We start from the raw sequence: 72,089 nt of genomic DNA, 5'->3' as shown, positions 1-72,089 counted from the left end.
TGTGTGGTATTATTTTATATGTTTTTAGGGACGGGAAAGTCAAAAATAACATCAAAAATTGTTTCTGATGACTATAGCATCAAATTGGGATTAATACAATAAACAACGATAATTATATGTTAAAATGCCAAACATAGTTTTGACATTTTTTATGTACATTTTTTTAGCATCATTTGAAAAGGATAAACAAATTTCAACTAGATAATATAGCACTTCTCAATATGACACTGACAAATGAAAATTGTTAAAGAGATAAATTCAAACAGCACTCTTCCATGTCCACTTCCATGGAACTGCAACAGCTTATTCCTCGACAATCCGTGCACGCATCTGTGCACACTATTCCCTGTCTTTTGCATATATATTGCAGAGTCGCACATTGACTCTTGCTACAGCCACATTTCACAAATTTTAATAAATGATCTGGTGCTGGTGCTTGATTCATTCTAATGGGAGCCAATCTTCCTTCTTTCACTTCAAATCCCCACTGTAATGGATCCATATGAAGACCCATCCACTGCTGCACCTGATGATATACTCTGAGTGAATGAAATTTGCAGGCATCCTCTGTAGGAGGCAAGACTTCCGGTTTCACATGTATTGTTGATTTTGTTGCCTTTGAAGTGAAAGTTCGAAGTCTCATATCATGTAGTGTGCTGTCTCCTGTTATTCCTCCATACAACTCTATAATATCATTAAGACCAGCATTTTCCATTTCTTCTGTTGATTTTTGTGAAGTTTGGAATACGGCAGCACTTTCTTTGAAGCTGCCTGATTTTCTAAGCAACTTTATGGAGTCACGTTTTCCTAATCCAAATGGTTTGGAGATGGTATCACATCCTAATACGGCGTGAGCAAACACGATGTGAGAGCAGACGTCATTACCTAAAGCTTTTGCTAATTTCCTAACATCATACACAGTTATGTTTTTGGAAGATTTCTTAGGTTCTGGGCATAGGAAAATATCAAATTGGTTTTCTTGAAAATGATGAATGAGTAGTATGAGAAGATCGATGTCCTTGCCAAAAATGGCTTTAGGATGAATTTTGGCCGACTCAATAGCCTCCAAAACGACCATGAAGTCTGCATCACTATGAGGTTGCTTTGTTTTACACCCAGCTTCTTGTAACTTTTGCGATAATTGATCAATGAAGGCTTGTTTATTTTCATTATTACTCAGAAATAATTGTTTCTGGATGGCGATGGGGGTAGAAGTTATGAAATTTACTTTAGGTCCTACAATACCTCTATTTCTTTTTAGATGGGCTTCTGATTTTGTCGAAAACGTATCTCCATATCCATCGAATACTATTATTGCCTGGCCATACTTTGTTAGCACATATCTCTCATAGGCACAAAGCAGCTCATGGAATGTCTGATTCGGACTCCAAGGAAGGCGATGTAGTAACCATCCACCATCAATGACAAACTGCATATTTTTGGGCATGTTAGCAACGGCTCGTACTTGCTCTTTAATATAATTGGCAAGCTGCGACTTCCCAGATTCCCTCATAAGTCCATGCTTATTGTATTAACTAGCTGGGTATGAGCAAAGCTCATAAAGAAACACCTCCTGCAAATCCACACCACTAGTCTGAGCACAAAGCAACAAGCGCTGAAACAATAGATGAACTCAAGAGCTCCAAGAAGAACTGCCGGGCCCTCGAGAAAGCCTGGCGCAGAGACCCAACTACAGACAACATGACCACCCTCAAGCTCGCCACTCGAAGACATCACCAGCTGATCCACGCCACCAAGAAATCCGCATTCAAGGAACGACTGGACAACAACGCCCGCAACAGCAAGGACCTCTTCAACATCGTCAAAGAGCTCTCGAACCCCAGCGCCGGTAACAACGACATCACGCCCCCGCAAGACCTCTGCAACTCGCTCGCCTCGTTCTTCCACAGCAAGATCGCAGACATACACAACAGTTTCAGCACACAGCCAACGCACCCTACGACCGGAACAACGCCCCCCACCACCACTCTCCGCGCCTGGACCCCAGGCAACACCGAAGACACCATCCGCACGATGAACTCCATCCACTCAGGATCTCCAACCGACCCCTGCCCTCACCACATCTTCAACAAGGCCGACTCCGTCATTGCACCCCACCTGCGGGACATCATCAACGCCTCCTTCGACACCGCCACCTTCCCAGAGAGCTGGAAGCACGCCGAACTCAGCGCCCTACTGAAGAAACCATCAGCGGACCCCATCTCGCTCCTTCCTTTTCCGGCCAAAGTCATCGAGAAAACCGTCAGACAACTGGCCGCCTTCCTCGAGACGAACTGATCCCTCGACCACTCACAGTCCCGCTTCCGGGCCAACCACAGCACCGAGACCGCCCTCATCGCAGCCACCGACGACATCCGAGCTTTGCTTGACAACGGGGAAACAACGGCCCTCATCCTCCTGGACCTCTCCGCGGCGTTCGACACAGTCTGCCACCGCACCCTAGTGCAGCGCTTCAACAACATCGGTATCCAGGAGAAGGCACTGGAATGGATCATCTCCTTCCTCGCCGGAAGAACACATAGAGTCCGCCCACCCCCGTTCAGATCCGAGGCCACCGAAGTCATCTGCGGCGTACCATAAGGATCATCACTCAGCCCCACCCTCTTCAAGTCTACATGAGCCCCCTCGCAGCCATCGCACGCCAACACAACCTCAACATCATCTCCTACGCCGACGACACCCAGCTGATCGTCTCCCTCACCAACGACCCCGCCACCGCCAGAACCAACCTACACGAAGGGATGAAAGACGTAGCCGAGTGGATGACGAACAGCCGCCTGAAACTGAACTCAGATAAGACGGAAGTCCTCATCCTGGGATCATCACCCTCCGCCTGGGACGACTCCTGGTGGCCCCCTGCCCTTGGCAGCGCACCCAAACCAACAGACCACGCACGCAACCTGGGCTTCGTCCTGGACTCCTCCCTCTCCATGACCAGACAAGTCAACGCCGTCTCCGCATCATGCTTCAACATCCTACGCATGCTACGTAAGATCATCCGGTGGATCCCCACCGAAACCAGGAAGACGGTCACCCAGGCCCTCGTCACCAGCTGACTGGACTACGGCAACTCCCTCTACGCCGGAACCACAGCCAAACTCCAGAAACGACTCCAGCGCATCCAGAACGCCTCAGCACGCCTCATCCTGGACATTCCCCGACTCAGCCACATCTCCGTACACCTGAGAAACCTGCACTGACTCCCCGTCAGCAAGAGAATCACGTTCCGACTCCTAACCCACGTACACAAAGCTCTCCACAACCAAGGCCCAAGATACCTCAACGACCGCGTGACCTTCTACACTCCCACCCGCCAGCTTCGATCAACCAGCCACGCCCTCGCCGCCGTCCCCCGCATCCGAAGAGCCACAACAGGAGGAAGATCCTTCTCTTACCTGGCTGCCAAGACGTGGAACTCCCTCCCCATCCACCTCCGCCTGACCCAAGAACACCTCTCCTTCAGGAAGCAACTCAAGACCTGGCTGTTCGAGCAGTAGCGGACCACCCTCCCCCAAGCGCCTTGAGACCCTCCGGGTGAGTAGCGCGCTATACAAATGCTTGATTGAATAGTTCAGGATCCATAACAAATGTTTCTTCTTTCAATTTAACAGATTGAACTGATTTCATTACCTTCAACTGGTTGTTTTTTCTGAAAGAGAACTCAGAGACTCTTTTGTCCGTCATCTCATTAAGAATTCTATTTCCAATTTCTTCTGCAAATTCAGGATTAACATCACTGCCATAAGTAACACCCGTGACAATGTTACGCAGGTTGCTGTCTCGCTCAAAAACATTGAGCTGGTCTACATATACCAGTACTTTCTGTGTATCTCCTTTATCGCGTTCAATTCTTGAACTGGTCATAGTAACATGTTGCTCACTTGCTGCATGCTTCACTGAAGCAAAGTCCTGCTTGCATTCATTCAAATGGGCGCAAATAGGGTGTGACACAACCCAGACAAGCTGCTGCTGTTCTGTTATACCTTTTCCATGGGTCATTCCGCCGAATCCTTTTATATTCTTCATTAGAACTTGTTCAATTACCAAATCAGTTGAAAGGCCACCCCAAAACCTATCACTTCTTTCGACAACATGCAGACCATTTGTAAATGCCGTGTATACATCAGGAGCTTCAAATTCAAGCTCAACCATGCTCTCATAATACAGTCGTGCAGAACTGGCATATAAATTATGGCCACATGCTGAAAAGAAAGGTAGCATCTCCTTTACCATTGCAAGATGTAGATGCCATGTCCTGTTCTTTCAGCTTTTAAGAATTGTTTCAGGATGTTGACCATTTGCAAATATTGCAACCAAAGTCGAGGAGTCCTGTAAAATTTAAGTTCATCTTTGGCCTTCAGCAGTTTGGTTGCAATTTCGACAACAGCATTATGTGTAACATCCTCAACAGAAAGCTCCCCATTAAGAAGATTATTAAACAATGATCTAGCTGCCTGTAAATCGTCGTTATCATCTAGGGCTTGCGTAGCTAAAATCGTGTTGAAAACTGTTGAAACAATAAGATGACCACAAATCGCTCTTGCAATAGCTTTACCAGAAAGCATGTGCTTTACAGCATTTCCTGCATATATGATCTCAAGTATATCAACCAAGCCTGCTCCACTCATCAAAAAACCGATGCATCCAAGAAAACTCATGATTGTGTGCAGGCCTTCTAGTCTCAGAATGACCTTCTTCAAAGGACTATCCTGTGATTCATTGGCTATGATGCTAAGTGCTTTGTGGAAAAGAGGCTGGTTGAATGTTATGTTAGGGGTCTGGCTGTATCTCTTGGCATGGTCAGAAACAAAAAACAGTGTTGAGAGAATACACGTCTCATTTGTTGGATCCATGTTAATCATTGGCAGAAAGATGACAGATGATACACCGGGATGATTACCTTTATGTAGTAGTTGGCATACTCCTTGCCATCCTGGAACACTGTTGCTGAGTAGATGTGAGATGTTCAATAAAATATCCAGGTTTGCAGATGGGTCACTGTACGCGGTTTCCTTAATGGTATTATACTTTAAGAAACGCATCCCACTGGCCTGTGAATGATATGTTTTTATTGGGATTTGCCAAAACCTCCTCAGTCCTTCAAATAAAACTTGACGTTTCTTAATGACCGTTGAAAATTTTCCAGTTGGAGTCACAGTGGCGATAATACCCATCCCATGAAAAGTACCATGGCCATCTATTGTAATAATATTGTGATCAATGTTATCAGCCGCATATTTCGGAGGACTTTCAGAAGGTTCCACAAGGACAGGTATAGTATTTCCTCTTTCTGCTGCAGCTGAACATTCAAAACGAAGAACTTCTGAATAGGAGCTGCAGAATCCCATATGATTTACTGCTTCAACTACAAATCTCGAGCTTGTGTTGTCATGTTATTGAACTGCCAGCCCTAACTGCAACGGTGCAACTAAGACTCGTGGGGGCACAGCTTGCATAATTGCCTGTCCTATAGAAGCTACTTTTCTCTCTCTGTTGGTTTTTATCAGTAACAAAAACTGATAATAAGAGCCTTAACGAATCAGGAATATAGCTCACATTATCGTCAACACTACTCATGTTTTCAATGGGTGGATATGTTTCTGGTTCTACAGAGATGTCTTTAATATAATTTCTTAATATTTCAGCAACTGCCATAAGGAGATTGTTTCGATCCTCTTCAAAGTCTTCATGGCTATGACTGTGGTACTCTTGCAATACATGAGCAACGGTACTTTTAAAAGTAACAACATCAGTAGTCCCTGCAACTGTTCCTATGAAGATTTCACCTTCAAAATACTCTTTGAGTTTTTGTTTCATATTCTTCGAACTGTATGGTTCGCTATCTTCTTGCAGTAATTCTCGCATTTTATTAACAAGTTCTTTAACAGTAGTTTGTTCTTCATCATTTGCCTCCATGTATTTAACTACTTGAAGGAAAGTTTCCTGGCGAACTGAGTCCTCTGGTCCTCCTGAAGATATTGGAGGGTTATGATCAAAAAATAAAAGGAGGGAGTGAAGAGGAAATAGGTAGAATCGTCCTCCTCTTGATACTGTTATCCAACACAGGGGTTCTACCATGTATTATGTGAATATATATGCACCCATGTGTGTGCTGCTATTTTTATTTTTATTTGAAATGTTTAGTCATACGTGAAAAATGGTGCAAAAGGATCAGAGCTCCTTCACTCAATTTGTGGGAAGGGCAATGTTTAAAAAAATTGTAAAATACCCCTCACACACTGAAACCTGATTCAGTGTCATGCTTCATCATTGTGGTCTTCCCGCCCCTCTACGGGACGGGGCGTGCTAGAACTTACGTAGACGCAGGAGCACTTTATTCAGTGATTGGTGAGTATGTGTAGTGCGTGGGATCGTGAAAAGAAAATATGAGATGGTTAAAAATTCTCTGGCTAGTGTAACGAAAATACTTTATTGTCTTCCCTGGCTGAGAATAGTAAAAGTGGGGAGGTGTAGATGGTGTACTATAATGAGACACCTCCTACAAGGTCGACATGTTTCAGAAGGCATCCCCTTGGCTTTCTTCCTCAAGACCAAAAAACCGATCCCTGTTACACCTCAATGGGTGATAGAATAAATGTACATATGCCTGATAGTCACAAACACTGTCCTGTGTTCCCTATTATGGGAGTAGAAAAATATACCACTTCTATATCTTAAGAACCTGAAAAAAAAATATTTTGGATAAATCATGGCTTTTATCATTTATCTTTATCTATCCACATCACCATCACGTGGTGATATATTTCTCTTGTGCAACTCTGTTGTAGGTAATGGTACCATTTGGTAAATATCCTCTACTCATAAATCATCTGAAAGAACACTCCTTGTGATTTCTAGTGCCCAGTATCACGTTTACTCAACATTCTATCATACATATGTATCTCCTTGCAAGATACATCTTATGTTACAATACATTCATACATAAGGAAGTATATGTACACTCTGATTGTGCCCCAAAAGGTTACAGATTAATGATCACAGCAAACGAGCACTCGCATTCGTACTCCCATGACAGTCCTTGGAAAAAATGGGAGATATTTGGCAAACGTCTGTGCACTCGTTCTTTTTAAACTGTGATCTCACGGTGTGTCTTTTTTAATTTTTTTTAAAATAATGGTAGTCATGCTCTCAAAAGACGTGCCATAATAATACATACTTTAGAATTTTATCGTTATCGCTCCATGAGCTCACACGAGCGGTGTAGGGCGCCTTCAAATAGACACTGTGGTTATTTTAAAAGAACAGAAGAAAAAACAAGGTTTTAACGCCAGGGTGGTTTTTAAACAAACAAGCGTGGGCTCTTTGGCTTTTTTAAAGACATGCCATTGTCCTACTTACATGCTGGAAAGAGCGCGATCACCAAAGAAAGTACCTTCTCGTGGCTCGTAGGAACCTAACTGAGGTTTGCCAGAGCCCGGTCTTTTAAAGTGCAAGGAGGCATGCTTGATAGGAAACAGGTGTGGCTGGAAACACTAGACCTTAACATTTTAAAGATTGCCGCTGGTAAATGGACCCAAAACAGGGTTCATTTTGATCCACTTCCTGTTGGAATGATTAACACTGAATAGGTTGAAAAAACACTAGACCATGGAATTTTTAAAGATGGCCGCCGGTAAATGGACCCAAAACAGGGTTCATTTTGATCCACTTCCTGTTGGAACGATTAACATTGAATCAGTTGAAAAAGCAAGCATATATTTGTTTGTTTTGAGGATTATTTTGGAGGAGTTTCAAAAGGCAGCCAAATGGAGGTTGAATTCAATGGAATTATTAAACAAAAAAGAAAAACAAATTGCTGTGCTAGAGACATCGCAGACATGCATTCATGTATGTGTTTTTTTTTTAAAAACACGGGGGGTCAAATTATGAAAAATGGAAAACCTAATGGAAAAAAAAGGTAAAGAATAAATCCCAGCAGTAGAACACTAGAGGCTGGAAAAATATTAACTGGAAACATTTTTTTCTGTCAGAGGATAAGGATTGAAAAGCAAAAAACATGTATATTTAAAAATAGAGTGTGTGTACACTCAGGTTTAAAAAATTATAGTGTCTCTAAAAAAGGAAGACAAAGGAAGAAACCCAGTTTACAAGGGCATAAACCTCCTCTTTGTTCAGTATTAGTTATGGGGGTGATTGTAGTACTGTAAAATCCTTATGAGTCTGCAACTTTTTGGTTGATCATTAGTTGCCAGGGGATTCCTGTGTTAGATTTTGTATACATCAGAGCTGGTTCCAAGGAATCTCATCGTTCAGGCCTTTCTCATGAGTCCTCAAACGGAACACCCACCGTTGTTCATTTTCGAACAAATACCTTTCATTTTGGATTTGTTCGATTACTGTCCACGAGAGATCTTCCCACTTATGGCCTTTTTCCAAAAAATGGGCTGCCATTTTGGTGGTACTCTTTTTGCATTTAATGTAAATTTTGTGTTCCCCTATCCTTACCTTGACTGGGCGTTTGGTCATTCCTACCTATTCCAAAAGACACGGACACGTGATCAGATAAACCACATTTTTTTAATTGCATGTTGTGAATCTTCTTTGGTCCCATTTGGCTCCATCATGGAACAAGATTTCTTTGCCTTTCTTAGTTAGTTTGCACACATTGCACATTCCACAGGGATGATGCCCAGAGATTGGGGGCATTAAAGTGGTTTGCATTGTCTGTTCTTCTCTTCTTTCTTTTGGTCTGGTGTGTACCAGCAAATCACGGATACTCTTACCTCTTATATGAGAGAAGATAGGTGTTGGTAGATTGATGCTTCCACTGTTGAGGATTCGCCAGTGTTTGTTTACTATTTTTGTGATACATTGGAGTTTGTGTTGAAAGTTGTTATACATACTGGGCGGTTCTCTTCCTTCTTATGGATTTTGGGTTCCAAAAGGCTGTCTCTGCAATTGTTGCGTGCCCTTTTGTATGCATTATCAATCACCTTTTTAGGGTATTGGCATTTTTCCAGTTTCTTTTTCAGATCGTATGATTGTTTTTTTAAATCTTCGATTTCCGTGCAGTTCCTTCGTAGGCGTAGGAATTGCCCAGAAGGGAGGTTATCGCGGAGATGTCGAGTGTGGAAGCTATTGTACAATAGTAGACAGTTTTTGGAGGTTTCATTGAAATGAGTAGTAGTTGTTAGTTTTCCCTCTTTTGCATATATGTTTAGATCAAGGAGGACAAGTTTTTCATTTGAGATGGTGCTTGTGAATCTCAAAAATTGGTCTTGGCAGTTCAACCATGTTAGAAAACGTCTGGCGGTGGTTTCATCTCCTTCCCAGATGATCAATATGTCATCTATATATCGTTTCCATATATGTATATGGTTACGAAATGGATTGTTGGGATTGAGGATCTTCTTTTTTTCAAGTTGATGTACATAGAGACCAGCTATGCTAGGAGCAAAGGTGCTCCCCATGCTGATCCTGTGTTTTTGCCAATTGGCAGCACTCCATAATCATGTTTCTTGGTGTCTGGTAGTCCCAATTGGTGTTGAACAGGACATCTTCTATGATGTTGAGGGTCTCGTTGTGGGGAAGGCTCGTATATAAGCTCTCCACATCACAACTTATCAATAATTCTCTTTCTGGGTCAAATGTTTGCCCTTCTAACAATTGCAGGACGTCTTTGGTGTCTTTCAGGTACGTGGAAGTTTGTTGTACAAGTGGTCTTAAGAAAGGGTCTGCAAATTTGGAGACTGGTTCCAAAATGGATCCAATTCCAGACACTATTGGACGTCCCGGTGGGGAGACCACATTTTTGTGGATTTTTGGTATAGTGTACAGGTAAGGTGTTCTTGGCGAAGTCGTGGTTAGAAAATCCCCTTCTTTTTTAGATATCCACCCATGTGATCGTGCCTCTTCCACCATACTTGCAATTTTCACTCGTATTTGCTCTGTGGGGTCCTGGTTGAGGACCTCGTAGTTCCTTTCATCGTGGAGGAGGCGTAGGCACTCTTGGTCATACTTCTCAGCTGATTGTATTACAATCGCCCCTCCTTTATCAGCTGTTTTTATTACCAATTCCTGGTTGTTTGCTAGTTCTCTGAGTGCCTCATTTTCCTCTCTGGTGATATTGTGAAAGACCTTGTTGGTTGCTGGATCTATTTCTCCCAGATCTTTCATGACAACTTTTTCAAAGGCGATCAGTTCTACTGGTAGATTGGCTTCGGGTGGAGTGAAACTAGATTTTGGTCTCAAACCAGTGTCTCCATCCTGCTGGTCATTTTGTTTGTGTTTGAAAAAGATTTGTAAATTAAGTCTCCTCATGAATTCTTTCATCTCTTTGCATAATTGAAATGTATCCAATTTTGCAGTTGGTACAAAGCCTAATCCTTTTTCTAGGACTCTGATCTGTGCTGGTGTTAGAATGTGGTTTGTAAGGTTGACTACCAGATTCATTTCTTGCTGGTTGAGGCCCCAGTCATGCTCCTTGTTGCCATCCAGATTGTTTCTTCGCTTTGTGGAGCCCAGTGAACATTGTTCCCTCTCCGGTTCCTCCCTCTGTTTCTCCCTTGGCGTAGCCCTAAAAAATGGGACTGTTCATAGAAGGGGTAATCCTGCAGAGGGTAGTTCCATAGAGGGTAGGCTCCTTGTTGATGTGGGTATATCGGAGGTCCTGAGGGGTGCATGGGGTATGGGGGTGTCTCCTGGTAATATCCCCATCCTCTTTGGCCCTGGAACCAAGGACGTCTGTTGTTGCTCCTCCCACCTCTGTATTGTTGGTATTTCCCTTAACTTGAGTCAGATCCACTGGATCCTGAATCAGATGAGTCATCGTCAGTTGTCATTTCGTGACGGTTCTCCTGAGGTTTGTAATCATCTCTTATGTATGGATAGATCCTCTCATGGCTGAAACGGGTAACATCTTTTTTTAGTTTCTGGTACTGCTCTGTTTCAACGTTACTTCAAAGTCATTGAGAGTTTTGTTTAACTCTTCTAGATGTTTTTTGAGGGCACTCAGTGTTTCATAGCTCTTTAAACGAACTTCTATTTCTTGAATTTCAATTTTCAGTTCTTGTGGTAATCTGCCACCTGTCTTAATTATTAGCACAAGCCAATCTCGTGTGCAATGCCAACTTATCAATGACCAATCTTTTTTAAAAATCTTGTCATGTTGAAAAATGTATGATTCATTTCTTACTATTAGCCCATTAGGTGCTGCTTTGCTTTTAAGATATTCAGTCATGAGGAGACCGTGGAGGGCTGTTTTTATCTGGGTGTGTCTTAGTTGTTCTATCTCGTCCCAGTCATTGTTTGTAGGTATTGGATCTGGTGTATTTAGCCCCTCGAAGTTGTTCAATGAGGCTATGATGCTGTCTATCTCTTCTTCCGAGAAGGTTAGGCCTCTGTTTTCTGACATTCTTGTGGTTGGTCTGTTATAACCTGGTGTGTATGTTCTGTTTTTGTGATCTGGGTTAAGGGTGTTCTATCAAAGATGAGAGGAGGATGTTTTATCTCTCTAGAATGATGAAGTTGAGATTCAGCGGTGAACCAAACTCCCACAGCTGTACGCTGTCAATAATGATCAAAAAATCAAAGGAGGGAGTGAAGAGGAAAAAGGTAGAATCGTCCTCCTCTTGATACTGCTATCCAACATAGGGATTCTACCATGTATTATGTGAATATATATGCACCCATGTGTGTGCTGCTATTTTTATTTGAAGTGTTTAGTCATACGTGAAAAATGGTACAAAAGGATCAGAGCTCCTTCTCTCAATTTGTGGAAATGGCAATGTTTCAAAAAATTATAAAATACCCCTCACACACTGAAACCTGATTCAGTGTCATGCTTCATCATTGGGGTCTTCCCGCCCCTCTACGGGATGGGGCGTGCTACGACTTACGTAGACACAGGAGCACTTAATTCAGTGATTGGTGAGTATGTGTAGTGCGTGGGATCGTGAAAAGAAAATGTGAGATGGTTAAAAATTCTCTAGCTAGTGGAACGAAAATACTTTATTGTCTTCCCTGGCTGAGAATAGTAAAAGTGGGGAGGTGTAGATGGTGTACTATAATGAGTCACCTCCTACAAGGTCGACATGTTTCAGAAGCCATCTCCTTGGCTTTCTTCCTCAGGACCAAAAAAGCGATCCCTGTTACACCTCAATGGGTGATAGAATAAATGTACATATGCCTGATAGTCACAAACACTGTCCTTTGTTCCCTGTTATGGGAGAAGAAAAATATACCACTTGAATATCTTAAGAACCTGAAAAGAAAAATATTTTGGATAAATCATGGCTTTCATCATTTATCTTTATCTATTCACATCACCATCACGTGGAAAGTTTTAAACTTTTTTGTGATGTATTTCTCTTGTGCAACTCTGTTGTAGGTAATGGTACCATTTGGTAAATATCCACTACTCATAAATCATCTGAAAGAACACTCCTTGTGATTTCTAGTGCCCAGTATCACGTTTACTCAACATTCTATCATACATATGTATCTCCTAGCAAGATACATCTTATGTTAAAATACATTCATACATAAAGGATGTATATGTACACTCTGATTGTGCCCCAAAAGGTTACAGATTAATGATCACAGCAAACGAGCACTCGCATTCGTACTCCTATGACAGGCATTGGAAAAAATGGGAGATGTTTGGCAAAAGTCCGTGCACTCGTGCTTTTTAAACTGTGATCTCACGGTGTGTCTTTTTTTATTTTAAAAAAAAAAATGGTATTCATGCTCTCAAATGCCATAATAATACATACTTTAGAATTTTATCGTTATCGCTCCATGAGCTCACACGAGTTTATTATAAAAGGGGGTTAGTAGAAGAGCGTATAGACTATTGCGTTCCAGAAGGGTGATCAGAATCTCCGTTGATCTATTGGCTTGCACATTTTTCTGGTCCTTTGGATACCTTTGGGACTGTGTCGTGCCGAGCGAAAGGAGCTTTTTTCCCGGACTAATTGGGGTCCTAGCCTGCATTTGATTGGATGATTACATCAGAAGGGATTTGATTTATGCAGGGCTGACGGGTTTTGGGGAAATGGTCACCAGTATCAGAAATTAGGTAAATATAAATGTCATGCTGATTTGTGCTAAATGTTTATTGAAAAAGCTGACTATGCCAATGAAGGTGAATGAATTAGATAAACTAAACATTTATTAACAGAGAATGAGTTGGTGATTCTTTAATAAAATATTGATTAAAAGCTTCTGAAACTTTAAATGTGTTTTAGCTGGTTCTAAATCACCATCAACCAGTCCAACTAATTGTTCCATCGACCAAGTGGTGGAGTGCCTTGATGTTAAAGTTAGGATTCTATAAGTGCAGATGTATAGTATGTAAATATTTCTTTCTATAGGTAATAAGGTAATAAGGTACCCGACATGTTCAGCGCTTCTCTTCCTCCTGTGTGCAGATTCGAGTGAAACGTATGAGTTTTGGTGTTATGGGCCCCACCAATGAGTGCGTGCGTGAATGAGTAAGTGTGATGACGGATCTGTGATGCAGGGAGAATATGTAAATTTGCCCTTTTCCGCTGGAGCAGACCAATACAAGTAGCTTGACCTCCAGGTTTCTGGATTTCAAACAGCAATACAAGTTGGAGTTGGCACTTGATAGTATCCAACCACTCTTGGCAAAGAAACTGTTCCTCCAATTTAGACACTGGGCGCTTCGGCTTCGAGATTTTACCAAAAAATGGCAGGGAGCACTCAAAATAGATTGCCCAGGGTGTGATACAGTTGAGGAAACAGAACTACATGTTCTTTTCTTTTGCCCCGCCTATAGTAAGCCAAGGGCTAAGTGGGTGTTCCAGCTCTGCAGAAATCTGGGGATTAGACACCATACTGAGGTCTTCAGGCTCCTCAAATATGAAACTGACTCACTATTTGTGTTTGCTATTTCCAGGTTTCTCTATGCGGTGAGGTGCATTCGCAGGGGCATTTTAAAGAAAAAGAATTTAGAAAATCCTTAGCTCCCATTGTCCATCAAATATGTAGCTATGTTATGCCTGTACGTTTTCACAGCTCGAATATAGTCCCGTAAATTCTTCTCTTTTGGGTTGCTTTCCTCTCTAAACATTTTATATTTTAATTGTTTTTAACCTGTTTTTTAATATATGCATTTGGGCTATCAGTTAACGCTAGAAACTCTATTATGTATCACTTGATTTGAGTTTTATATATATTAATGCAACGGTAATGACTAATAACATGGGATATTGCAACCGCTCTTGTTGAGATGTAGAATACACATCAACTGTCGAATATTGCCTGCACTATTTTAGTACTAGAACTGTCAAGAGGGAGCGCAGTCAATGTTGAGCCGGAAAACCTTGCACAATCTGGACTTGCACTCTTAGCTCTATGATGACATTTTATTCTAACATCTGTCCTTTTATTATTGTATTAAATGTATTTGTATTATTTTTTGTGCTTTTATAGCCATACGGCCAAAAGAAAGCTTTGTTTGACTGACTGGCTTACATATTAAATGTACCTTAGTGTTTGTTTTAAGAAAATGAAATAATTGAAGAAATAAAGTCTATTAATATAGTTATGTTTAGTTTAGTTTTAATTGAGTTAATTGAACAAGGATGTGTAAAAATGAAATAATATTTTTGTATTACAATAATGTTATTTCATTTTTCATTTCAAATAATCAACAGCATTCACAAATAGCATTAGGGAAATAACTTAATAAATGCATTTAATGTTGTCGGTTGATGAGAGGACCAAAGGTAAGACAAACTGAAGTTGGGAAAGCAAATGTGTTAGGAAATATACGTTTGGGTAAGAAAAATAGTTATACTAATGACACCCAGCAGTGTCCTAGTATGCAAAATGAAAATAATTTAGAAATCATTACTTCTGTTTGGGGAGGTTCTAGTTGCCGAGAGTGGTATTTTCAACCTGTAGAAACTTTACTTTGCGAAGTTCAACAAAGGAGAGAACTTTGGAAAGCAAATACGTGCCACTGAGACTGGACATTAATGTGTGTTCGGTGACTCTCTTGGCCTCATTGGTACTGGAGTAGAGATGCATGGTGATTGCAGGGACCCTATCGCCTCCATGGATGATAGGATTGCCAATACCTGCTGTAGACAGATTGATTGTGTGTATCGAAATTTAGAGGGCCATTATTCAACTTGTGATGATTCCATTCCAAGATGTCCGAACTGCTGATAAATCTGTACACTTTGTACAGATGAGACCTCTGTTGAACCTGGTGTTCCAAGGATGCTGTACAGTGTTCTTTGTCGTGAGATTCATCACGTTATGGGAGTGTTGAAGATACATTTACTCGCTAACATTGATTATCACCTTTGATTATTAGACCTCTTAATTACTTCCCCATATTGCTAGTTGTACTTAAGCACTCGTGTTGTGTGGTAGGAGAGGGAAAGAGTATGGTCTCTTAAGGAGCCCAACATTTACCTGTCTTACCCTTCTATGACTTCAGGGTCTTACTGTGGAGAGAATGGTCTCTCTGACAAAGAAAGCAGGTGATATCAGTATTGTAGCTATTATTAGACCAGCAGGTGTTGTAGCACCAAGGCGCAGGGGGATGAGCCGCAACTGTGCCCTAGTTATGCCAGTGGCGTAACAGGAATGATGCTTCCCCTGCAGAGTGTGGTGAGGGGCCCTGAGTTTCCTATATCTCACAGATATTCATTGGTCTTAAACTGAATGGACTGCTGAAGAGTTGAGGGCTCTTGAAAGGTTAGGGGCCTCACAGGGGACTGCATTACACCCCTGAATTATGCATATCTTTTACTACCCACTCAGAGGTCCAGAGTACCCATGCTTCTTGTTTCCCCCAGGACCCATGGCTCCCTTGCTTGCCTTGCATTGTATATTGGTCCTTTGCTGCAGGCAGGGTGTGGTAATAAGACATTATCACCTTCTGTTCTGGATGATGTGTGCAAGTTTGTCTTCAGCAAGGAGGCTGCTGTAGATTTTTTGCATGGGGTGGGGTCTTGCCTATCTTACACATACGCCGTACTCTAAAATCAGAACATCTGCTAGAGACTTCTAGCTGCAGATTCCTTACCTTTGAATTTCCCAGGCGTCAGGCTGGATCCGGAAATATTTGCTGAGAAATACCCATTGCCTGCTCCGTTGGGTTTCTCCATTCGGATCTGCATGATGTTGGAAGCGTTGGTTATGACATTTTGGTACCTATAAAGGCACCACCCAGGAGTGCGGACATCAGTTATTTTCTTTCCGCGCCAGTTAAGCGCCGATCCAGAAAGAGCTATCATTCTGTTGCTTTTTGGCATGCCTTTTCTCTACTTTTTCTCAAATTCAAGAATTTTTTCATCGTGTGCGAGAATGTCTTCGAGTAAGACAGGGTTCAAGCCTTTCGGGACAGGCCCCAGCACAAGGTCTGTTACCGATCCCCACCTCTTCTGCCTATACTGCCTTGAGCGTGATCATGCTCGGACTGTCGGGCCATGCCTCAGAAGATCTTGCGAGAGCGGGCTTTGAAGCTCCTTGCGGCCGGGCAGTCAACGCAATCCAGCGAGACTCATTTGTGATCCCGGTCCTGATCGAAGAAGAGGAGGCCGCAGGACCACTCCTGGAGCCTCAAGTCCTCTTAGTCCCAGTCGAGGTCCTCGGGACACTCGAGGAAGAGGCACAAGAAGAAGAAGAAGTCCAAGCGGACTTCGTCTTCACCTCGAATGTCGTCCGCCGATGAAGTAGGTAAGGAGCACCGATGCTCTAGGCACGGTTGAGCAGAGCCGGAGTCAGGGCCGACTTCGTGCCTCCCTGTCTTCCCGGGAGGCACAGTAACCCCTACTCCGATTAAAGAATTTTACGAGGCCACACACTGAGTATTTGAGCGGGCCAACCCCAATGGCAAACCCTCTGGCCCCATGGGGCCGGAAGGGGCCCCATCGGATTCAACGCCATCAACTACAGCCAGCGTGCCGGTGGGGCCTCAAAGATTCGTTCAAGGCTGTTGGTTGCCGCGGGTTGTGCCACCGCAACCCGCCCTGGCGTAGGACCCGAAATCGGTGCCACCAGTGACCGTCAGCAGCACCAGACCCATCCTTATCCCCAACGACACTGAGCCAGAACAGCGTCGCTCGATGCCGATTCCGAAGTTGATTGAAACCAGGGGTTCTATGTTTTTGCCTGAATACTTTGAAGATATGTTTGGCTCAGGAGAGGAATGGGAGGGGTCGATGGACCTTTTGGAACGCCAGGATGACCCTGCAGAGCATTTGGACTGGTATGGGGAGCTTAGGGAGGCCAGTGGACTGGATACTTCTCCAGATACTGGCATGCTCTCTCCGCCAACTGTGGCTAAGGAGGAGGGGGCATCTCATGCCATGGTGATCAAGATGGCAGCTGAAGTTCTTGGACTAGAGTTGCCCTCCATGGAGCTCTTGACTAATCTCCTGACTAATCTCCTGACCAAAGTGCTTCAGCCTCGGGCTTCCACCTCAGATCCTCTTTTGCCCTTTAATGAAGCAGTAACAGATGTCCTTCTAGGCACGTGGTCCAAGCCTAGTACAGGAGCTCCTGTGAATAGGACAATTGTGCGCTGCCATTGCCCTGCTCCGGGTTCCTCAGCCAACACCTCACTCCTGAAAGTTTGGTGGTGCAGGCATCTACATCACAGGGCGCGTTCCTTTCCGCCCTTCTAGGTAGGGTATCTAAGAGGCTGGATTCATTTGGTATGAAGTTGTTTTCTTCCTCCAGCCTGGCATTGCGGTTGGCGAATACCGTATGCTCATTGGGCCATTTCTCCCATTCCCTCTTGGAGACAGTTGCGCAAGTGCTGCAACAAGTCCTGGAGGAGGCCCGCGTTGTGCTCGCTCAGGAAGGCAGGGACAAGAGAGATGCAGCAAAATTCATCATAAGGTGTGGCATTGATATGACGGATTCACTGGGCAGATCAATTCCCATGACAGTGGCCTTGAGGCACCACACCTGGCTTAGAACAGCTTGCTTCTCTGGAGATGTCCAGGCTAATTTGATGGACATGCCCTTAGAGGGAACGCGTCTTTTGGGGGAAAAGACAGATTTGGCCCTAGGGAGGTTTAAGGACTCTCGAGCTAAGACCAGATTATTGGGCCTCTCTTCTACTCCTCGTTGTCAGTCTACCTTTCTCCCCTTTCGTGGCAATGGAAGGGGTTTCCAGCCGCATCATTCCTATCCCAACCACCTACCTGGGCGCAGGCTTCACAAGCTGTGCAGGGACGTGGATGTGGTTCATTCCAGCCTAGGAATGGAAGCCAGAGGTCATCTGCCACCTTGCAGTCGTAGCCTCCAATCACTCCTAGTCTGATTCTGCAAGACCACGCTACTCCAGTTGGCAGGAAAATACATCATCATCTCCCCCACTGAAGGTCCATAATATCTGACAAGTGGGTCGTTCAGAACATTCAGGAGAGCTATTCTCTTCCTTTCCTTTCTTCACCTCCTGCTATTCTGCCAAATCAGGACCTGCTGAGGAGGATCATTTAAAATTGCTCCAGGAGGAAGTTACAGCTCTTTTGGCCAAGGGTGCTATAGAAAGGGTACCAGTTTCAGAAGTTATCAGTTGCTGTTATTACCCCGCTACTTTCTGATTCCAAAGAAGAACTAAGGGTTGAGGCCCGTGTTTGATCTTCAGACCGTCTATCTCTTCCTCAAAAAGAAGAAATTCAAGATGCTCACTCTGGCTCAGATCTTGCCTGCCCTAGATCAAGCAGATTGGATGGTAGCGTTGGACCTACAGGATGTGTATTTCCCTATCCCCATCCTGCCGGGCCACTGGCGTTACCTACGGTTCAAGGTAGGCCAAGAGCACTTTTCAGTTCGCCATACTCCCCTGCGGCCTTACCAGTGCCCCTTAGGTGTTCGCCAAGGTGATGGCGGTAGTTACAGCTCATCTGCACATGACAGGGGTGTCAGTCTTTCCCTACCTCGAGGACTGGCTGTTGAAGGTGTCCTAGCCCCAGGCTGTCGTCTAACACCTAAAGACTACGGCAGACCTCCTGCATTCTCTGGGGTTCTCTATAAATGTGCCAGAGTCACACCTGACTCCTTGTCAGACGCTCCCTTTCATCGGAGCTATTCTGGACACAGTGCAGTTTTGGGCCTATCCTCCCGAGCAGTGGGTCCAGGATATTCAGGCTATGATTCATTTGTTTCAGCCTCTATCCTGGATTTCTGTGAGGTGGCGTATGCGGGCTCTGCAGTGGTGGTTAATGAATCACAATTGGGTCAGCGGCACACCCCTCTCCCTTTCCCAACGAGATCTCACAGTTGTGACAGATGCGTCACTTCTGGGATGGGGCAGCCACCTCGGAGAGGTGGAGATCAGGGGACACTGGTCTCTGGCGGAGTTGGGGCTCCACATAAATTTGTTGAAGCTCCGAACTATTTGGTTGGCATTGAAAGCATTTCTTCCCTCTGTCAAGGAGAAGTTGGTGCAGGTTTTCACAGACAACACCACCGCCATGTGGTACTACAGCAAGCAGGGCGGGGTGGGGTCCTGGACTCTTTGTCGAGAAGCCCTGCTTTTCTGCACATGGCTGGAACAGCAGTGCATACATAACCCAGGTGGTTCAACACCAGCAGGTTCTCTGACTGCTAGGACGGACAAACTCAGCCGTCAATGCCTAGCAGATCACGATTGGCATCTCCAGTCGGAGGTGGCGCAAGGTCTCTTTCAGCAGTGGGGAGAACCTTGGTTGGATTTGTTTGCCTCCGAAGAGAACGCACAGTGTCAGCAATACTGCACGCTGGAGATTCCAGGGCAGAAATCGCTCAGCGAATCCTTTTGTGGTGAGCGGAGCGCAGGTCTGCTGTACGCCTTTCCGCCCATGCCACTCCTTCCCAGGGTTCTGAGGAGGGTCAGGAGCGACCGGGTCCAAGTCAGCCTTGTGGCTCCGGACTGGGCAAGAAGAATCTGGTATCCAGAGCTTCTGAAGATGAACATCAATCCTCCAATCAGGCTGTCCCTTCAGGAGGATCTTCTGTCGCAGTGGGACCTTAATTTGGTCCTCACTTATCTAATGTGTGCTCCCTTCGAGCCTTTACATAACTGTCCCCTCCCACTGCTGACCATTAAGACAGCCTTTCTAGTGGTGATAGCATCTGCCCAGAGGGTGAGCGAGTTGCAGGCGTTATCTTGCACACCTCCCTACCTGAGGAGCGTCTCCACTGACTCGACCCAAAAAGAGAGTTGTCATTCTACCTTGACCGCACAAAGAGTCCCGGGTGGATGATCAACTCTTTGTGGGGTACGTAGAAGCTAAGAAGGGAAGGGCTGTGCAGAAGAGGACCATCTCTCACTGGGTCGTTCTCTGCATTAAGATCTGCTATGCCCTGGTGAAGAAGCAGCCCCCTGAGGGATTTAGGGCCTATTCCACCAGGGGAAAGGCTGTGACTATGGCCTTGTCTCAGGGTGTCCCAGTCGTGGACATCTGTTAGGCAGCAACGTGGGCATCTTTGCACACGTTTGCCAAGCACTACTGCCTGGGCAGTCAGGTCCATGGGGACTGGCATTTTGCCCGTTCGGCCCTGCAGGACTTCCTAGTTTGAATTATTGGTCCGCACCCACTGCCAGGATGGTATGTGTGGGTATCTAATACAAAGGGAAGGAATCGGCAGCTAGATGTCTCTATCAGGTGAACAAGTTACTTACCTACGGTAATGCATTATCTGGCAGAGACTCTATTTAGCTGCACATTCCTTACAGCCTCACCCATGCCTCCCTGGTTTGCGGATAATAGTGTAGAGCTAGGGTTACTCCCATTTTCAGGGTCCTAGTTTTGCACACAACTACATCAGTTACTTTGCGGCTCTGCGCTTCTGGCGTGGAAAAAAATTAAAGTACTGACATCCGCTCACGGGGTGGTACCTATCTAGGTACCGCAAGGTCATAACTGACACAACGGACGTCAGTCAGAGCCGAGTGGACCCACCCGACGGCATGCACAAGGGGTATTGCTCAGCAAAAGTTTACAGATCAAGCATGAGGCCTGGGATATTCAAAGGTAAGGAATCTGCAGCTAGATAGAGTCTCTACCAGATAATGTGTTACTGAAGGTAAGAAACTTGTTCACCACCATCACTGGGATAGGCTCCCGCACGTAAAATAGGGAATGAAATCCTGTGGTCATTTCTATATTAATAGTAGTCCAGTCCATGAGCTTTCACTTACATTGCTGGCCATGAATATTTAACTGCGAGATCCAAGTTTTTAAGACTTGATCTTTTAGAAGAGAAGGTGGCGGATCAAAGAACGTAGTCTTTATACCCTCACTCATCTGGCAGGCCATACAATGCCACGCATACACACACATACATGTTTATAATGTCAGCATATGCAATGTTATACTTCCACTTCAGTGGAGCGCCACAGTATGTGGCCTTACACACACACGTTTCCAAGGCAGAGTATGCAGTCTTTGTACTCCCACCCAAGTGGAGAACCACAGGGCTTGAGGGATACGCCCTCACAAGTATACAAGGGAGAGTATGCTGGCTTTTTACTCCCACCCATGTGGACCGCCACAGTGCTCAGCGCATACACTCTCACCAGTATACAAGGGAGAGTATGCAGTCTTGCATTCCCACCAATGTGGAGGGCCACAGGGCTCCGCACACAGTCTCACCAGAATACAAGGGAGAATATACAGTCTTTGTACTCCCACCCATGTGGAGCTCCACAGCTCTCAGTGCATGCACCCTCACCAGACTACAAGGGAGAGTATGCAGCGTTTGTACTACCACCCATGTGTAGCACCTCAGGACTCAGAGCTTGCATTCTCACCACTATGGGATACTCCCTCCCATGTGAAGCATCACAGAGCTCGGTGCAGGCACTCTACCCCATATACAAGGTATAGTATGCAGTCTTTGTACTCCCACCCATGTGGAGGGCCACAGGGCTCAGCACATGCACTCTCACCAGTATACAGGGAAAGTATGCAGTCTTTGTACTACCACCCATGTGGAGCGCCAGAGAGCTCAGTGCATACACTCTCACCGGTATACTAGGACAGAGTATGCAGTCTTTATACTCCCACCCATGTGGAGCGCCACAGGGCTCAGCACATACATTCTCAATGTGACAGTAGGTGTTGATAAAGGGGGCAAAAAGTACTGAGTAGTGGTTGCACATGAGAGTCGTGAAGCCCCAGTACACTAAAGGATGGTGTCTACAGAGCTCCCGGACACAAGCTTAAGTTAAAACATAACAATATATGATTTTCTGACCCTTCCCTCTCTCTTTGTTTTTCAGGAAAAGACAGTTCTCCACAAAATAGCAGTCCAGGTCTCCTAGTTGGATATATCGTTGACATTGTGATTGGCGTGCTAGCAGTGGTCATCATTGTGTAAGTGTGCATACAGACTCGTGCCAAGATATCTTCATCTGTGGCTTAAGTCCACCAATGGTTCTCAGCTGCTCCTCTGTGTTTCCTTTCTGGGATTAACCCCCTTTCCCTTCATCCTCAGGGTTTGCCTGTAGTCCTTCCTCAGTGTTTCCCTTCTGGGATCAAACCCCCCTCTCCCTTCATCTTCAGGATCTGCCTCTAGTGCTTCCTCAGTGTTTCCTTTCTGGGATTAAACCCCCTCTCCCTTCAGCTTCAAGGTCTGACTCTAGTCCTTCCTCAGTGTTTCCTTTCTTGGATTAACCCCCCTCTCCCTTCATTTTCAGGGTGTGCCTCCAGGTCTTACTTAGCGCTTTTTCTACGGGATAATCCTCTCCCCCTCTCCCTTCATTTTCAGGTTCTGTGTCTAACTCTTTCTCAGTGTTTCCTCTCTGGAATGAACCCCCCTCTCCCTTCGTCCTCAGGGTCTGCCTTTAGTTCTTCCTCAGTACTTCCTTGCAGGGATTAATGCCCACCTCCCTTCCTCTTCAGGGTCCGTCTCTAGTTCTTCCTCCATGTTCTACCTCTTAAATCATCCTTGTCTTCGTTTCCCTTTAATATCTGCCTCTGCCACTTTCCTCTGACCCCCTAATTCATGCACATCTCTCATCCTTTGGAGCAGTCACTAGGGTTACCCTGCTATAAACTGACTCTCACCAAGAAGGTTTATGTTTTAAGCTGGAAGGTGCAAGTGCCTTTATTCATATGACCTCTTTGCTTTGTGTCCACAAGAAGGTCTCTGTTCTCTCTCAGGGATTTGATCCTTCGTGTCTGATGTTAGCAGTGATTGTGCAGGATAGGCTGAGGCTGCTGCACAGAATAAAAATGTGAAATACATTTCAAAAGACTAAGGCTCATTTAGAATCGGCAGAAGAGTGATGGTGACACCTATATTCATTGAACCATCATTTGAGTAGTTTAGAATGTTAGTGATCTCTTGGTCTGGATGACAACATCACAAAATAAAATGATGGATGGAGTGATGGAACCTTTCAAACACTCACCCCCAGTCACAGATCTGGGTCTAATCCATTGCTATTTTGCTCGCCTCGTCACCCCAGTTTGGACCCAGCCATATGCAAATCAGTCTTGACCCAGGTCCTTATGGGAACAGTCCAGCCCAAACTGCCAGGCCAGGTCTTCTCTCGACTGGAAAAAAGCATCCTGGGACCGGTTTTGGGCTATCACCCCTCACCAGCCATGTCTGGATGACATCAATGTCCCTGGCAGGCATGACTCCGGTTCTTCTTCAACCTGACACCAGGACACAGCCTTAGACTTCTTGAATAAAGCGTACTCTGAAAGTTCGCCAAGGCTGAGGTCAACCAACCGCTTTCACATAGCCAAGAGTGAGATTGTACAACACAAGCAGAAGATCCCAGGGGTGTCTCCTCTGCCTGGGTATGAGATCAAAGGCACCGGAGCTCCTGAGAAAGTCAAAATGCAAAGCCTTTGCCAGACTCTGTCACAAGGACTCTGCTGGGTGCGGAAATACCCAGCATGCCTTGCGATGCTGTACGGACAGAGCCATCAGTGTCCCACTGCACATGCAACCACTAGAGTCCGGCCTTCCCCTCCCCTTTTGACAGCACCCTCTCTGGCACAATTCAGAAAAAGCCTCAAGACCTGGCTCTTTGACTGAGACCAGCAACCTCACGGCTGAATAGCAGCGCTGTTCAAATACAAATTGATTGATTTATTGACCTAGAGTTATACCCGATTGATAAGCTGAAACCCCTGACTCTGGGGCTAATCCTGCACGTCTGCAGTGATGTAGTACCCACGGAAGGCACAGCTTCCGGGGTCCCACAGCTCCCCGCAAGCAGCTGACTGCCATGGACGTAAAGTATAGAGGAGGTATGGTTAGGATGGTGTAAGTTCCTTCAATTACTCAACCGGCCAGAGATTCCATCAAAAGGAACCACGCCTGAAATGGGGTTAAATTATTACGGATCTGTATTAAATATACATAACATACCTTTCCTTTGTGTTTGATGCGCCCTTTTCGCAGATAAATCGTCTCTTTTCAATGATTTCTGATGGGAACTCAGCCCTAATGTCCAGTGTGTTGTTTCAGGACCCTCACTGGCGCCAAAACAATCTCTTTGGCAGTATATCAGCCACACGCCACGTGGGTCATGTCAGAATACCAAGGGCAACAATATCTCCCTCCAAGAATATCGCGATAAGTGTAGATTTACGATTGTTAACTCCACACCTGCTCATCTTCACAACATAGCGATAGTTGATGATCTGCCCTTTACAGTCGCGCAGGAGCATTAACACTGGATACTCTGAAGGAACAATGCACCTGTTCCCCCTAGAAATTGTAATTCGAGAGCGCTTATCGAAAAGCTATGTTGAATTTGTAATTTCTTTTATATATATATGTATACATGGTGGAAGAGGTGTGGAGCAGCAGCCAGGGCACCTGACTCCTCAACAGAGGGGCTCACGGTTCGATCCCCGGTGCCGGCGGCAGGTTAGCCTAGTACCATGTGACTCTGGGCAATAGCTTGCTTAATCTTCCCGATGACCCCCAGCGCCTTGACACCCTGGGATAATTGTTTGCGCTTTACAAATACTGGATTCTTTCATACAGTGTGAACTACACTCGGAAGGTATCAGAGCGCTTTATATCAGCACCAGTTCCGTTACGAACAGACACATTCCCTTACAACATTCATTCTTGGTGGCTTTGGAGTTCAGCTGCAGACAATCCCTGGAGAAGGGAGCTCCTCTGATTCCTAGGTCACTTCTCCAAGATCACACCTTGAGTTTTTCAACATTTTCCCACACACTGTTCAGATCTTTCCCTGACATTGCAGTGTGAAACTAGTCTGATGTATTCATTTGTGAGACTCAGTTGTGTCATCACTTCCACTCTTACATGTCCTGTGCAGGGGTATTTGAATTGTACTCAGCCGCTTGCGAAGGTTCACTCTTGTCCCTTTTACATGTTGTGCAGTTTCCCTAGGCACCCGAATGACAACCGGGTGACTGCCTAGTGTGACATCAGCCCGCACGCCCTCCCCTCGGCCGACTACATCCTCCTCGGGGACATCAACTTCCACCTGGAGAACAACAACGACCGCAACACCACCACCCTGCTTGACAACCTCGCCACCCTCGGACTCAAGCAGCTGGTGACCACCCCCACCCACCTCGCCGGACACACACTCGACGCCATCTTCTCGTCCAGCAAAGACATCTCCTTCAGCCACGCCACTGGACTCCACTGGACGGACCACAGCTGCATCCACTTCACCTTCAAAAGAACCACGGTCCACCACCACCAGCAACAGGCCGCACGAAGAAGCTGGAACAAGATCACAGCCGAACAACTCACCACATCCCTGAGCCAGCACCCTCCCGCCAGCTCACCGAACCCCAGCCAAGCCGCCGACAACCTCACGAAATGGATCTCCACCTGCGCGGACGAGCTCGCCCCTCTGAGGACCCCACCCAGCAGACCCGGAAGCAAGAAGGCCCCTTGGTTCACCGACGAACTCAAGAGCTCCAAGAAGAACTGCCGAGCCCTCGAGAAAGCATGGAGAAGAGACCCAACGCCGGACAACATGACTACCCTCAAGCTCGCCACCCGAAGGCACCATCAACTGATCCACGCCACCAAGAAAACAGCATTCAAGGACCGGTTGGACAACAACGCACACAACAGCAAGGAACTCTTCAACATCATCAGAGAGCTCTCCAACCCCAGCGCCGGAACCAACGACATCACCCCATCGCAAGACCTCTGCAACTCCCTCGCCTCCTACTTCCACAACAAGATCGCTGACATACACAACAGCTTCAGAACACAACCAACGCTCCCCACGACCAAACCAACGCCCCCCACCACCACCCTCAACGCCTGGACACCGATCAACCTCGAAGACACCATCAGCACGATGAACTCCATCCACTCCGGTTCCCCAACCGACCCCTGCCCTCACCACATCTTCAACAAGGCCGACGCTGTCATCGCACCCCACCTGCGGGACATCATCAACACCTCCCTCAACACCGCCACCTTCCCTGAGAGCTGGAAGCACGCCGAACTCAGCGCTCTACTGAAGAAACCAACGGCGGACCCCACCGAACTCAAGAACTACCGCCCCATCTCGCTCCTCCCGTTTCCAGCCAAAGTCATCGAGAAGACCATCAACAAGCAACTGGCAGCCTTCCTCGAGACGACTGGTTCCCTCGACCCTTCCCAGTCAGGCTTCCGGGCCAACCACAGCACCGAGACCGCCCTCATCGCTGCCACAGACGACATCCGAACCCTGTTGGACAACGGAGAAACAGCGGCCCTCATCCTCCTGGACCTCTCCGCGGCATTCGACACTGTCTGCCACCGCACCCTAGTGCAGCGCCTCAGCAACGTCGGGATCAAGGAGAAGGCACTGGAATGGATCATCTCCTTCCTCACCGGAAGGACACAGAGAGTCCGCCTGCCCCCATTCAGATCAGAAGCCACGGAAGTCACCTGCGGCGTCCCTCAGGGCTCCTCGCTCAGCCCCACCCTCTTCAATGTCTACATGAGCCCCCTTGCGGCCATCGCACGCCAACTCAACCTGAACATCATCTCCTACGCCGATGACACCCAGCTGATCCTCTCCCTGACCAACGACCCCGCCACCGCCAGAGCCAACCTACACGAAGGGATGAAAAACGTGGCCGAGTGGATGACGACCAGCCGCCTGAAGCTGAACACAGACAAGACGGAAGTCCTCATCCTGGGCTCCTCACCCTCCGCCTGGGACGACTCCTGGTGGCCCCCTGCCCTGGGCAACGCACCCAAACCGACAGACCACGCACGCAACCTGGGCTTCATCCTGGACTCCTCCCTCTCCATGACCAGACAAGTCAACGCCGTCTCCTCGTCCTGTTTCAACATCCTGCGCATGCTACGTAAGATCTTCCGGTGGATCCCCACCGAGACCAGGAAAACAGTCACCCAGGCCCTCGTCACCAGTCGACTGGACTACGGCAACGCCCTCTACGCCGGCACCACCGCCAAGCTCCAGAAGAGACTCCAGCGGATCCAGAACACCTCGGCGAGACTCATCCTCGACGTCCCCAGACGAACTCACATCTCCAGACACCTGAGAGACCTGCACTGGCTCCCGATCAACAAAAGAATCACCTTCCGGCTCCTCACCCACGCACACAAAGCCCTACACAACCAAGGCCCGACCTACCTCAACAGCCGCCTCAACTTCTACGCTCCCAAACGCCACCTCCGCTCGACCAGTCTCGCCCTCGCAGCCGTCCCCCGCATCCACAGAGCGACAACAGGAGGTAGATCCTTCTCCCACCTGGCCGCCAAGACTTGGAACGCCCTCCCCACCGAACTACGCCTGACCCAAGACCACCTCTCCTTCAGGAAGAAGCTCAAGACCTGGTTGTTCGAGCAGTAGCGGACTCCCCCCCCCCCCCCCAGCGCCTTGAGACCCTCCGGGTGAGTAGTGCGCTTTATAAATGCCTTTGATTGATTGATTGATTGACATCTCTGTTGTGCATTTGCTGTGCAGGACTTGAGTCCTCAGTGCATCCCTGGGGTCGAGCATTGCAGGGGGACTGGATGAAAAGGGTCTATAGGGACGGAGATCTCATTAGAGGCCCGGTGGGCTGAAGGAGACAGGGAAGAAAAGGTACTGGATGAGAGGAGCGACCGCTGCACAGCTGAGGTAATGGTACACCATAGTTACGCAGCTGTGGTAAGGGTACACCATCGTCACATGGCTGAGGTAAGGGTACACCATCATCACACGTCTAATTCAAGGGTACATTGCCCCACAGCTGAGGTAACAGAACACCATTATCACACGGCTCAGGTAAAGGTACACCATCGTTATACAGCTGACATAAGTGTTCACCATCGTCACTTGGCTGAGGTAAGGGTACAGAACCGTCACACGGCTGGGGTAAGGTTACAGCAGTGTCACACGGCTGAGGTAATGGTACACCATAGTTACGCATCTGTGGTAAGGGAACTCCGTTGTCACACGGCTGTGGTAAGGGTACACCATTGTCACACGGCTGAGGTTAGGGTGCACCATCGTCACATAACTGAGATTAGGGTACACCATCGGCACACGGTTGAGGTAAGAGTACACCACCGTCACACATCTGAGGTAAGGGTACACCATTGTCACATGGTTGACATAAGGGTACACCATCGCCACACGACTGAGGTAAAGGTGCACCATCGTCACACGGCTGAGGTAAAGATACACCATTGTCACATGGCTGAGGTAGCAGTACACCATCGTTCCACGGCTGAGGTAAGCGTACACAATGCACCCAACGGCTGAGGAAAGGGTACATCATTCTCACATGGCTGAGGTAAGAGTACACCATAGTCACACGGCTGAGGTAAGGGTACATCATCGTCTCACGGCTCAGGTAAGGGTACACCATTGTCACGCGGCTCAGGTAAGGGTATACAATCGACACACGGCTCAGGTAAGGGTACATCATCATCACACGGCTGAGGAAAGGGTATACCATCATCATACGGTAGAGGTAAGGGTACGCCATTGTCACACGGCTGAGGTAAGAGTACACCATCATCACACGGCTGAGGTAAAGGTACACCATCGTTACACATCTAAGGTAAAGGTACACCATTGCCACATACGCTGAGGTAAGGGTACACTATTTCAACACAGCTGAGGTAAGGGTACACCATCACACTGGTGAGGTAAGGGTACACCATCTTCACACTGGTGAGGTAAGGGTACACCATCGTCACACGGCTGAGGTAAGGGTACACCATCATTACATGGCTGAGGTAAGAGAACACTACTGTCACACGGGTGAGGTAAGAGTAAACCATTGTCACAAGGCTGAGGTAACGGTACACCATCATCAGATGGCTGAGCTAAGGGTAAACCAACATCACAAGGCTGACATAAGGTTACACCATTGTCACACAGTTGAGATAATAGTACACCATTGTCGCACGGCTGAGGTATGGGTACACTATCATCACACACTTGAGATAAGAGTACACCATTGTCGCACGGCTGAGGTAAGGGTAAACCATCATCACATGGCTGAGCTAAGGGTAAACCAACACCACAAGGTTGACATAAGGTTACACCATCGTCACACAGTTGAGATAATAGTACACCATTGTCGCACGGCGGAGGTAAGGGTCCACCATCGTCACACACTTGAGACAAGAGTACACCATTGTCGCAACGGCTGAGGTAAGGGTACACCATCGTCACACACCTGAGGTAAGGGTATGCAATCAGCACACGCAGAGGTAAGGGTACACCAGTGTCACATGGCTGAGATAAGGGTACACCATTGTTACACCGCTAAGGTAAGGGTACACCATCGTCACATGGGTGAGGTAAGAGTACACCATCATCACGTGGCTGAGGTAAGAGTACACTGTAGGAGAGTAGGGTCTGCTTTCTATGTTCACCCCCCACTTTTTGCTTTTGCTTCACTGGTTTTCGACTTAGATGTGGCTGCGGGCCTGCTAATCAGACCCACAGCCCAGCTGTTCTTTCTCTAAATTCATACTATGTACTTTAGGTACATAACCCAATTGGTAAGGATCACCTTCTAGGGCCCTGTACAGTGTACCTTAGGTACCCAGGGCATAGGTGTACCCCAGGCCTACCAGGGGCTGCAGCACGTATTATGCCACCCCTGGCTGGTCTCCCATTATGACACAACTGGCTGATCACTCAGCTGGGGCAAGGTCATGTAATCACCCCTTGCTTAGGTGTAGTATTCCTATACCTACCCTATATATAGACACATGGGTAACCTATCAGTCACTCCTATGGCAGGCCTTAACAATCCTGAAGGCAGAGTGCCTGGTAACATGTGAGATGGTGCTCTAGCATGAGCTGAGCCTGTCTGCAGCTTTCGGAACCATGTCCTTATAGCTGTTCTATGATATCGCCTACCATATACTCTTAAAGTGCCTTATAATCCTCGCGGTTATGGTAACTATGGTTTGGCTTTATCAAAACATGTCGTGTAAGGTGTCTAACACTTTGGAATACCACCCCCACACCATTTCTGGCGATGAGGATAGTATTCCTCCCTTCTCGAGGGAGAAGACATGTTGAAGACCTACTACCCGGTTAAAGTTAACCAGAGCCCCAGCATCACAAAATGGATGCTGCTGCCACAGACACAAGTCTGACCTCCTGCTGCTGGGAGTCCTTCCAGCGAGGGAGGCTTGGACAATAGGTTTCCTGCCTTGGGAGGTGCTAGCACCACCCTAGACAGGACTTAGTGTATTGGGGCAGGGAGGGATGAATGAAACGAGACACTGCTTGGGGCACACAAGGTGTCCCATGCATAGTCCGGTTCAAACCGGTGCTGGGGCACTCCAGCCCCAGTCCTGGCGCAAAACTGGACAAAGGGAAGGGGGTGTAACCACCCCCCTCCCTGGTCCCACCCATAGGAGGGACCTAGCAGGTAACCCAGCCCCCCAGATTAGGATAAGAGTGGGAGCTGAGTCCCTAGGATTTTGGATTATCCTGACAACTGAAACTTGAACAGAAACTCTGGACCTTCGACATTCGACTACGGAAGAAGACTGAAGAATCTCCCTTGTGGCCAAGGAGTGGCCACCCTGTGCAAACAAGCACCATCAAGCGACCTGCCGTTTGCTTTGCTCGAAGTTCTATGAGGAACCGACTGCAGAGCCTGACCAGCGCCTTGACTTCCAGACTTCTCTGACCCTGATCCACATCCACAGCAAAGCTGAGATCCGTGGAGGCGACGAGAGACGTGGGGCCGGCTACCTGGGAAAATTGGCTACTAGCTTCCAGCGCAGCTTCTGAGGCACCCTCGAAGTTGTGCTCTAGGCATTTAGAAGCCCCAACCCCGAGCACCATCTGCACCGAAGATCAGCCCTCCACACTCCACGAGTTCTGCGTGGGGCCCTTCTGCATTTTCCTTCTCGACGCGTCTGTCCGGTTGCTTGCCCGTTGGCTAGTAACCTCTGCGACGACGAACCCTTGACTTTTCACCACTGGTTTGGCTCCTCCAGACTGGCCCTTGCTTCCCTGTGAAAGAGAAGCACCTCAGGCCTTCCTGGTCTGCAACAGAAGCGAATCCTTCATTCTGCGTGGGTTGCGCTTGCCAAGGCTTGTTGTGTCCAAACTCAACATCGACGACGCCGACAGCAAGAGCCCTCGTGGGACAGCTCGCCTCCTGGTTCTGGTAATCCTCGACACCTTCTGGAACCCGTGGCTTCTGCGACAATCTTCACCTCTTCACCTGCATCTTCACGACATCGCCTGGTAACTTCCTGGTTCCTTCCCGGCTCCTGGCTGGTGACCTAGACTCTGTCCCCTCTGCTTGCAGGTATCCTCCTTCTTGATTCCATCCTTGGAATCCACCAGACACTCTTCACTGACTGCCTGTCAGCATCTTTTCTTCAGGCATCCATAGGAGTCGACGACGAAACCCGACGCAAGTTCACACCTATGCACCCGCAGCCCGTGGGCTAGGTAACTTGAGTACTCCGATGCTCACAAGGGTATTGACTATCCTTTGGTCTAGTTTCCAAGTCTCTAACTCCTAGCTCCTTCCGAAGTGTCCTAAAACTCTTAATTTCTAAACATTACTATTTCTATCGACTTTAACGCATTACGCGTGAATGTTTCCACTCTGCACCTGAATCCTGTGGGCCTCCCACTGCCTAGCAACTGGTAGGATAGTGTAGCCCCAGCGATTCCCTAGGCCTAGGCCTAACCTGTGTTCGTGACAGTGGTTCTTATACCACTTATTTAGTATATGGTTTGCGTGGCCCCTAGGGCCTAACTGTATTACTTACCTGTGTGACTTATGTATGCTTAAATAAGACTGTGTGGTACTTACCTCGAATCTCATATGTTCTTCCCACTTCCCACTCATGGTGGAATTCTGAATGTAGTGTTCTGGAGTGTCCGAACGTCCTATCTTGGATGTTCTATGCTGAACCGTTACTGCTGTGGGAAAGCTGTTAAGGGTTGACGAATAAACGTCTTACTCTCATTACATCTGTTCCTGTGTGCTTTATACTTCTACAATTTGGCGACGATTTGGAGAAAACGTCAACCCTCGAAGGATCTACGCGTGCGAGATGAGAAGTGTGGTTCTTCATGAGACAAAAGAAGTGTGAAAGGAAAAAAACTGTAAGTAAGGTTTACTTAGTTTTCCGGATTCACCCTCGTCGAAAGTGAACAATCCGAGTAGTGCTCAGCTTCCCACACGTCACACTGCGTGTCGAAAAGGAAAACGATAAAATAGATTAAAAAAAAAAAGACGGGGCTTCATGCGCTTTGGTAACTAGGCAGTTGATCCCCTTGGCAACCATGCATCCATTGGCTGCCCACTACGTCCAACGTCAGCTCGCTCTTGCGAACGTTTCGCATTGGTTTTCATTAAAGATCACGCATCTGGATAACGCGCCGCGGTATTTTTAAATTAGTCTGAAATCTTTTTCTTAGGTGTGTTATGAGTATGCAAAGTATCAACGCACCTCCTCCTTTCCTTCAGGTACCTGGGGATCCACCTATTCCATGGCGATCCTGGTACAGAGCATTCACAAAATACCTTGGCGCTATTGGGGGTAATAGATACTGTCCAGAAAGGAAAAAATTCTTATTGGAACACAGCTTAGGATTTGAGGGTCAGTCAGTATACGAACATCTATCACCGTATGAGGTGAGAGAAGATGAAGAGGATATTGATGAATATCAGTTGGCAGTAAAAAAATTAGAAAAACAATATGATATTCTACCCAGACTTATTGTCAACAGACACAAGTTTTTTACCAGGGAGCAGCAACAGGACGAAACAATTATTACTTATGTAGCTGCTTTGCGTACATTAGCGGCAGAATGTGAGTTTGAAAATTTCACATCACAACTGATTAGGGATCAGATAGTGGTCAGATGTTTTAAAAAGAAAGAAGGAAAAGGAAGTTTTTTCAATCAAAAAAACATTTGTTTTAGGTGTGGAAACACAAGACATGGTTTTAACGGGCGTCCTTGTCCTGCAATGAATGTGAAATGTAAGGTGTGTAATAAAACTGGCCATTTTGCAAAAGTATGTCAAACACCAAAAGAGAATATAAAGGTCAATACTGTGTTTGAAAGTGACATTACCTATGAAGATATGAATGAGCAATTTCAGACAGACATGGTTGTTGTAGTCCAAAGTGATGAAATGGATTGTGTAGATCCGTATGAGAACATTGTGATTGATGGTAAAAGTTTGAAATTGTTAATTGATTCTGGGGCAAGAATGACCATCATCACTAAAGAATTATTTAAGAAAACGTGGAATGATAGGTCTTTACTTCCTCCAGATAGAAATCCTTTCACATATGACGGGAGAAAGATAGAACTAACAGGTTATTTTGAAGGTCATTTAAAGTTTAAAGAGAAAGTGATTTTTGAGAAAATATATGTGGCTAAGAAAGGGCTGGACATTCTAGGGTGGTACCACCAAGGGTTATTTGGCATGACGCTCACGCCAGGGAAGAAAATTCAAGTTTCTTTGGTTCCAGACCATCCGTGTGCTAATCTTTCTGTTCTGGCACTCAGCGATGTAGAATGGATAAAAAAATATGAGGATGTATTCAGTGATAAATTGGGAAGGATTTCTGGTTTCAAACACATGATCAAAGTGCAAAGTGGTGCAGTTCCAGTCAAACACAAATTGAGGAATGTTCTGTTCAGCGTAAGAAATGAGCTATCACAGATTCTTAAAAAAATGTGTGAAGATGATGTTATAGAACCAATTGAGTCGTCTATTTGGTTATCTCCATTGGTTATCGCAAGAAAGAAAAATGGCCAACTCAGGGTCTGTGTGGACCTTAGAAGTTTAAATAAGGTAATTTGGGTAGACTCACATCCTATACCACGTATTGATGACATTGTTTCCACATTCTCTGGGGCAAAAGTGTTTAGCAAAATAGACCTATCCTCCGCCTACCATCAGATAGTTCTTGATGAGTCATCTAAACATTTCACAGCTTTTGTTTCTCCTATCGGAACTTTTCAATTCAAAAGAATGCCTTTTGGGCTAGCTTCCGCCGCTTACGTATTCCAACGTGTGCTAGAAAATGTTTTAAATGGTCTAAAAGGAGTTGTAACGTTTCAAGACGACATTCTGGTGGCAGGAAGGGATTTGAAACAACATGATGAATTAATGGAACAAGTTCTAATAAGACTCAAAAAAGCAGGGATTGTTGCCAATCTTAAAAAGTGTGAATTCAGTAAGGAAAGTATAGAGTATCTTGGTCATGTAATATCGGAGAAAGGAATTTCACCAAGACCTGGTCTTGTTGACGCCATCATCAAAGCACCGTGTCCAACAACAAAAGAACATGTTTCTTAATTTTTAGGGGTTTGTGAGTTTTATGCTAAATTTGTTGAGAACTTTTCGACCAAAACTGCAAACTTGAGGGAGCTGCTTAAAAAAAAAAAAAAAATCACGTGGTCTACTGAGTGTCAAAAAGAATTCGACAATTTAAAGAAAGAGATCAGTTCTCCAAGTAGACAATGTATCATTACTGTAGATGCAAGTAATGAAGGTTTGGGTGCGACTTTATCACAGATAAACAAGCATGGAAAAGAAGTTACGCTAGGATTTGCGTCTAGATCATTGAGAGACAATGAAAAAATATATTCAGTGATTGAAAAAGAACTTTTAGCATGTTGTTGGGCGGTGGAAAGGTTTAAATGCTTCATTTGGGGTAGGAGGTTTGTTTTGCAAACGGATCATAAACCTTTGGTGAACATTTTCCCGGTGGTTCCCAAACTGTGCGCCGCGGCACCCCGGTGCGCCGTAATGAGGAGCCAGGGGCGCCGCGACCACAATGTTGAAAAGGGAGCCGAGCTGCGTATGGCATGCGTAGTGAAGGGAGCCGAGAGAGCCGAGCTGCGTATGGCATGCGTATGCCAGTAATGGAGACTACCTCCGACGCCTGTGAATGCGCGTATACGTGCGTACGCACGTAACGCGGCAGTGCGCCTCTAGGAACAGACCATGTCACCTGCTAAAACTGGGGACATGGTCTGTTCCTAGAGGCGCACTGCCGCGATACGTGCGTACGTACGTATAAGCGCGTTCACAGGCGTCGGAGGTAGCCTCCATTACTGGCATACGCATGCCATACGCAGCTCTGGCGATAGAGGGGAGATACTGCTGCCGTCTTCTGCCGCCCGCCGTCTTCTGCCGCCCGCCGTCTTCTACCGCCGGCCGTCTTCTGCCGTTCCCACATAATAAGATCTCACAGATAAGGTAAGTTAGAGATTATCACCGACTAGGTGAATTATGTCTCTGTCATGCACCTGAAGGACTGGTGTCGGGGGTACACGGCGTGGCAGCATTTCAAACCAGCCAATTAGAGCCCGATGCTGTACTCTGCGTAAAAAGGCGGGGAGCTAGATTAAACATCGTTATGACGAAAGCAACATTTATCAAATAATTCTAATCTCTTATGCGTGCCCTGTGGATGTTCTACAAACCGCACATCCGAATCAATCAATCAATCAATCAATCAATCAAAGGCATTTATAAAGCGCACTACTCACCCGGAGGGTCTCAAGGCGCTAGGGGAGGGGGTCCGCTACTGCTCGAACAACCAGGTCTTGAGCTTCTTCCTGAAGGAGAGGTGGTCTTGGGTCAGGCGTAGGTCGGTGGGGAGGGCGTTCCAAGTCCTGGCGGCCAGGTGGGAGAAGGATCTTCCTCCTGTTGTCGCTCTGTGGATGCGGGGGACGGCTGCGAGGGCGTGACTGGTCGAGCGGAGGTGGCGTTTGGGAGCGTAGAAGTTGAGGCGGCTGTTGAGGTAGGTCGGGCCTTGGTGGTGTAGGGCTTTGTGTGCGTGGGTGAGGAGCCGGAAGGTGATTCTTTTGTTGATCGGGAGCCAGTGCAGGTCTCTCAGGTGTCTGGAGATGTGAGTTCGTCTGGGGAGGTCGAGGATGAGTCTCGCCGAGGCGTTCTGGATCCGCTGGAGTCTCTTCTGGAGCTTGGTGGTGGTACCGGCGTAGAGGGCGTTGCCGTAGTCCAGTCGACTGGTGACGAGGGCCTGGGTGACCGTTTTCCTGGTCTCGGTGGGGATCCACCGGAAGATCTTACATAGCATGCGCAGGATGTTGAAACAGGACGAGGAGACGGCGTTGACTTGTCTGGTCATGGAGAGGGAGGAGTCCAGGATGAAGCCCAGGTTGCGTGCGTGGTCTGTCGGTTTGGGTGCGTTGCCCAGGGCGGGGGGCCACCAGGAGTCGTCCCAGGCGGAGGGTGAGGAGCCCAGGATGAGGACTTCCGTCTTGTCTGTGTTCAGTTTCAGGCGGCTGGTCGTCATCCACTCGGCCACGTTTTTCATCCCTTCGTGTAGGTTGGCTCTGGCGGTGGCGGGGTCGTTGGTCAGGGAGAGGATCAGCTGGGTGTCATCGGCGTAGGAGATGATGTTCAGGTTGTGTTGGCGTGCGATGGCCGCAAGGGGGCTCATGTAGACATTGAAGAGGGTGGGGCTGAGCTAGGAGCCCTGAGGGACGCCGCAGATGACTTCCGTGGCTTCTGATCTGAACGGGGGCAGGCGGACTCTCTGTGTCCTTCCGGTGAGGAAGGAGATGATCCATTCCAGTGCCTTCTCCTCGATCCCGACGTTGCTGAGGCGCTGCACTAGGGTGCGGTGGCAGACAGTGTCGAATGCCGCGGAGAGGTCCAGGAGGATGAGGGCCGCTGTTTCTCCGTTGTCCAGCAGGGTTCGGATGTCGTCGGTGGCAGCGATGAGGGCGGTCTCGGTGCTGTGGTTGGCCCGGAAGCCTGACTGGGAAGGGTCGAGGGCACCAGTCGTCTCGAGGAAGGCTGCCAGTTGCTTGTTGATGGTCTTCTCGATGACTTTGGCTGGAAACGGGAGGAGCGAGATGGGGCGGTAGTTCTTGAGTTCGGTGGGGTCCGCCGTTGGTTTCTTTAGTAGAGCGCTGAGTTCGGCGTGCTTCCAGCTCTCAGGGAAGGTGGCGGTGTCGAAGGAGGTGTTGATGATGTCCCGCAGGTGGGGTGCGATGACAGCGTCGGCCTTGTTGAAGATGTGGTGAGGGCAGGGGTCGGTTGGAGATCCGGAGTGGATGGAGTTCATCGTGCTGATGGTGTCTTCGAGGTTGATCGGTGTCCAGGCGTTGAGGGTGGTGGTGGGGGGCGTTGGTTTGGTCGTGGGGAGCGTTGGTTGTGTTCTGAAGCTGTTGTGTATGTCAGCAATCTTGTTGTGGAAGTAGGAGGCGAGGGAGTTGCAGAGGTCTTGCGATGGGGTGATGTCGTTGGTTCCGGCGTTGGGGTTGGAGAGCTCTCTGACGATGTTGAAGAGTTCCTTGCTGTTGTGTGCGTTGTTGTCCAGCCGGTCCTTGAATGCTGTTTTCTTGGTGGCGTGGATCAGTTGATGGTGCATTCGGGTGGCGAGCTTGAGGGTAGTCATGTTGTCCGGCGTTGGGTCTCTTCTCCAGGCTTTCTCGAGGGCTCGGCAGTTCTTCTTGGAGCTCTTGAGTTCGTCGGTGAACCACGGGGCCTTCTTGCTTCCGGGTCTGCTGGGTGGGGTCCTCAGAGGGGCGAGCTCGTCCGCGCAGGTGGAGATCCATTTCGTGAGGTTGTCGGCGGCTTGGCTGGGGTTCAGTGAGCTGGTGGGAGGGTGCTGGCTCAGGGATGCGGTGAGTTGTTCGGCTGTGATCTTGTTCCAGCTTCTTCGTGCAGCCTGTTGCTGGTGGTGGTGGACCGTGGTTCTTTTGAAGGTGAAGTGGATGCAGCTGTGGTCCGTCCAGTGGAGTCCAGTGGCGTGGCTGAAGGAGATGTTTTTGCTGGACGAGAAGACGGCGTCGAGTGTGTGTCCGGCGAGGTGGGTGGGGGTGGTCACCAGCTGCTTGAGTCCGAGGGTGGGGAGGTTGTCAAGCAGGGTGGTGGTGTTGCGGTCGTTGTTGTTCTCCAGGTGGAAGTTGATGTCCCCGAGGAGGATGTAGTCGGCAGAGGGGAGGGCGTGCGGACTGATGAAGTCGGCGATGTCTTCGCTGAATTGAGTGCGTGGTCCCGGGGGTCGGTAGATCAGGGTGCCTCTGAGGGTGGTCTTGGGGTCGGTGTGGATCTGGAAGTGCAGGTGTTCAGCGGTTGTCAGGGTGTTGTCGGCGTTGGTCGAGATATGGATGGTGTCCCTGTGGATGATGGCGATGCCTCCTCCAGTCTGGTTGTCGTGGTCTCTCCGGATGATCTTGTAGCCCTCTGGGATGGCGATGGCGATGTCGGGCGCTGAGGAGTCGTTCATCCAGGTTTCCATGAGGAAGGCAACGTCAGGGGCTGTGGTGTCGAGGAGGTTCCAGAGTTGAACGGCGTGTCTGTGGACGGAGCGGGTGTTGAGCAGGATGCACTTGAGGTGGTTGCTGCTGGTGTTCGGCTTGGCGGGTGCTGGTGTGGGGCAGGTCCGGATGCAGGTGAACTTGCAGGTGAGGCAGCTGAAGGGTCCGTGGGTGCGTCTCGGAGTGGCTCGGTAGCACCCGGGGGTTCGGCCGGTGTTGAGTGCGTTGAGGGTGGCGGCATCGTAAGTCCGGCGGGTGGGGTGGCCTCTGCGGGGGCCAGGGGTTCTGGCGCTGGGCGCGGTCCAGGCACGGACGGGCGCAGACGGGCTTACCTTTGGCGCACCTTCGGCGCTCAATCGGTGCTCCCGCTGTGCGCGTCCGCTGCGCGGTCGCTCTGGGGGCGTCATAAGAGGGGAGCCGGGAGGGAGGGTCTGCGGGGAGGCGGGGAGCGTGGGATCCAATCGGTGGGCGGGGGGGGCGGGGTCTCGTGGGAAGCGGCGGGAACCTGGGGGCTCGGTGGCGGCTGGGGCGGCGCTCGGCGGCCCTGTGGCGGCTGGGGCGGCGCTCGGCGGCCCTGTGGTGGCTCAGGCGGCAGGCGGCAGCAGGAGGCCCAGCAAGTAAGGAGCAGGCGGGAGGTGTGGGGGCGACCAGGCCAAGGGCACAGTGGTCACACCTGGGGCAGAGGAGAGGGTCCCCTTAAGAGGGGAGCCGGGAGGGAGGGTCTGCGGGGAGCGCGGGATCCAATCGGCAGGCGGGGGGGCGGGGTCTCGTGGGGAGCGGCGGGAACCTGGGGGCTCGGTGGCGGCTGGGGCGGTGCTCGGCGGCCCTGTGGCGGCTGGGGCGGCGCTCGGCGGCCCTGTGGTGGCTCAGGCGGCAGGCGGCAGCAGGAGGCCCAGCAGGTAAGGAGCAGGCGGGAGGTGTGGGGGCGACGAGGCCAAGGGCACAGTGGTCACACCTGGGGCAGAGGAGAGGGTCTCCTTAAGAGGGGAGCCGGGAGGGAGGGTCTGCGGGGAGGCGGGGAGCGCGGGATCCAATCGGCGGGCGGGGGGGTGGGGTCTCGTGGGAAGCGGCGGGAACCTGGGGGCTCGGTGGTGGCTGGGGCGGCGCTCGGCGGCCCTGTGGCGGCTGGGGCGGCGCTCGGCGGCCCTGTGGTGGCTCAGGCGGCAGGCGGCAGCAGGAGGCCCAGCAGGTAAGGAGCAGGCGGGAGGTGTGGGGGCGACCAGGCCAAGGGCACAGTGGTCACACCTGGGGCAGAGGAGAGGGTCCCCTTAAGAGGGGAGCCGGGAGGGAGGGTCTGCGGGGAGGCGGGGAGCGCGGGATCCAATCGGCGGGCGGGGGGGCGGGGTCTCGTGGGAAGCGGCGGGAACCTGGGGGCCCGGTGGCGGCTGGGGCGGCGCTCGGCGGCCCTGTGGCGGCTGGGGCGGCGCTCGGCGGCCCTGTGGTGGCTCAGGCGGCAGGCGGCAGCAGGAGGCCCAGCAGGTAAGGAGCAGGCGGGAGGTGTGGGGGCGACGAGGCCAAGGGCACAGTCGTCACACCTGGGGCAGAGGAGAGGGTCCCCTTAAGAGGGGAGCCGGGAGGGAGGGTCTGCGGGGAGGCGGGGGCGCGGGATCCAATCGGCGGGCGGGGGGGCGGGGTCTCGTGGGAAGCGGCGGGAACCTGGGGGCTCGGTGGCGGCTGGGGCGGCGCTCGGCGGCCCTGTGGCAGCTGGGGCGGCGCTCGGCGGCCCTGTGGTGGCTCAGGCGGCAGGCGGCAGCAGGAGGCCCAGCAGGTAAGGAGCAGGCGGGAGGTGTGGGGGCGACCAGGCCAAGGGCACAGTGGTCACACCTGGGGCAGAGGAGAGGGTCCCCTTAAGAGGGGAGCCGGGAGGGAGGGTCTGCGGGGAGGCGGGGAGCGCGGGATCCAATCGGCGGGTGGGGGGGCGGGGTCTCGTGGGAAGCGGCAGGAACCTGGGGGCTCGGTGGCGGCTGGGGCGGCGCTCGCAGCCCTGTGGCGGCTGGGGCGGCGCTCGGCGGCCCTGTGGTGGCTCAGGCGGCAGGCGGCAGCAGGAGGCCCAGCAGGTAAGGAGCAGGCGGGAGGTGTGGGGGCGACCAGGCCAAGGGCACAGTGGTCACACCTGGGGCAGAGGAGAGGGTCCCCTTAAGAGGGGAGCCGGGAGGGAGGGTCTGCGGGGAGGCGGGGAGCGCGGGATCCAATCGGCGGGCGGGGGGGCGGGGTCTCGTGGGAAGCGGCGGGAACCTGGGGGCTCGGTGGCGGCTGGGGCGGCGCTCGGCGGCCCTGTGGCGGCTGGGGCGGCGCTCGGCGGCCCTGTGGTGGCTCAGGCGGCAGGCGGCAGCAGGAGGCCCAGCAGGTAAGGAGCAGGCGGGAGGTGTGGGGGCGACCAGGCCAAGGGCACAGTGGTCACACCTGGGGCAGAGGAGAGGGTCCCCTTAAGAGGGGAGCCGGGAGGGAGGGTCTGCGGGGAGGCGGGGAGCGCGGGATCCAATCGGCGGGTGGGGGGCGGGGTCTCGTGGGAAGCGGCGGGAACCTGGGGGCTCGGTGGCGGCTGGGGCGGCGCTCGGCGGCCCTGTGGCGGCTGGGGCGGCGCTCGGCGGCCCTGTGGTGGCTCAGGCAGCAGGCGGCAGCAGGAGGCCCAGCAGGTAAGGAGCAGGCGGGAGGTGTGGTGGCGACCAGGCCAAGGGCACAGTGGTCACACCTGGGGCAGAGGAGAGGGTCCCCTTAAGAGGGGAGCCGGGAGGGAGGGTCTGCGGGGAGGCGGGGAGCGCGGGATCCAATCGGCGGGCGGGGTCTCGTGGGAAGCGGCGGGAACCTGGGGGCTCGGTGGCGGCTGGGGCGGCGCTCGGCGGCCCTGTGGCGGCTGGGGCGGCGCTCGGCGGCCCTGTGGTGGCTCAGGCGGCAGCAGGAGGCCCAGCAGGTAAGGAGCAGGCGGGAGGTGTGGGGGCGACCAGGCCAAGGGCACAGTGGTCACACCTGGGGCAGAGGAGAGGGTCCCCTTAAGAGGGGAGCCGGGAGGGAGGGTCTGCGGGGAGGCGGGGAGCGCGGGATCCAATCGGCGGGCGGGGGGGCGGGGTCTCGTGGGAAGCGGCGGGAACCTGGGGGCTCGGTGGCGGCTGGGGCGGCGCTTGGCGGCCCTGTGGCGGCTGGGGTGGCGCTCGGCGGCCCTGTGGTGGCTCAGGCGGCAGCAGGAGGCCCAGCAGGTAAGGAGCAGGCGGGAGGTGTGGGGGCGACCAGGCCAAGGGCACAGTGGTCACGCGTGGGTGACCGGGGACCCCTAGACGTCCGGTGGTCGTCAGGAATCTATGCCTCTGTCCCTCCAGCACCTGCAGGGCCTCTCCTTAGAAAGCGCCTTTAACCCTCTCGTTTTACATATTTATTGCTCACCTGACACTCAACTATGCGGCTCTGTAGCAGCTGGGGGACTTCTCGCGCGCACACAGGGGGCTGGCGAGAGATGGGGGGGCAAGATGAGTGCAGGGTTCTCTCAACACCTAAACAGCCGCCGTCAGGTGTTAGGGGGCTCTTTCAAGGGGGTGTTCGGGAGAAGCGTGTGTTCTTGGTGCTAGCGGCTGGGGGTAGGGGCCTCAGGGTTGATGACAGCATTGACAGACAGGTGGCATATGGTCGGGGTAGGTCCAGTTAATAAGGCTAATAATTAATAAGCAGTAAGTTACTTTGGTAAAGCGTATTTGAGGTAGCTGTGATGGTTGCAAAGCCGGGTTGAAGCGCAGCATCCAAATCCAGTCAAATCTAGGCACTTTGCAGCAGAGGCTGGAGTTGTTGAACAAGTGGGGTTCAAGTGCCTTGATGAACGATAGTTTTAGATTACATGAGATCCTGCACACGAGGGCGAAGGTTATCTCATGGGGATACCTCCAAGCAGTGTTTATGTCAAAGTCAGTGTAGCGCAGAGAAGACGTCTGACTTGTGGGTCTGTGGAAGTGTCTTGTAAGCTAACCTAGTAACTCCCAAGGGCTGCTGTCTATGTTGGGTTTGTTTCAAGTACCGTAAAATTAACTTAATTTCTAAGTGGTGCAGATGACTTCGGGTTTATATAGCACTGGATCACAAGTAAATGTCCCTTTCTGCCTCATTAGCCTGTGTGTGATGGCATTTAACTGTGTAAACAAGCACTCTACTTTTCCTTACATATAGCAGCTGCATAATATACAAATAATAGTACATGTAGAATACATTTCAGGCAACGTTTCGGACACTGAAGCCAGCTGGTTTTTAATGGCATGCAGACATTATAAGAAAAGCCATACCTAGATTTCACCTTTCCTACTCTATCTTAGCCACAAAAAAGCACCCCCGCGACAGACTCTCTTCTTCTGTGCATCTGGAAACAAACATGTCCTCGACTTCACTACAAGTGCCATGTCCCACCAGAAGAGTTTACTCTGCATCTTAAGGGGTGATCCATTGCGTTTTCATCCATCACATGTTGGGTATCACCTGCTTCAACACTGGTCATGGAGACTTGAGGGGGGCACTGCTAAAAGGGTGGTAGTGATGGAATCTGTGGGGGGCGCCCATGAGGGGCACCAACAAACATTGACGCACAGGGCACCACCAGGGCTAAAGCCGGCCCTGTTTATGTGAACAGCTGACTGCAGAAAGTACAGGACAGCTTTAGGGAACTTCGGTTCAGTGTTGCCATATGTCTGTGCGTCTTAGCTCCGGAGAATGTGCAGAGGTCTCTTGATTGTAACGTAAACGGGTCCGTGGGTTACTGCGTTTGTCAGAGATTCCCTTTTGTTAGTTGCAGTTTACAGTGAGCTACTAACTGTCATCAAAGAACTGCTGGCAGACTTCAAGGTATAGACTGGATTAGAACATATGGGTTTTCCCCCCAGATTTTCATTATTCAAATGTTGCGCAAATGGTTCACTTGTGTACAAATCTGTTGTCATTAAAGAGAGCCCCAATCCATTGTGTTACGTTTTAAATTCTGAGTTTGTGCTTCTCCAGACCAAGTAACCTTCAACTACACTGCCTACCAATATGGATGACATGTGAATTCACCCCTTGTTCTCCCTTGTTTTATGTAACATGTCCTATACACTGATTTGCACACCTATGATTGATAGTCTCTGTGTAATGTGTGTGTTATGTACAGTGCTCTGACACACTGCTGCACTAAATCTGAGACGCACATCTGCTTCTCTCTTTTAGCCTTCTTTTACACCTCTGTCTCTTGCGATTTGCACCTCTTTTCAGTTTTGCCTTTCTGTGCCTTTGGCTTTTCCTCTCGCCACCTTCACCTTTTGTCCCTTTTGTCACTTTTAAGGCCGTGGTTCCCAAACTGTGATCGGCATTTCACCAGCATTATTTTTACTGTAAAAACGGCGCACGTTAAAAATCAGGCATAAAATGTAAGCCAAGCCAAGGACTTCTCTCAGAGAGAAGAAGGCCTTGGCTTGGCTTATATTTTATGTTTGATTTGTAACGTGCTTCGTTTTTACAGTAAAAATAATGCTGGTGATACGGGTGTAAAATGAAGGTTGGACAGAAGATCGGCAAGACTAACCTCTGCTTTTAGTACCCACAAATATCTCTGTCAGTCGCACCACCCTAGAGCCGGCCCTGCCTTCACTTTTATGAGTGACACTATAAAATGTATTAAATGCATCTGAGAGAGAGTGGTTATGGAGACTGTTAAAAGGTAGTAGGGAGGGAATCTGTGGCGGAGGTGGTCATTGGGAGGGGGGGGCACCCAAAAACATTGTCGCACTGGGCACCACCAGTTCTAAAGCCGGACCACCCAGGAATCCAGCGCTGTTTTATTTATACCCGCGTACTGATGTATACATTTTTGAGCCTGCAAAATGGTTCTAAGTCAGAGCTGCTCATGTTTTCTATTGTTGGTTCCAACCGCTGGGCTAAATTGCAGCAAACTTACAATTTGCCATTTTATTTGACCTTAGACTTCATTAGAAAACTGAATGCTCTTTCTGTCTGTGCAGGGTACCAATAAGAATAATAAGTCCAAATGGTCACCATCATCATGGGCTACTATTGCAAACTAACAGAAATAATAGATCCATCATTAGGCAGAGAATAACTTTAGTTCTACTTATACTTGTCTTACCTGGATGTTTTGTACTTCAGGCTTATTATTCCGTGGAGACTGTAGAGGAGACCTGGAAGAAACCTGGAAATACTTCAGCAAAGGAAAAGAATCGACAACCAGGGACTTTACAGATAGAGAGACGAGAGGAACTGATTCCCATCTTTCTGATTGACAATGAAGAGATTTCTAATGCCAAGTTCATCTGAGCAAAGTGAAGTTGCAGGTTCTTCTGCAGGTTCTTCTGACAAAAAAGAGGACGGGAAACGAAAGGCCAAGTACAGAAATTACGATGACAGGTATTTGGATTATGGTTTCACGTGTGTTCAGGTTAATAACGAGGAACGTCCTCAATGTGCAATCTGTTTAAAAGTTTTGGCTCAGGAATCCATGCTTCCAAGTAAACTTAAGCGACATCTTGAAAGTCTTCACCCAAATGTGGTCGGAAAGCCAAGGGATTTTTTTGTAAGAAAAGTTGCAGAAGCCAAACTATAAAAGTCCACTTTCTCAAAACAAACCAAAACTAATAGTAACGCCCTCCTGTCTTCATATAAAGTGGCCTATCTAGTTGCACAGAGTAAAAAACCCCACACAATTGCAGAAGAGCTGATTTTGCCTGCTGCTGTTGAGATGGTAACAATCATGATCGGCGAAGATGCGGGTAAACAGCTGCTGAAAGTGCCTCTTTCTAATAATACTATCAGCCGGAGGATAAATGATATGGCTGAAGATATTAACGATCAGCTCATCTGTAATCCAAGAGGCAAAGACTTTGCACTCCAGTTGGATGAGGCAACAGACAACCACAAAGACAGCCATCTTATTTGCTATGTCAGGTTTCTATCCGAAAAACAAATTGTTGAGGATTTGTTGTTCTGTAAAGAAATCAAAGGTGGAACCACAGGTCAAGACTTGTATGCGGTTGTGGATGATTTCATGCAACAGAATCAAATTGACTGGGAGAGATGTGTTGGAGTTTGTACAGATGGGGGCCGTTCAATGGCAGGATGCTACCAAGGACTTCAAGCTCGCATACGATCTAAAGCTCCTAATGCTGTTTGGACACACTGCATAATTCACAGAGAAGCACTGGCAGCAGGAAACCTCAGTGAAGAACTGCATGGTGTTCTGAAAATTGTCATCAAAGTGGTAAATTATATTAAAACAAGACCATTGAAAGCAAGATTTTTTGCTAAACTGTGTGAGGACATGGGTGCGGAACACTCATGTCTCTTGTTCTACAGCAGTTCTCGGTGGCTGTCTCTAGGTAACTCCCTGCTTAGGGTGTATGAACTGAGGAATGAAATATACTCATATCTACATGGTGATGAACATTGTTTTGCTGACAAGTTTATTGATGCAGACTTTCTAATACAACTGGCTTTTCTTTCTGATCTATTTGAAAAACTGAATGCACTGAACAAGTCCTTGCAAGGCAATAATACTAACATCTTGCAACTGTCAGACAAAGTTTCAGGCTTTAAGAAGAAAGTGATCCTTTGGAAAAGCAGTGTAAGCAAAGGTGGCTATAAATGTTTTCCTTCATTGCACCAGTTCCTGCAGGAGAATGAGATGGCGTTAAAGGAGGAACTGAGGACAGTTTTTGTTCTGTATTTGTCTCAACTGCGTTTTTACCTTGATAAATATTTTCCAGAGGATGAAGTGGAGCCAATAAAATGGGTGAGAGACCCCTTCAACGCTGAGATACCTCAGCATTTCAACAATGAGGAAGCAGAACAGCTTATTGATGTGTCAAGTGAAAGTAAGGTTCCAGTCTCAGTCACTGCTTGAGTTCTGGTGCCAAGCTGGAGATGAATATCCAATGATTAGCAAGAGAGCCCTGCATGTTTTGATCCCTTTTGCTACTTCGTACCTTTGTGAAGCAGGTTTTTCAGCAGTTGCAGTGATAGTCTAAATATAGGGCAAAAATTAACCTTGAAAAAGAAATGCGTGTTGCGATCTCAAAAATAACTCCAAGATTTCAGGAGTTATGTAAGGAAAAACAAGCACATCCATCTCACTAGGATTTGTAAGGTAAATTTCAGACTCTGTTTTACCTGTTCATTGAAAAGATATTTTATTATATAGAAATTTGTGAACTATTGTTGTGTGGTTAATAAAAGTTGCATGGAAACATATTTGGCTATTAATCTTGTATCGTTTCACACTTAACAAAGTTTTATTAAACAGCTGTTATCTTCGTATTTTCTTACAAATATGATTATACTACCTTCATTGCATCCCAATTAAATTAAGGAAGACAACAGGAAGTACTCCCGAGGCCGGGCTTACATCCCCCCCCACCCGCCCACCCGCAAAAAAATGTTGGGGAGCCACGGCCAACTGCCAATTAGGTTAAGGGAGCCATGGGTCAAAAAAGTTTGGGAACCACTGTGGTACAGTGATAAGAGATCATACACCAAGAATCTCGAGATTGAGTGCGATATTGTTACAGTATGACCTCAAAATTGAATACATACCTGGAGGGAAAAATGTAAGGGCATATTTTTTATCACGTGCTCCAATCTCAGCAGGAATCAATTCTGATGAGTGTGACAAAGACTTAGATGAATGCCTGATAGGTTCTGTGGATGTTTGCCAAGGACAGGCTATTAGTGAAGAGGAATGGATTTTGAGTATGGATGTTGATGCGGATCTGGCCATTGTAAAGAAGTGTGTGATTGAAGGTTGGCCGAGGGAACGAGTGTTGCCTGTTAATTTTCAAGTTTATGCAAAAATTGCGGATGAACTTCATGTTCAAAAGAATGGAATTTTGATGAGAGGTGAAAGATTTGTTCCTCCTTTTGGTTTAAGGGAGAGAATCATTGAAAATGGTCATGAAGGACATTTGGGACAAACCATTACGAAAAGGAAAATCAGAGAAGATTATTGGTGGCCTGCCATGGACACCGAGATTATTAATAAGATTGAAAGATGTGTCAATTGTGCTAACAGTGACAAGGGGATCAAACTTTCCACTTTTCCTTTACAACCCTGTGCCTTACCTGAAGGGCCATGGCTCAAGATTGCCATTGATTTCATCGGTCCTTTTAATATGTTACCACGTCAATACAAGTTTGCCTTAGTCATTGTGGACTATTTTAGCAAATGGTGGGAGGTTGATTTCATGGAAGAGCCCAACACTAGTTCAGTTTTAAATTCTCTTAAGAAAATTTTTCAGAGGGAACGTTTACCTAAAGAACTGGTGTCAGATAATGGTGTTCAGTTCACTTCTAGCGAAATTAAGGTTTTTCTGCAGAAAAATGCTATGGTTCATAAAAGAATTGCACTTTATCACCCACAAGCAAATGGGTTGGTGGAAAGGATGAATAGGACGTTGGTTGAATGCATACTTTGGTCAATACAGAATTCTGTTCTTGTTATAGAGGCTGTTGAGAGCATGTTGTGGTCTCACCGCACTTCTCCCAACGCTGTTACGGGTAAAAGTGCTGTTGAACTTATGAGGGGGCGTGTTTCAACGTCTAAATTATGTCCCCCATGGTTGAGGTCTTTTCAATCTAAGGTGGACAAGTCTAACCCTGGTGATGGGACATTGAGATCTAAAGTTGAACAATACCAAAAGAAAATGAAAGAGTATTATGATGAAAAGCATAGTGTAAGTGTGAATCAAACAAGGATAGAGGTGGGTGATTGAGTTCGAATCAAGATTCCCACGCAAGTGGTGAAGGGGAATTCGAAGTTCAGAGATCCTATACAGGTTGATGCAGTGTCTAGAAATGCTGTAAGGGTTAAAGGACGTGATTGGTGGAATAAGAACAGAGTACATTAAATAGTTACCAACAGTGAAGAGGGAAATGTGCAGGATATGAGTGTTGGTAATAAAAGTTTCACGTCATCTGATGGTGGCAGGAAAAGTGTTTCTGACGAAGGTACGTTTCCTGTTTTGCGCAGAAGCAAAAGGAATGTTTCCAAACCAGTCAGGTTTCGTGATGTATAAAGGGGTGTTGAGAATTTAAGATGACACAAGATGACATTCATGTTGTTTTCTTTCTTATGTGTTTTGCTTTTATTTAAATTTTTATACTGTGTTATTGTTTCTCTTCAAAATGTTTAAGAGGAGGGAAATGTGTTGTGATGTTATGTTCTTCCCACTCATGGTGGAATTCTGAATGTAGTGTTCTGGAGTGTCCGAACGTCCTATCTTGGATGTTCTATGCTGAACCGTTACTGCTGTGGGGAAGCTGTTAAGGGTTTACGAATAAACGTCTTACTCTCATTACATCTGTTCCTGTGTGCTTTATACTTCTACACTTATGTATGCTTAAATAAGACTGTGTGGTACTTCCCTCGTATCTCATAAAGAGTGCTGAGGGTATTGTGACTAGAATAAATACATTCTATTTTTAATAATATATCTGTTGTGGTGTCCTTTCATTTGGTATTCAAGGGATTGCAAATGGTATAACAGCTGGCTTCACATGCCATACAGAGTTTAGCCTAAGACTGCTCTTGTCCATGCTACCACTAGGATAGCTGGTCTATAAGGTTGACTTTACAACCAATCACCATAAGGGTTGTTTGGACTGATACAAGGTGTACACTAGAACTAGTGACATCATATATCAAGCCAACTTCTCACATACACCGTCACATGGCTGATATAAGGATACACCATCATCACACATCTCAGGTAAGGGTACACCATCGTCACATGGCTGTGGTTTGTGTACGCCAAGGTTACATGGCTGAGGTAAGAGTACACCATCGTCACACACCTGAGGTAAGGGTATGCAATCAGCACATGCAGAAGTAAGGGTTCACCATTGTCACATGGCTGAATTAAGGGTACACCATCACATGGCTGAGATAAGGGTACACAATTGTTACACCTCTGAGGTAAGGGTACACCATCATCACGTGGCTGAGGTAAGAGTACACCATTGTCACATGGCTGAGATAAGGATACACCATCATCACACATCTCAGGTAAGGGTACACCATTGTCACATGCCTGTGGTTTGTGTACGCCAAAGTTACATGGCTGAGGTAAGGGTACACCATTTTCACACAGCTAAGATAATGTTACACTATTGTCACATGGCTGACATCAGGTTACACCATTGTTACACGGCTGAGGTAAGGGTACATCATCACATAGATGAGGTAAGGGTACCATATTGTCACATGGCTCAAGTAAGGTTACATCATCGTCACGTGGCTGAGGTACGGGTATACCATCATCACATGGCTGAACTAAGGGTGCACCATCGTCATACTGCTCAGGTAAGGGTGCACAATCATCACATGACTGGTAAGTGTACACCATCATCACACAGCTGAGGTAAGGATACAACATTGTGACAAGGCTGAGGTAAGGGTACACCATTGTCACCCAGCTGAGACAAGGGTACACTATTGTTTCACGGCTGATATAACAGTACACCATTGTTACATGGCTGGGGTAAGGGTATATCATTGTCACACGATTGAGGTGAGGGTACACCAGCATCACATGGGTGAGGTACAGGTACACCATCGTCTTACGGATCGGGTAAGGGTACACAATCATCACATGACTGGGTTAAGTACACCATCGTCACACGGCTGAGGTAAGGGTACACCATCATCAAACAGCTTAGGTAAGTGTACACCATCGTCACACAGCTGAGATAAGAGTACACTATTGTCACACGGCTGATATAACAGTACACCATTGCTGCATGGCTGAGGTAAGGATACACCATCATTACATGGGTTATGTAAGGGTACCCTATTGTCACATAGCTCAAGTAAGGGTACACCATTGTTACACGGTTGACATAAGGGTATTCTGATCTCACGTGGCTGAAGTAAGTGTCCACCATCATCACACGGCTGAAGTAATATAGTCAGTCCACCACTGACTATGATAAAGAGTGCAGACGCCAGCTCTCTAATGAGAGGTACTACACTCCCATAGCGTCCGACCCCACCCCCCGCCTCAAGACCACTATTGCCACGTTGGTACATGAGGCTGAATCCAACAGTTGGATTACCTATAAAGAAGCAGAGTTCCTGATGACCCGAGAACCTAGGACTCCGTTCTTTATACTCTACCTAAAATTCACAAGGGGACTACCCCGGTGCCAGGCCGCCCGATTGTATCTGGCATTGGCTCGCTCCTCGAGCCCCTTTCTAAGTTCTGTGACCATTTCTTGCAACCTTTGGTGCAAGATATTCCCTCTTTTATAAAAGACACAACTGATGTCCTTAAGATCATTGACGATTTCACTGATACAGGTGATGTTGACTATCTTGTCACCCTTGACGTGGAGGCCCTCTACACTAATATTCCTCAGAGGGCCACTTTGGCTGTTATTGAGTCCGCCCTGCGAGCACTAGACTGGTCGTCATCCACACCCATAACATTTATTGTTGATTGTGCTACCCTGGCTTTGACTGAAAATGTATTTGAATTTAATAAACAACTCTATCACCAGTGCCAGGGTACTTCGATGGGGAGCACCTTCGCTCCTAGTGTAGCGTGTCTCTATATGGCAGCCTTCGAAAAGGACGTGATTTTCAACATCTCCAATCCTTTTCGTGACAACATCACACTTTGGAAATGATTTATTGACTACATCCTGATCTTATGGCATGGAACACACACCAACTGTGTAGACTTCATTAAATGGATCAATGAGCAGAATGAATTTCTTAGGTTCTCCCATACCATATCAGAACGGTCAATACCATTTCTAGACTTGAACATCACATTGCTTGATGGTACTCTAAGCACAACTCTATATAAAAAACCCACCGATCGCAACAGTCTATTGCGTTATGACAGCCACCACCCAAAAATGTTGAGGGATAATCTACCGTTTGGCCAGTTTTTACGCATCAGACGCAACTGCACAAGGGTTTCTGATTACAATACAGAGGCTAGAGTTCTATCATCTAATTTGAAGGCCAGGGGGTATCCCGAAAGACAAGTTCATAACTCCATGAAAAGAGCTAGGAATAACCCACGGGAATCACTTCTTGAAACACGAACTAAACCCAACACTGACATACTCACCTGTGTCACCTCTTTTACACCAGATTCTACAAGAATTAAGAAGATCATCTTGAGAAACTGGAACATTCTAGACACAGGCAGTCTGAATATACCGAAACCTAGGTTTGCTTACAGAAGAACACAAAATCTCAAGGACCTACTGGTCCATACAAGACCAAGGCCAAATATAACTAACAAACAACGCACTATGTGGGACTTTGCCACAGTAACCGGCCACTTCCCTTGTGGCTCATGTGTGGCATGTAGTTCGACCACTACTACCAAGGGCATCACTTTCAAGAACGATTTCCACTGGGTTCTGACCAAACACACAAACTGCAACACTAAAAACTGTATCTACATGATTACATGTCCATGTGACCTACATTATGTAGGTATGACCATGCGCACGATTAAGACCAGGATAACGGAACACAGAAGTAACATACGCTGTCAGAGAGTTACTACTAGACTATACACACATTTCAAGGAAGCGCGACATCCAGCTGACTTTATGAGCTGGGTAGTCCCAGAGGCTCATCCACAGATTTCTAAACATGCACTGTTCAGGCTTGAGCAGAGATGGGTCCTCAGATTATCTACACACCTGACGGGCTTGAATGACGACATTCCACGAGGTGCACTCACGTGATGGGATCCTCCTGCCCCCAGATCTATTTCCATCCCTCGGCTACCTCCAGCCTTATACCAGTTTCGGCTCCCCCTTCATGTTCTACTTCATGAGAACCCCTCCCTTGTCTAGCTATGGCGGGATTGTAAAAAGAACCCTCCCCCCATACACATACTTTGTCTTCTGATACATATTACTATTTTGACACCTTATGGAGGGTCCCCCCATCAGGCGCCCAACAGGCACCGTCCACTCCCTCCTTTCCCTACTACATACCCCACCGGTGTTCATGACTTGCGATTCCGCGTCATTTTTTGATCTGATGTCATTTAATTTTTTGGACAATAATTATCAGTCCCTCCTTTCATCATTTTTTTATCACATTTGCCCTTACTGTGCCTCTACGGGTCCATCTGGTCCCATTTGTTCTATTGTACCGTCACCCCGTTCCAATATGGCCGCCGCAGCCGACTTAGTACCACTGTGCTATGGGAGACTTTCACTCTGTCACATGACCTTACACACGTCATCTTTCTAAGCATATCAGGCATGCACTACGTCCTACCTTTCACCATCCCAGGTCCGGCGGCAGAGGTAGGTTTACGAGCAGAAGCGTTTTTCTACACTGGTGAGTACCATATGTTTTCTCTGCCCCCGTGCACGCTCCAACCCGGATTCCCATCGAGGTGAGAATTTAATTGAGGAGCGGCTCGGAACGCACTCCATGTTTTGCACTACATTGGCGCCACCGTCCATGGGTTGTTCTCGCTGCCGCGAGGGGGGACGGCGTGGGTGTTCGACAACGCGAGGAGAGCCCGGTCAGTTTACCATATCTCCTCTGTTGTTTTCGGCCACCAGACCGCCTGCCTCTGGTTGCTTGATCACCATGGCTGCACACCACACCGCCCATGGGAGTGTGTAACTGGTTGGTGTCTTGCCCCGTTTCTCGTTTGTCTCTCTCCCCCTAAGGGTTTTTCCGAGTAGCAACACGCTCAATTTTTATTTGCCGCATCCATTACCTTTTATTTCCCTAACTCATGTTCTCACCCCACCGGCATTGGCCCCCAGGACCCACATTGGAGTCCTCACACGCCCGCCGGTCACTGCTGCAAGATTACCTTGGTAGCGGTATAGGTGAGTGTTCCTACAACTGCATCCACTGTATCTTTTCTGTGAGATACCTTTATAATCTCACTTATTTGGTTGGTGCATCTGCGCACCGCCTTTTTCCTGTTTTTAACATCTCTCCCTCCCTTGTTTACCTCATTATCTTTTATGAGATCTCTTTCTTCACCACTGCATATTGAAGATAAGATCTTTTTTCATCATATGCGTGCACCTCTATCTATTGTTCATTGTCATTTTACGTCTTTTTTGTTCTAGGTTACCTCACTGAACCTGTTGGGTATGTAGATTTTTCACGTACCAGCGTTTGTAGATAGTTCTTAACACTGATCCTGAGGAAGTGCCCTGACCATTATGGCAACGATGGCACGAAACATGTAGATCTCTTTGAGAGTAGGGCTTGCACAACTAGTTACGTAACCACTAATTTCAATACCCACCTCAACTCCTTTTTTTACTTAGGCTGTTTACCACTATAATAAAAACTTTACTTGTGGACTAACAGTACCTATTTTATATTCACACACTTATCACTCACATCTACACACACTAGGGCCCCTTACCCCCACTGCACCCATCGGCAGGAACAAAAGATCCCCGCCAAAGAGCCCCAATATTGGGTGCCCGTCAGGTATTGCAGCGCGGACCTGACGAGGGGCAGGCTCAAATGATGAAGCATGACACCTAGCTTGCTGGGTGTGTGAGAGCCCTAGTTCCAACAAGGGATTTCCCCCCTTTCTGTTTCGACCTGCTTCACTGACAGCCAGGCCCACTTTTTCCCTTGACATATGACAATACATTTTTCTTCTTCCCCTTCTTGTCTTCGTTAGAGGAACTCTGTACCATTTTGCATTACTACTTGACGGGTATGTACATTGGACCTCGTTAAACCTACCCCTTTGTCCCTATTTTGTTGATATACTTGCACGGGTTTGGCCCGTGGGACTCTTAGGTTACCAGCTGATTATAACCTTAATCTTGACTGGCCCCCTTTCCTTTTCTTACATATTACTCACCCATTACGGATTTTCACCAGGGTTTGAGTTTTAGTGACGATGCGGTTATGAACATTTTAGATAGGACACCAGCCTTATTAGGGGCCGATGGTAACGCAGCGGCAGGCTCACAGTCGGATGACTGGACCGCCTTAACCCACCTGAAAAGAGATTGGCTGAAGATAACGTTACACGGTGCACTCATGACAGAATACCTGTGGGCTAACATAGCACCCTCAGGTCTTATTGTAAACAACTTCCCTAGATTATTCTTGGATGACGCCACCTTTAAGAAAGAATGGTCCCTAGTGGCATGGAAATGTACTAGGGACTGATTAGTTTTAATAATCAATACCACGAGAAGATAGGCTGATGCCATCCTCGTGAGGATCCAAATCGCTGAAGGGGCTTTGGAAACTGCCATCCAGATCACGGCATATAAAACCAAATTTGCAGAGATCAACACTGAGATCGCTGAGAATAAAGACTACTTAATGAAACAGAAAATAACCAAACTACAGAAGGATATACAAAAGTTCGATAAGGAGAAAATATATCCGTACCTCAAAGCTGATTACACCTCAGAAAAAACACGCTACTCCTCTGATGACACCTCAGAGAGGAGAGACTCTAGTGATAGCAACTCTAGCACTAACAGTTGGGGTAGCAACAACTCTAGGAGTAATCAGCGCACCAATAGGTTCTACAATGGTCCAGCATTCCATGGCCCCCCTATTTTCCAAGGTCCGCCACCACCACCACCCTTCTGGCAGTTTCCTCAATATCAACGATGCCCTCCCCAGTTCTTTAACGGCAACAACCAACCTTTTTTAGGCAGAGGCTGGGGCAGAGGAAGAGGGCGCAACAGAAGAGGTTCACAGAAACAGGTCCACTGGCAAGATCCACCGACCAGCGGTATGGACACCATCTGCAGAACGAAGGAAAAGAGGAACTAGTAGTTAATCTTTCACACCGTATCCTCACAGCCCCTGAAAAATCACTACTGCAAAAGGGCTTGGGCTTTGTCCCCACTCCCAGGGTAGACCGATTCAGATACCATTGTGAGGTTCATAACCTGTTACGCAAGATACGACTGAAATCCTATTTTCAGGATTAACCACTCACTGAAGAGGGCGACTCAGGATTGAGAGATCCCTCAACATTTACCCCACATAACAACATGGTCCCAGTAGAGGTCCTTACATTTGAAAAAGCAGTCCTTAAAGAGCTTAACTTACCTCACAGAGAGACACTTTTCACAACCTCACCAAACAAGAAACCCTTATACTCAAGAACCTCTCAGAAGACACTTTGATCACCATTAAGCAGGCAGCTAAGGGTGGAGCCATTGTGATCCAGTCCACCACTGACTATGATAAAGAGTGCAGACGCCAGCTCTCTAATGAGAGGTACTACACTCCCATAGCGTCTGACCCCACCCCCCGCCTCAAGACCACTATTGCCACTTTGGTACATGAGGCTGAATCCAACAGTTGGATTACCCATAAAGAAGCAGAGTTCCTGATGACCCGAGAACCTAGGACTCCGTTCTTTTATACTCTACCTAAAATTCACAAGGGGACTACCCCGGTACCAGGCCACCCGATTGTATCTGGCATTGGCTCGCTCCTCTAGCCCCTTTCTAAGTTCTGTTACTATTTCTTGCAACCTTTGGTACGACATATTCCCTCTTTTATAAAAGACACAACTGATGTCCTTAAGATCATTGACGATTTCACTGATACAGGTGATGTTGACTATCTTGTCACCCTTGACGTGGAGGCCCTCTACACTAATATTCCTCAGAGGGCCCCTTTGGCTGTTATTGAGTCCGCCCTGCGAGCACTAGACTGGTCGTCATCCACACCCATAACATTTATTATTGATTGTGCTACCCTGGCTTTGACTGAAAATGTATTTGAATTTAATAAACAACTCTATCACCAGAGCCAGGGTACTTTGATGGGGAGCACCTTCGCTCCTAGTGTAGAGTGTCTCTATATGGCAGCCTTCGAAAAGGACGTGATTTTCAACATCTCCATTCCTTTTCGTGACAACATCACACTTTCGAAACGATTTATTGACGACATCCTGATCTTCTGGCATGGGACACACACCAACTGTGTAGACTTCATTAAATGGATCAATGAGCAGAATGAATTTCTTAGGCTCTCCCATACCATATCAGAACGGTCAATACCATTTCTAGACTTGAACATCACATTGCTTGATGGTACTCTAAGCACAACTCTATATAAAAAACCCACCAATCGCAACAGTCTATTGAGTTATGACAGCCACCACCCCAAAATGTTAAGGGATAATCTACCGTTTGGCCAGTTTTTACGCCTCTGACACAACTGCACAAGGGTGTCTGATTACAATACAGAGGCTAGAGTTCTATCATCTAATTTGAAGGCCAGGGGGTATCCCGAAAGACAAGTTCATAACTCCATGAAAAGAGCTAGGAATAACCCACGGGAATCACTTCTTGAAACACGAACTAAACCCTACACTGACATACTCACCTGTGTCAGCTCTTTTACACCAGATTCTACAAGAATTAAGAAGATCATCTTGAGAAACTGAAACATTCTAGACACAGGCAGTCTGAATATACCGAAACCTAGGTTTGCTTACAAAAGAACACAAAATCTCAAGGACCTACTGTTCCACACAAGACCAAGGCCAAATATAGCTAACAAACAACGCACTATATGGGACCTTCCCACAGTAACCGGTCACTTCCCTTGTGGCTCATGTGTGGCATGTAGTTCGACCACTACTACCAACGGCATCACTTTCAAGAACGATTTCCACTGGCTTCTGACCAAACACACAAACTGCAACACTAAAAACTGTATCTACATGATTACATGTCCATGTGACCTACATTATGTAGGTATGACCATGCGCACGATTAAGACCAGGATAACGGAACACAGAAGTAACATACGCTGTCAAAGAGTTACTACTAGACTATACACACATTTCAAGGAAGCGCGACATCCCGCTGACTCTATGAGCTGGGTAGTCCTAGAGGCTCATCCACAGATTTCTAAACATGCACTGTTCAGGCTTGAGCAGAGATGGGTCCTCAGATTATATACACACCTGACGGGCTTGAACGACGACATTCCATGGGGTGCACTCATGTGATGGGATCCTCCTGCCCCCAGATCTATTTCCATCCCTCGGCTACCTCCAGCCTTATACCAGTTTCGGCTCCCCCTTCATTTTCTACTTCATGAGAACCCCTCCCTTGTCTAGCTATGGCGGGATTGTAAAAAGAACCCTCCCCCCATACACATACGTTGTCTTCTGATACATATTACTATTTTGACACCTTATGGAGGGTCCCCCATCAGGCGCCCAACAGGCACCGTCCACTCCCTCCTTTGCCTACTACATACCCCATCGGTGTTCATGACTTGCGATTCCGCGTCATTTTTTGATCTGATGTCATTTCATTTTTTGGACAATAATTATCAGTCCCTCCTTTTATAATTTTTTTATCTCATTTTCCCTTACTGTGCCTCTACGGGTCCCTCTGGTCCCATTTGTTCTATTGTACCGTCACCCCATTCCAATATGGCCGCCGCAGCCGACTTAGTACCACTGTGCTATGGGAGACTTTCACTCGGTCACATGACCTTACACACGTCATCTTTCTGAAGCATTTCAGGCATGCACTTCGTCCTACCTTTCACCATCCCAGGTCCGGCGGCAGGGGTAGGTTTACGAGCAGAAGCGTTTTTCTACGCTGGTGAGTACCATATGTTTTCTCTGCCCCCGTGCACGCTCCAACCCGGATTCCCATCGAGGTGAGAGTTTAATTGAGGAGCGGCTCGGAACGCACTCCATGTTTTGTACTACATTGGCGCTACCGTCCATGGGTTGTTCTCGCTGCCGCGAGGGGGGACGGCTTGGGTGTTCGACAACGCGAGGAGAGCCAGGTCAGTTTACCATATCTCCTCTGTTGTTTTCGGCCACCAGACCGCCCGCCTCTGGTTGCTTGATCACCATGGCTGCACACCACACCGCCCATGGGAGTGTGTAACTGGTTGGTGTCTTGCCCCGTTTCTCGTTTGTCTCTCTCCCCTTAAGGGTTTTTCCGAGTAGCAACACGCTCAATTTTTAATTTCTAATTGCCGCATCCATTACCTTTTATTTCCCTAACTCATGTTCTCACCCCACCGGCATTTGCCCCCAGGACCCACATTGGAGTCCTCACACGCCCGCCAGTCACTGCTGCAAGATTACCTTGGTAGCGGTATAGGTGAGTGTTCCTACAACCGCATCCACTGTATCTTTTCTGTGAGATACCTTTATAATCTCACTTATTTGTTTGGTGCATCTGCGCACCGCCTTTTTCCTGTTTTTAACATCTCTCCCTCACTTGTTTGCCTCATTATCTTTTATGACATCTCTTTCTTCACCACTGCATATTGAAGATAAGATCTTTTTTCATCATATGAGTGCACCTCTATGTATTGTTCATTGTCATTTTACGTCTTTTTTGTTCTAGGTTACCTTACTGAACCTGTTGGGTATGTAGATTTTTCACGTACCAGCGTTTGTAGATAGTTCTTAACACTGATCCTGAGGAAGTGCCCTGACCATTATGGCAACCATGGCACGAAACATGTAGATCTCTTTGAGAGTAGGGCTTGCACAACTAGTTACATAACCACTAGTTTCAATACCCACCTCAACTCCTTTTTTTACTTATGCTGTTTACCACTATAATAAAAACTTTACTTGTGGACTAACAGTACCTATTTGATATTCACACACTTATCACTCACATCTACACACACTAGGGCCCCTTACCCCCACTGCACCCATCGGCAGGAACAAAAGATCCCCGCCAAAGAGCCCCAATATTGGGTGCCCGTCAGGTATTGCAGCGCCGGCCTGACGAGGGGCAGGCTCAAATGATGAAGCATGACACCTAGCTTGCTGGGTGTGTGAGAGCCCTAGTTCCAACAAGGGATTTCCCCCCTTTCTGTTTCGACCTGCTTCACTGACAGCCAGGCCCACTTTTTCCCTTGACATATGACAATACATTTTTCTTCTTCCCCTTCTTGTCTTCGTTAGAGGAACTCTGTACCTTTTTGCATTACTACTTGACGGGGTATGTACATTGGACCTCGTTAAACCTACCCCTTTGTCCCTATTTTGTTGATATACTTGCACGGGTTTGGCCCGTGGGACTCTTAGGTTACCAGCTGATTATAACCTTAATCTTGACTGGCCCCTTTTCCTTTTCTTACATATTACTCACCCATTATGGATTTTCACCAGGGTTCGAGTTTTAGTGACGATGCGGTTATGGACATTTTAGATAGGACACCAGCCTTATTAGGGGCCGATGGTAACGCAGCGGCAGGCTCACAGTCGGATGACTGGACCACCTTAACCCACCTGAAAAGAGATTGGCTGAAGATAACATTACACGGTGCACTCATGACAGAATACCTGCGGGCTAACATAGCACCCTCAGGTCTTATTGTAAACAACATCCCTAGATTATTCTTGGATGACGCCACCTTTAAGAAAGAATGGTCCCTAGTGGCATGGAAATGTACTATGGACTGGTTAGTTTTAATAATCAATACCGTGAGAAGATTGGCTGATGCCATCCTCGTGAGGATCCAAATTGCTGAAGGGGCTTTGAAAACTGCCATCCAGATCACAGGATATAAAACCAAACTTGCAGAGATAAACACTGAGATCGCTGAGAATGAAGACTACTTAATGAAACAGAAAATAACCAAACTACAGAAGGATATACAAAAGTTCGATAAGGAGAAAATATATCCGTACCTCAAAGCTGATTACACCTCAGAACAAACAGGCTACTCCTCTGATGACACCTCAGAGGAGAGACTCTAGTGATAGCCACTCTAGCACTAACAGTTGGGGTAGTAACAACTCTAGGAGGAATCGGCGCACCAATGGGTTCTACAATGGTCCAGCATTCCATGCCCCCCCTATTTTCCAAGGTCCGCCACCACCACCGCCCTTCTGGCAGTTTCCTCAAAATCAACAATGCCCTCCCCAGTTCTTTATCGGCAACAACCAACCTTTTTTAGGCATAGGCTGGGGCAGAGGAAGAGGGCGCAACAGAAGAGGTTCACAGAAACAGGTCCACTGGCAAGATCCACCGACCAGCGGTATGGACACCAGGAGCAGAACGAAGGACAAGAGGAAATAGTAGTTAATCTTTCACACCGTATCCTCACAGCCCCTGAAAAATCACTACTGCAAAAGGGCTTGGGCTTTGTCCCCACTCCCAGGGTAGACCGATTCAGAGACCATTGTGAGGTTCATAACCTGTTTCGCAAGATACGACTGAAATCCTATTTTCAGGATCAACCACTCACTGAAGAGGGCGACTCAGGATTGAGAAATCCCTCCACATTTACCCCACATAACAACATGGTCCCAGTTGAGGTCCTTACATTTGGAAAAGCAGTCCTCAAAGAGCTTAACTTACCTCACAGAGAGACACCTTTTCACAACCTCACCAAACTAGAAACCATTATACTCAAGAACCTCTCAGAAGACACTTCGATCACCATTAAGCAGGCAGATAAGGGTGGAGCCATTGTGATCCAGTCCACCACTGACTATGATAAAGAGTGCAGACGCCACCTCTCTAATGAGAGGAGAGGTACTACATTCCCATAGCGTCCGACCCCACCCCCCGCCTCAAGACCACTATTGCCACTTTGGTACATGAGGCTGAATCCAACAGTTGGATTACCCATAAAGAAGCAGAGTTCCTGATGACCCGAGAACCTAGGACTCCGTTCTTTTATATTCTACCTAAAATTCACAAGGGGACTACCCCGGTGCCAGGCCACCCGATTGTATCTGGCATTGGCTCGCTCCTCGAGCCCCTTTCTAAGTTCTGTGACCATTTCTTGCAACCTTTGGTACGAGATATTCCTTCTTTTATAAAAGACACAACTGATGTCCTTAAGATCATTGACGATTTCACTGATACAGGTGATGTTGACTATCTTGTCACCCTTGACGTGGAGGCCCTCTACACTAATATTCCTCAGAGGGCCACTTTGGCTGTTATTGAGTCCGCCCTGCGAGCACTAGACTGGTCGTCATCCACACCCATAACATTTATTGTTGATTGTGCTACACTGGCTTTGACTGAAAATTTCTTTGAATTTTATAAACAACTCTATCACCAGAGTCAGGGTACTTCGATGGGGAGCACCTTCGCTCCTAGTGTAGCGTGTCTCTATATGGCAGCCTTCGAAAAGGACGTGATTTTCAACATCTCCAATCCTTTTCATGACAACATCACACTTTGGAAACGATTTATTGACGATATCCTGATCTTCTGGCATGGGACACACACCAACTGTGTAGACTTCATTAAATGGATCAATGAGCAGAATGAATTTCTTAGGTTCTCCCATACCATATCAGAACGGTCAATACCATTTCTAGACTTGAACATCACATTGCTTGATGGTACTCTAAGCACAACTCTATATAAAAAACCCACCGATCGCAACAGTCTATTGCGTTATGACAGCCACCACCCCAAAATGTTGAGGGATAATCTACCGTTTGACCAGTTTTTACGCATCAGACGCAACTGCACAAGGGTGTCTGATTACAATACAGAGCTAGAGTTCTATCATCTAATTTGAAGGCCAGGGGGTATCACGAAAGACAAGTTCATAACTCCATAAAAAGAGCTAGGAATAACCCACGGGAATCACTTCTTGAAACACAAACTAAACCCAACACTGACATACTCACCTGTGTCACCTCTTTTACACCAGATTCTACAAGAATTAAGAAGATCATCTTGAGAAACTGGAACATTCTAGACACAGGCAGTCTGAATATACCGAAACCTAGGTTTGCTTGCAAAAGAACACAAAATCTCAAGGACCTACTGGTCCACACAAGACCAAGGCCAAATATAACTAACAAACAACGCACTATGTGGGACCTTCCCACAGTAACCGGTCACTTCCCTTGTGGCTCATGTGTGGCATGTAGTTCGACCACTTCTACCAAGGGCATCACTTTCAAGAACGATTTCCACTGGGTTCTGACCAAACACACAAACTGCAACACAAAAAACTGTATCTACATGATTACATGTCCATGTGACCTACATTATGTAGGTATGACCATGCGCAGGATAACGGAACACAGAAGTAACATATGCTGTCAGAGAGTTACTACTAGACTATACACACATTTCAAGGAAGCGCGACATCCCGCTGTCTCTATGAGCTGGGTAGTCCTAGAGGCTCATCCACTGAGTTCTAAACATGCACTGTTCAGGCTTGAGCAGAGATGGGTCCTCAGATTATCTACACACCTGACGGGCTTGAACGACAACATTCCATGGGGTGCACTCACGTGATGGGATCCTCCTGCCCCCAGATCTATTTCCATCCCTCGGCTACCTCCAGCCTTATACCAGTTTCGGCTCCCCCTTCATGTTCTACTTCATGAGAACCCCTCCCTTGTCTAGCTATGGCGGGATTGTAAAAAGAACCCTCCCCCATACACATACTTTGCCTTCTGATACATATTACTATTTTGACACCTTATGGAGGGTCCCCCCATCAGGCGCCCAACAGGCACCGTCCACTCCCTCCTTTCCCTACTACATAGCCCACCGGTGTTCATGACTTGCGATTCCGCGTCATTTTTTGATCTGATGTCATTTCATTTTTTGGACACTAATTATCAGTTTCTCCTTTTATCATTTTTTTATCTCATTTGCCCTTACTGTGCCTCTACGGGTCCATCTGGTCCCATTTGTACTATTGTACTGTCACCCCGTTCCAATATGGCCGCCGCAGCCGACTTAGTACCACTGTGCTATGGGAGACTTTCACTCGGTCACATGACCTTACACACGTCATCTTTCTGAAGCATATCAGGCATGCACTTCGTCCTACCTTTCACCATCCCAGGTCCGGCGGCAGGGGTAGGTTTACGAGCAGAAGCGTCTTTCTACACTGGTGAGTACCATATGTTTTCTCTGCCCCCGTGCACGCTCCAACCCGGATTCCCATCGAGGTGAGAATTTAATTGAGGAGCGGCTCGGAACGCACTCCATGTTTTGTACTACATTGGCGCTACCGTCCATGGGTTGTTCTCGCTGCCGCGAGGGGGGACGGCGTGGGTGTTCGACAACGCGAGGAGAGCCCGGTCAGTTTACCATATCTCCTCTGTTGTTTTCGGCCACCAGACTGCCCGCCGCTGGTTGCTTGATCACCATGGCTGCACACCACACCGCCCATGGGAGTGTGTAACTGGTTGGTGTCTTGCCCCGTTTCTCGTTTGTCTCTCTCCCCCTAAGGGTTTTTCCGAGTAGCAACACGCTCAATTTTTAATTTTTAATTGCCGCATCCATTACCTTTTATTTCCCTAACTCATGTTCTCACCCCACCGGCATTTGCCCCCAGGACCCACATTGGAGTCCTCACACGCCCGCCGGTCACTGCTGCAAGATTACCTTGGTAGCGGTATAGGTGAGTGTTCCTACAACCGTATCCACTGTATCTTTTCTGTGAGATACCTTTATAATCTCACTTATTTGGTTGGTGCATCTGGGCACCACCTTTTTCCTGTTTTTAACATCTCTCCCTCCCTTGTTTGCCTCATTATCTTTTATGACATCTCTTTCTTCACCACTGCATATTGAAGATAAGATCTTTTTTCATCATATGAGTGCACCTCTATGTATTGTTCATTGTCATTTTACGTCTTTTTTGTTCTAGGTTACCTTACTGAACCTGTTGGGTATGTAGATTTTTCACGTACCAGCGTTTGTTGATAGTTCTTAACACTGATTCTGAGGAAGTGCCCTGACCATTATGGCAACCATGGCACGAAACATGTAGATCTCTTTGAGAGTAGGGCTTGCACAACTAGTTACGTAACCACTAGTTTCAATACCCACCTCAACTTCTTTTTTTACTTAGGCTGTTTACCACTATAATAAAAACTTTACTTATGGACTAACAGTACCTATTTTATATTCACACACTTATCACTCACATCTACACACACTAGGGCCCCTTACCCCCACTGCACCCATCGGCAGGAACAAAAGATCCCCGCCAAAGAGCCCCAATATTGGGTGCCTGTCAGGTATTTCAGCGCCGACCTGACGAGGGGCAGGCTCAAATGATGAAGCATGACACCTAGCTTGCTGGATGTGTGAGAGCCCTAGTTCCAACAAGGGATTTCCCCCCTTTCTGTTTCGACCTGCTTCACTGACAGCCTGGCCCACTTTTTCCCTTGACATATGACAATACATTTTTCTTCTTCCCCTTCTTGTCTTCGTTAGAGGAACTCTGTACCTTTTTGCATTACTATGAGGTAAGGATACACCATCATTACATGGGTTATGTAAGGGTACCCTATTGTCACATAGCTCAAGTAAGGGTACACCATTGTTACACGGTTGACATAAGGGTATTCTGATGTCCCATGGCTGAAGTAAGTGTCCACCATCGTCACACGGCTGAAGTAAGGGTACACCATCATCACACGGCTCAGGTAAGGATACACAGTTGCCACATGGCTGAGGTAAGGGTACACCATTGTCACACGGCTGATGTAAAGGTACACCATCGTCACATGGCAGAGGTATGGGTACACTATTGCCACGCAGCTGAGGTAAGGGTACACCATTAACATACGGCTCAGGTAAGGGTACACCATTGCCACACGGCTGAGGTAAGGGTACACCATCATCACACGGCTCAGGTAAGGGTACACCATTGCCACACGGCTGAGGTAAGGGTACACCATTGCCACACGGCTGAGGTAAGGGTACACCATTATCACTCAGCTGAGTTAAGGTTAAGCCATCATAGTATTTTGGGTGCATGCAACTCTGGATTAAGGTTGTTGCCGTAAATAATGTTACCAGAGAAGGAACAAGCTACTAGAAATACTCAAAGGGAATGGCTGAGAATTTCAGCTTCATTAGCCACTTGTTTATCCTCTCAAATGAGCAGTGTAAGCCCTCTAGTAAGAGAGTCTGTCTAGAGGTGAATGGCAGAAAAGATGTCCAGGGTTGCTGCTGCTACACTGAGGGGCCCCTCCCAGTCCAGTCTAGGTACTGCCAGATAAGCCTCCTCACACCCAGTGGGACTTACATCTCTTCAGAACATCTGAAGTACCGGAGAAGCATCTTCCATGTTGTGTAGAATTCATGTTGATCTGTTTGAACTGGTTACTTTTGGCGTCTTTAATTAGTGTTATGGAATTTCCATTCATCTGGATAAAGATGACTGAAGTCTCAGGAGAAAGTCCTGCTCATTTCAGGACTTTTCCTCAAAGTAGCTCTGCTACTGGAACTGAGGGACTTTTTTGGGAAGCCCTCTTCCTACTTTATTCATGTTATTTGCATTTGCATTGTGAGTTTGAGAGCATTTCATGTCTTTTATCATTGTTTTTGATACCTTCATAATTTTTTATTACATTTTCTTTGTTTATGTGATAATTTGTCTTACTATATTGTTTACTTTGTCCTTAACTATTGTGGTAAATATTTTAATTACCTACTATTTTTATGCGGTAAAGTCTAGTATGAATAACTCAGTAAAAATAAGAGGCAGAATCCGTAGTATTAGAGGTTCTGAAAGGCTTTATTCCTTACAAAGGAATTATGGTTCGAACCAGGCAATCAAATTCCATCACCACGAAGGTTCAGGAAGGGATAGGCAATACATTATTGACAAGTAAAGATATTTATATGAAAAGCATTACATTAAGACAGATGCAAGAGGCGTAACAGCTGATAATACAGATAAGAATACACATACGTAATGAAAAGAGGCGTAATTAATAGGCGTATACTAGAAACGTCATTGAACATGATGTCACAAGTGGGTGGATCCATAAAAGAATCCTGCAATGTCAGCAGAAATACTTGGCAGAGATGCGCGCGCAGCCGCATGACGTGTGATTGACGTGCAACTAGAGGGTGAAGGGGACTTGACATTTAGCTCTACATGTGGAGACAGAAGTCTGGGGGGTCAGGTCAACCTAATCCCAAATCATATCTAATATCTTATGTTTAAAGAACTGTATTATCCAAAAGGAAAGGTCTCTCGGACGGAATCTATTCTATACTGACTGTTAGTGCGTGTACAAGCGTCTAAGTGTCTACATGGGATGCGAGGGGGCAGGAATCTTCCATAGTAACAGGGGCTATGAATTACTTGCATGAAGACCGTGAGGCCGGGCCCTTTGCTCGGTAGCTGGAAGAATGTTTACCTAAACTACTAGACAGGAATGCATTGGATGAGGAGCGGAGCAGATAACTTGAAGGTGAAATACAGTTTTTTGGCAGGCAACAGGCCGAGTCAGGCACCGTTAGCCGCGCAGGGAGTAGGACAAAGTTCATGGATACAGATGCGAGCTCAGACTGGAGCTTTCAGAGGCAGAAGGCAGGAAAAGGCTTGATGGCAGAATTCAGGGCCTACTCGCCTGAACTGTAAAACGTGGAAAGTGAACCATATAAAGTCGGTGGCCAATCATACTTAGGAATGGAATATCCGACCCATTAATGGCGGATCTGAAAGAGGACATGTTAACGTTGGACGCACATGTATTTGCGTCTTCATAGCTGGAACTGGAGGGAACATACATGTACTTGTAGCATGTACATGGAGCCGTTGGGGTCTAAGATAGGGGACATAACTGATCATAAAATTCATATTTCCTCATTCCCTCCTTGTCCCCTACGGACCCTTCATGAAATATCGATCTTCATCAATCCATCAATCTGTTCATATAGCATCATTTGTTCTTCTTTCTTTTTCCGGGATCTTGAATGAAAACTTGGATGTGGAATACACGATGTGGCACACAGACCACAAATCGCTGGCCCACATTGTAGACATAAGCAGCAACTGAATAGTATGAGAAAGCCAATACCTAGGAAGGATAGGATCCTCCATCCCCAGGCTGACAACACGCTCCAGAACCAACCGGACCAAGTCCAGGTGCCTGGACTCTGGTGTATCTGGCTTACAATCTTGTGAAGGCGAGTTATGGCTTTATATACTGACGGCGCGTTTTCTGGTATGAAAACACAGCAACTTGATCCGATGACCCTACAAGCTCCGCCCCTATCGGCCAGGATGACGTCAAGGACAAGACGATTTTGAAGAACAACAATCCGCATCGCAGACTGCTCCTCTGTTAAGTTGCCTAAGGCGGTAGTAGTTTCATTCACTACTGCTTCAAGGGTTCTAGTTAATCTACGTATCAGCTTACTATTAGTGACTGTACCTATATAGGGAAAGAAACCTTTATTGAAATCTGTGTATTGTTCCCATGCCGTTTCAGTGTAATCGACAATCGGGATATCTCTCTGTTGTCTATTGTGTACTAAATGGGTATTTCTGTGATAATCAGGAGGGACTAGGAAAACAGGTGGCAGAAGGAATGCAATGTAACAGGTACCATCCCAATCTAGAGGTAAACGTATATATGCGGTCTGGCCACATATGAAGTAGGAATGACGAGAAGCTCTAAATGTAGATTTGCCTTGATCACTGAATTCTATTACAGTGGTACATTTACTATGGCCCATGTGTATTGAACCATTCTTTCTTACACATAATTCACCTTTAACTGGAAATACTGACATAGCGGGCAAGATTGGTGTAGCTTCGGATTCAACATTCAGAATCATGAGGTTAAGTGTAAAATTACCTAATCCATATACTTCATTTTCTAGATCAGTTCCTGTTCTTTTGGGAAGTCCCTCCTTGTTAGGGTAGCAGACTTTAAGTAAGACTAGGTTCAGGTTTCCCCATACCCAGTTGTCTTGATAAACTACTGAATTTGAATCTAGGGAATTAATCAAACTAAACCATGCTCCACAGGAGCCATTGTGTGTGAATGGATACGGAAAGAGAGGCAGAACTCCCTTGTAGTTCTGATAGGGAGGGAGTCGGCCACATATCCAACAATTTGTAGCATTGCTGGTCTGATGGGAATGAAGTAACATACTAATGAAAGTGTTGTTGCGCAGCGCAAATCTATAGGACAACTCATGCGGGGGTAATTCGCTAAAACAATGTTCAGCAGTAGCATTGAAAACACGCTTGGAAATAGGGTAATACATATGTAACAATATACTGGTAATAATAATCAGAAGACTTAGAAAAAACATAATTAATAATGTCACTATGCAATGACTACGAAGTGATTTACAATACGCATGTTTCTTGAGCTGTTTCTGTCTATTTCTCTCTCTATTTTGGTCTAGAGGATACATGTCAGAGACAAATTCAACCGATTCACCTTGGAGAGTACTTAAACAATCAAATTGTCTGACTTGCTAGACCTTAGTTTCAGTTTATAAATTTCACTCTCTGTCTTTTCAACCAAGGGGAGTTTTGAATCAGTCTGTGAGGGAATGCAGGGCTGAGGATTCACGTCTGACGGTAGTCCATAAAAATTTTTTATATGGCTCGAGTGCAACCACCCTTTACGTCCCTCAATCTTCACGGCTGTCCTTGTGGTCAATAAGACGAGTTTCGGCGACTGCCACCGAGGCTCCAGCTGGCTCCTCCTGTCAAAGTTCCTCACAAGCACGAGGTCCCCTGGAACCACGTCATGGGGCTTCACCTCATTGTTATCGGGAAAGGCTGCAGCTACCTGTGAACGACAAGATTGTAGTGCAGACATCAAGGAAGCCAGGTAATCTGTCAGCATATTACAATCAACATCAGTGATTTTACGAGGTATAGGCGTCCCCCACATATTTGGTGGTCTACCAAAGATCACCTCATACGGGGATAGCCCTGTTCGAGAATGTGCTACCATTCTCATGTAAAAGAGCGCAACTGGTAAGGCTACTATCCAATCGACACCTTTTTCTCTACATACTTTGGACAATCTAATTTTCAGAGTTTGATTATGGCGTTCCACGAGACCTGCTGCCTCGGGATGTCGGACACAGTGGAATTTCCATTGATGGCCTAACAGAAGTGAAACGTGTTTCATTAGTTCGGATGAGAATGGCTGGCCGTTATCTGAGTACACAACACGTGGCAAACCGTACCGTGGGAAGAATTCTCGAACTAGCTGTTTGGCAGTAGTCGGGGCAGTGTAATCTGAAACCGGGTAGGCTTCTGTCCAACGGGAAAGAGCACAGACAACTACGAGAACATATTTGAATCCTCGACATCGTTCCATCTGGATATAATCCATCTGGAGGACTTCGAAAGGGTGATCGGGAGGTTGAAATCCACCTTGCTCTACGGGAATGCTTTTACCGGGATTGAACTGACAACATATCATACAGGTACGTACTTTCTGTTTAGCTGCTGCTCGCAAGTGTTTGTTGAACCAAATGTGTTGAATACTATCTAGCATAGCTTTTTCTCCTAGGTGCGCTGGACTATGTATTGTGTTAATGATGACTTGAACCATGGAGTCGGGGAGAAACCATATAGATTTTCCCTTTGTCATCCATCCTTGATCCGTTTGGATCCCTCCTAATTCAGTCCATTTCTTTATTTCTTCTGGTGTAGCATGTGGCTGTATGTCAATTACATCAAGGGCGGGATCCTTAACTGTCATGCAATGTGTTGGTGTCGGAACTATTGTCTTTGTCGTGTCAGTTGTATGAGTCTGATTCTGAGCAGTCTGTTTAGCTGTTCTGTCAGCTAGGTCGTTACCCTGAGAAATGATATCGGTAACTTTCGTATGGGCCTTGCACTTCATAATCGATATTGCAGTAGGTAGATGAATTGCATCTAATAGAGCTTGAATGAGGGGTCCGTGTTGGATGTGGGCACCGTGAGAAGTTAGATAACCTCTCTCGCGCCAAAGAACGCCGAAGTCATGGACGACTCCGAATGCATAACGTGAATCTGTGTATATGTTGACTTTCTTATTTTTAGCTTGAATACAGGCTTGTGTCAGAGCGATGAGCTCTGCTGCTTGGGCTGACAAGGTGTTAATACAATTTGTTTCGATGACTTCAGTGTCTGTGGTGACTGCATAGGCGGCCACTAACTCTCCTGTACTTGTTCTCATGCATGAACCATCTACATACAATGTCAGGTCTGGATCTGGTAGTGGAATATCTGTCAAGTCTTGTCTGGGTTTCGTCGTGATAGTAATGACTTCAATACAATCATGTGCTAATGGGTCTGTTCCATTTACTGGCAAAAGTGTGGCAGGATTTAATGTACTACAACGTCTGATTTCTATGTGTGGCTGGAACAATGTCAATTCATAACCCGTCAGTCTTGCTATAGTCAAGTGTTGTGTTTGTGTTCGGTTCAAGAGAACCTCTACTGCGTGTGGTACTTGTACTGTCAATTGATGTCCTAATACTATGGCATCGCTTTGTCTGATTGCTAAAGCTGTTGCTGCCACTGATTTCAGGCACGCAGGAAGAGCCTGAGCTACGGGATCTAATGTACTAGAAAAATAAGCACATGGTTTGTGTGATCCTGCTTGTTCCTGAGTGAGTACTGACAAGGCAGTACCTTCGCGTTCTGTAACAAAAAGTGTAAAAGGCTTACTGTAACATGGTGTTGCTAAAACAAGTGCTTGACATAAAGCTTTCTTCAAGCTTTCAAAAGCTTGTGTATGTTCTTGAGTCCAAGGGAGGACAGTCGATGTGGCTGCCTCCTGTGTTGTCAACTGAATGAGTGGTTTTGCTAGAAATGCATATTGAGGGATCCACTGCCTACAGTACGAAGTGAGGTCTATAAAAGCCCGCACCTCCTTTTGTGTCTTGGGTGGCGGCATGTTAACAATTAACTGGATGCGGTCGGGTGTAAGCTGTCTTCCCTCCTTGGACAGCAAGTGCCCAAGGTAAACAACTTGCTGGACACAGAATTGCAGCTTAGAAGGGGACACCTTGTGCCCCTTGTCGGCTAGAAATTGTAAAACCGTCAGTGATGCTTTTTCACATTCACGTTCGCTTCGGGCGGTGATCAGCAGATCATCGACGTATTGAAGCAAGGCAGTGTTAGCTGGCATGTGGATACTGTCAAGTTCTCGTTTCAGTGCTTGGCTATAGATGCTGGGGCTTTCTGTGAATCCTTGAGGTGCGCGTGTGAATTTAAAACTTCGTCCATTTAAACTGAATCCGAACAAATATTGACTTTCCGGATCGATTGGGACGCTAAAGAAGGCATTCTTGAGATCAATTACAGTAAAGAACGTTGCTTCTGAATCAATAGCTGTTAGTAATGAAGAGATATCTGGGACCACGGGGTATTGTGGCACAATGCATTTATTCAATTCGCGCAGATCAATAACTAATCGATATACTGGCGGTGCTTTTGGATCCGTTCTTTTAAGAATCGGAATTATCGGGGAATTACATACATTGGAGTCGGTTTCCACGACCACTCCTTGGGCAATAAGCTCGTCAATGATTTGCAGCAAAGCCACTACAGCATCTGGGGGTAACTTGTATTGTCTCATTCGTGGTAGTACCACTCCTGTTTTGAGTGTGACTCGATATGGTGTAATGTGCATGCAACCAACATCAGTAGGGCCTTGTGCCCATAAATGTG

Source organism: Triturus cristatus, chromosome 7, assembly GCF_964204655.1.
Source record: "Triturus cristatus chromosome 7, aTriCri1.1, whole genome shotgun sequence".
NCBI lineage: Eukaryota > Metazoa > Chordata > Amphibia > Caudata > Salamandridae > Triturus > Triturus cristatus.
Note: the sequence above shows the minus strand (reverse complement) of the source record.